The sequence below is a fragment of the Argiope bruennichi genome, chromosome 6, assembly GCF_947563725.1.
Source record: "Argiope bruennichi chromosome 6, qqArgBrue1.1, whole genome shotgun sequence".
Taxonomy (NCBI): Eukaryota; Metazoa; Arthropoda; class Arachnida; order Araneae; family Araneidae; genus Argiope; species Argiope bruennichi.
The window spans coordinates 85,154,534-85,215,481 of NC_079156.1; the positions used below are offsets into that span (position 1 = coordinate 85,154,534).

A 60,948-nucleotide genomic window follows, 5' to 3' on the forward strand; every position below is an offset into this window, starting at 1 on the left:
TTCATTTAAATTGAAATTAAAATTCATTATAGTACTTTATATTACTACTTATAAGTAGATACTTAAAATACTACTTATTATAAGTAGTTATTTAAAGTATTCTTTATTACAAGACTATTTTTTCTTAAGAAAAAGAAGTAAAAGGAGGGATTAGAAGCATAGATTTATTTTCAATTTATTTTTTAAATAGTTGCAAAAAGTTATTTCTTAAATAGTTATGAAAAAAATATATTAAATTATTAAAAAATTATTTTCAGAGTATTTTTTGGGGAACTATTAATGTGTCAGAAACTTCAAATTGCTTCACGCGATGGATGCAAAAGCAACAGCATCGAACTGAAAAGCAAAATTGTAGAATTCGTCTAATTTAATATTTTAATTACAAAAATTGCTTTACAAAACATAAAAATAAAATTTTATCTTAAAATAAAATGCTGATTGAATATTTGAATGTCTTACCTCCATCTTATATACAAAGTACTTAAAACCGATTCCATGATTTTCTTTTAGAAAGGCTCGCAAAATTGAAGTTTTGTAGAATTGCCTTACCTTGTCTTCAATTTGTCTTCGATGTTTTTACATAAATTTTCGGACATTTATTTGCAAAAGCTCTTAATTTTCGAAGAAGTTAAAATAAAGGAAACGGAAGTTTCCAAGAGATAAGAAGGGTCAGGATGAAACATTGTCTTTATTTATTGTTAAATGGGATTCTTTTTAGGAAGTCACAGAGACAGAGCAAACAGGTATCAAAAAATCTGATATCTGATCTTCAAATATCAGTAACTGACAGCTAAAATCAGAATATTTTTTATCATAGCTTCACTTTTCCGGCTTTATGCAAGCTATTGAGAGATTCCTTTTTTTATTCCTTGGTAAAAATAGTATAATAATTCCTCAAAAATTAACTTGCACAATTTTTTGTAAATATAAAAAATAGAAATCGTTATTTAATAGTCAATACCATCTACTTCAATTTTTAAAATGCCGAAAAAAGAATAAGGAACCGAAACTCGCAATAAAAAAAATGGATATTTCCGGTATTTTTTTTTTCATGTAAATGAAATTTGAAATATTCAGATAGATGAAATTGCTTGTTAAAAGACAAAATATGGACCAAAAAAATCAATAAAGTGTGTGTGTGTGTGCGTGCGTGCGTGTGTGTGCATGTATGCGTACGTGCGTGTGTATGTGTGTGTGCGCGCATTCCATATAAATTTTTTTAACAGCTTAAAACTTTAATAATTTGGCGAATAAGCTAGTTGCCAAAGGAGGCAAGAAAAAAGGTAATTATTCCTAACGACATTCTTTTTCGAATAGTTAAATCACGTGACACTACGATTTATCACCTAACTGATTTTGATTAACTTTGAGCTGTAAAGTCAACTTTCTTTTCTTGGAACATACGAAAAGGATCTCAGTATTTGATTAAAACAAGGTTTTTGTCAAGTGAACATGAGCGCTACAGATATATTAAACACTTCACAATAACTTACATTCGTGTGTGTCATAAAACAAATGAGTTTTCAAAAAATACAGAAAGTTAAATACATAATATTGATTAAAAATTGAGAAACACTCATTTTTAAGTGATTGTATAATCAAATTTTAATTTTCTGTTGAAATCAATGTTTTACTGCATTTGAAAACACGTTGTAAGCGAAATATTAAGAATTTTTCAGGCAGATTTTTCCAACTGATCGTGAAGTTGACTCAAAAGATTATCCGGAATCAGAGAATTTATTTTTTATCCATTGTCCATCATAAATCTTCCCTGCCATATTTGTAAAAAATTTCTGCCTTTTGTGATTTTTCCGGTTTTTGAAATAGCGATGATGCTCGTACTTCAACTTCACAAAAGAAAGTTGACTTATATCTCCCCATTCGTTTGACAAAAAAATCAATAAATGCTTCGTAGATACTTGTGTATGTTCTGAAAATGATAAGAATTTGAGCGCGTAAAAGAATCCTCTTTAAGCATGTAGAATACAAGGATGTTTAAAGTCAGCGTGACATTTTCCTTTCTTTTATTGCTCATAAAAAGGGCTATTAAAAATGTATTTGTAACGATAGCAAACTTCACACATTTGTAGATGTTTTTCTGGTTTCCTCCTATCAATCAAAGAAAATAGTAGAAAAATGGAATTTTTTTCTCGAGCTTTTTTTTTATTTGTTTTATGTGATGGAGTCAATTCACTTGACTTCATGGTTACATGATAAGTGTTATTACACATGCTATAAAACATTTATCACTGTTTTGAACTGAATTGTCATAACACGTCCTTTTTTCTTTTTTAAAGCAAGATACATAATGACTCCCAAAACTGAGATATCATTGCGGAATTATCGTATATCATATGAAAATAAGACCATTAAGATAATGCACGATTACATGACGAACTTAAATTTTAAATACTAACCGCCTTTGGCGACCAGTTTGTTCACCTAGATTATTGGTTTTTTTGGCTGTTAACTATTAATATGGGTTGCGTTTCTTTAAAAAATATTTCGCCTTGTAATTTGATACGACTGCAATATATGAATTCAATTAAAGTAGTTTACAGTAAATTACAAAGTGTATATATTACGGCATAAAAACGGAAGTGAAAGTGCATCGAATTTTCTAAAAGGACTCAAGAGCTACATCTACGCATGTTAATCAAATTATGGAAAATTCAAAATAACAGAAAATAAAATTATATTGAAATTGTTGGGAAAATATTGAAAATAATTATGCTTCTTCAGTTCACTCAAAGTTTGTAAAATTTGGAAATAATTCAGAAAGAATGTTAAAATTATTATGTTTGTTATTATCATCTTACATTATTACTCTTACCTTAATATTATACTGATTATTTTATTCGTTTTTAATATTTCTAAACCGATAATTTAAAATATTCGATAACAAAAACATATTTAAAAACCATGGGCTACATTTTGGGTTTGAACAAAAAAAAACTTGAGTTATCAAATGTAGGTGCAAAACTGGAGTTTGTTATCATTTTACAGACAATCGCTTTGTAATATTTTAAATCATAGAAGAACGTCTAGATGGATTATTCATAAATATGTGATTATGAATATCTCATATTTATGGATTATTCATAAATATGTGATTATGAATATCTCATATTTATGGATTATTCATAAATATGTGATTATGAATATCTCATATTTATGAACTATTCATAAATATGTGATTATGAATATCTCATATTTATGGATTATTGATAAATATGTGATTATGAATATCTCATATTTATGGATTATTCATAAATTTGTGATTATGAATATCTCATATTTATGGATTATTCATAAATATGTGATTATGAATATCTCATATTTATGGATTATTCATAAATATGTGATTATGAATATCTCATATTTATGGACTATTCATAAATATGTGATTATGAATATCTCATATTTATGGACTATTCATAAATATGTGATTATGAATATCTCATATTATAGATTATTCATAAATATGTTTATTCATAAATATGTGATTATGAATATCTCATATTATAGATTATTCATAAATATGTTTATTCATAAATATGTGATTATGAATATCTCATATTTATGGATTATTCAAAAGTATGTGATTATGAATAATCCCGCTAGAAATATTATAGTTATTCTATTTTAATTATACTACATTATTTTATAGTTTTTGACGATTTCATATTTTTTTTATAAAATGATTTAGAACTCACCTATGAAGAGACGGTTGAAATTCGAATTCAGCCAGATACTATCCAGTCATCCAGCTAATTAAGATGTATTAAATTATATTTAAAATAGTATCTTGAATTCAGATTTTTTTAAATCAGAATTTGTCCTTGTGGATCTTGAGAGTAAAGATGGTTCAAAGTATTTTATTTCTGCAACCATGTCCAATCATTTTCCTGCAAACTGTGTGACTAGTTTGATATTCCTTTAAACATCTAGAATATGACATAGGAAATTTTTTTAATGGAACTCAACTGGGGCTTTTTTCAGTTGGCAAAACAATTTCTTTTAAATAGAGGTTGTTTAGCCAGTTGTTGTAAAGAGATTGTTTCTCCCCATCATTATTGTTGCAAGAAATTGATGTATTATTTCATCAATTGTTGTAAAAGATTGTTTTGCCTTTTGTAAAGAGGTCGTTTTCCCTCATTAAAAAAAGTCGACAGATTACATTTTATCCAATTTCTCAGCTGAATGTCGTTAATGGCATCAAGCGTTTTCGGAGAGAATGTTAAAAGTTTTTCCAAGCTTCGGATTTTGAATTCCTGACATTGGCAATTTCAAACAACACAGCTCTGATATGTGTTGTCTCTCGTTCCTTTTCATAATCAACAGCATTTTTTCAGAGTGAAAGAAAAACGCATTTCATTCAATCAGAGAATCGATTATTCCTTTAATATCATACGGCTAAAACAACATTTGAGACTGTCACTTGAACTATCTTCAAAAGATATTTAGGACATTATTTCTAATATACCTTAACCACCTTGATCTATGAATTTAACTTCCTATTTGAACTGCACATCTTCTTCGGAGTATATATTATTATTTTAATTCTTGTAATATTATAAAAAACATCTGAGATATTGAAAAGTTTCTGATTTATGAATTTTTACTTAACAACTGATTTAAAATTAAAATTCAGTAATCTGATGCGCGTGTCAAACACGAACTTCCCTATGAAGGAATTTAACATTCAAATCAGATAAAAAAATATATATTGTCATAAATTAATTCAAAATTGTTGTTGTTTCTTATGGCACTTGCCATGGACAAGCCCGCTGTTACGAAGACAGCGATTTTAAGCCGGTGGAGTAGTGTCTCTTGTTTTTTTAGTAGCGCCAACTAGGGCCAAGAGTACGACTTTGCTACTCAAGCATCACTCATTCGCTTGCACAACCTCTTTTTACAGGAGAGCACATTCATACATCTCACAGATAGAACAATGGAAGAACAACCATGCCCAAACCGGGACTCGAATCCAGGACGCCCAGATCATGGGGAAGACGCGCTACCCCTATGCCTGGACGCCGGCTTCAAAATTGTTTTTTTTTTTTTTTTTTTTCTAAGACTGGTTTTGGAAAAGAAAAATCATACAATCCAGTTTGCATGAGTTTACCACCAGGAATGTTTGGAAAGTCCAAGATTCTTACAGCCAGACCTAGAACAACTTGTCATGTCAAGGTTGTGCTTACAATATCAATTAATATAAATTTTTCTTGTTTGCCAAATTTCTCACCGAATGGACTTGTTCCCTTCTTCTCTCCGTCCAAGTATTAGTATCAGTACTTTAATAATGGCTCGGTGAAATGAAGCAAGGCAACAAACAATTGCAATGGCAGTTGAATGTTACCTTTAACATTCAACTCCCATAAACCCAGCTACTCTTTGTAACGCCATTTTTCCATGGAATGCTTACTGTTATAGCAACACAAGCAATCATTTCCGCTTCATTAATATCAACGCCATTAGCATCCAACTGCTTTGTTTGCACTTGGCTATTTCGCTGCACGCTCCACTTATGTGTTCCTCTTCATCTTCCTCTTCCCTTATTATTTTTTGAAATACAGCATAGTATTATACTTTTTACAGTTCAAGTATATTCTCTTCGCTGCTACATCCAAGGAGATGAAAGAGATAGATTCTATTGAAATTAAACTGACACCCATCATTGCCCTTCAAAGGAGTTCGAGTGATCATCTCCAAATGTTATTTTAATATTATGCCGGTGGATCGAAAATTCTATGGCCGTTAACACTATTGCCAAAATTAAGAGGTATCAAATAGGGAAGTATTATGTCATTAAAAAATATCCTGTTTAAACTTTTTTAAAGATATATTTTTTATAATTCAGTATGAATATATAAAATTATAGCAGAAATTGGGAAAAGCAGCTGTACAGCCTAATGACATGAAAATCCCATTCTGCGGCAATACGGCAGAATGCTAAACCGTGATCAGATAATAAGACAAACTTTCCTCTTTAAGCTTCCATATCTCACCAATGGAAAAATGGTGTGATACAGAAACAGGATATAAGGACCAGGATACATCAACCAAGATTACGACAGTCTATTTTAAATAACATGTCTTAGTCCCAAATTTAATACTGTTGAAGAATGATCAATTATAATTTTTTTTTAATTCCGCAAAATGTTAATTCAAAAACTAAGAACAGAAAAGACATAGATTTAAAAAATTTTAAATGTGTTTATTTTAATTTAAATTTGCTTGTTTGTAACTATTTTTCTTTTAAAATTTTAAATTAATGTATTATATCATTATTTAATTAAATTTAATCATTTAATGTTTAAATGATAGGCATTTCTAACTTTAACTTTAAAGTAACTTATTTCATGAGATGGCACAAATCAAATTTTCAACGTAGCGAAAATTTTATTCGAAATTTAACATCAAATTTAGTGATATCTGACAAATATAGTTTTAAAAAGTTTTAGCAATGATTTTTATTTTATTATTTTATAAATTATTACTGATGTAAAGTTATTGTAAATATTGGTTGTATTGGTAATTATTATTGGAGCATGACAACCAATAATAACTCGACTGTCAATAGTATGAAGCCTTTCAATGTGTTGCGCCAAAAAGAAAGAGTCATTTAAAAATTTTTACTACACAATCTTTCCCAAAGTAACAGGTTTTTCTTCCATATATAAAAAACAAAAATAAATTATTGACTTTACTGATCTACTTTTAAACTATTTCAATTAAAAAATAAGAATAATCTGCAGGGGAAAAAATGTGTATCTAATTTCTCCCTTCCCCATATAGACGGTACAGATTGTAAACTAATAACTATTTTTCTTCTCCATTGAGGGTTGACAGAAATATTGTACCACTAAAACATCATAATGTTCCACCTTTCTAAACAAATTAATTAATTAATTAATTAATTTTTCATCTACAGAACAGACTTATTCCTTTGCCCGATTGTATGATTTGATGTATGATGACATGTTAATTATTAATTAAGCGAGATAAGAATGGCAATCCATAAGTGATTGAAAGGGACTAAAAGCCTTAAATTCCATCATATTTTACAGTCCCTTGAAAAATAGGAAAAGCATTAAGAGATCTTACTATTTTCTTAATGTAAAAGTTTAAATATCCATTTCCTAGAAATTCCTAAAAATTGCTTTAAAAATTTGAAAATCAAATTTTTGTTTTCGTCTATTGCTTTAATATCATCACCTTGAAAAAAATCATCATAATTCTGCTCGAAAACTCCTGTAGATAAACTAAAAACAAAAGCTTTTTTTATTACTGACACAACTTTTTTTATGGGCCATTCAGATACTAAAACACAAGTCTTCACTTCTTTTTAAAGATTCCACGGAAAAACCAATCCAGACTTTTAAATAGCTGACAATCACTTTATGTGACATTTCCTTGAATAGAACCTGTCAAATTTCGAAGAAATCTTTTGTTATTACCTTATCTCTGTTTATAAACCCGTAGTATCCTCTCAGATTTTAATACCTGGAAATACCATTATTTACTTTGTGCCCTGATTAGCCGATTCAAAAAGCTGCACAAACACTCGCCTTAATAGCTATTGAATGATAAAAGTATTACTAACACCGATAAGGTTATTTACAAAGGCGTCCAGTCACTTCATCATCCTTAGCTAGCAGCACAGCCAAGAGGAATGTGTTTACATTATAGATTATATCATAACAGGTATTGATTGCCAATGAATTGTTAATCGTTGTTTATATATGTTGCTGTTTGGGAAGGGAAGCGATCTTTGGAACAATGAGGCGGTCATTAGAATTCCATGGTGAAAATGTGTTGAAAATATCTTGCCGCTTCATGTAGAATCAAGATAATGTATACAATGGATAATTGCATCATACCGTATTTGTCAGACTTTATGAATGTGCGCGTTTGTGGTTTGGCATTGATTTACTTTGTTTCAATAAATAACTTGAAGTGACAGTTTTTGATAACAAATTATCTGATGGTATGAACTGGGATCTACAGATATGCTTATACTTCTTAATCCTTTGAAGATACTGGTATCTATATAAACATAAAAAAATTTAGAAAATCAAAGAACCAATTCATCAATCCCAATCAATGGTTCGATTTCTATAGTTTTTATATGAAAGTCTATAACCTTTTCCTTTGATATGATCTGTTGTCACAAAATACCGAACAACATTGTTACGATATCTTCCCAATATTGGCCGGCATTCAGAACATCGAATAACATCATGGGAATATCGTACAATTTGTTGTGCTTTGTGTGGATGGTTGCCTGTCACCCCACTTTTGAAATAAAATAAATCACCACCTTCTTGTCACCGCCTTCTCAAATAATTACTTCATTGCCCTTTCTCGATGAGGGTGTGGTGAATAGCTTATAAGCCAGTTAACAGCAATTGCTTTTGTATTGTGGTCATGTTACTAGGCTACAAACCACAAGGTCCCAGATTTTATCCTTGCTCATATCAATTCGCCACAAGGGAAAAAACCTACATAATCAACTCATTCCTAATCGCTAAACCAATTTCGCCAATTTTTATTTTATTTTAAAGTTTATGACTTTCAGATGAGCCATTACCGGTCACCTAATCCCCACCCCTCAGTCCTTCATTTTCTAGAGGTACGGCAAAATGAAACTTTGATATGAGCCCCAGGATCGCTTTCTTTCGCCACTCTGCTGCATGAGCATACCGATAAGAATGCTTTTTGTTTATTGTGCATGTATAATATACATTCACAATAAACATAGGAAAATCAAAATAGTCAATAAATATATCAATGAAACCCAACTATCACAATAAATATAGAAACATTAGCATCAAAATAGACTTTCATATCTTGAGATAAGATGTAATTCATAAAAATTGATTGACATTGCTAATTTACAAATTTTTCCTGCTTCTGAGTGATGAAATCATTAAAAAAAATCATAGATGATGAATATAAAATGTGTTTATGTTTTCTTATCACACAACACATAATATAAAATGAGCGAGAAAAAAAAAGAAATAGGATTCAGGATTACATTTATTGATTCAAAATGCATAAAATATAATTCTTTGTTTCATTCCAAACTTTTTTCCAACTGGAAGCAAGTATATTTCTAACAATTTATAAATTAGCAATTGGGCGGTATACAATTAGGGATTGCAATACCGGTATACCGGGATACCGAATACCGGTATTTTGAGCCATTTGCACAATTTTGTAATACCGGTATTCACAAGTTTAAATACCGGTTTTTCGGTATTTACTAGAATTTTTTAAAATTGTCTCCACTATATGTTCAGGGATCGCCAACATAGCAAAACAGTATACGTTTTTGTGTTTATGTCTCCCTAACGGGCGAAATGAATTAACTAATTAATGGTTTAATTAACTGCTTAAAACTAAATTAGCGAAACATGGATTATCCCTGAAAGAAGAAATTGTATCCATAATGACTGATGGAGCAACAGTTATGAGAAAAGTTGGAAGTTGATTGGTGCAAATCAGCAATTGTGCTATTCTCATGGAGTTCAGTTAGGAGTAATGGATGCATTATACCAAAAAAATAAAGAACAGAAGAATCCAAATACTGTGGATATAGAAACTACGGATTCCGACATTGAAGAGAGTTAGAGTAAGAGTGATATTGACAATGAAGATAATGACAATGTAATTGTTGAAGAAGATATTGCTAATGAGAATGAAATATTAACCCATCAAGAATTGCTTCCTATAATTTATAAAGATTGAAAAATTGTTAAGATATTTAAACATTCCCCTATAAAAGTTGACATATTACTAAAATACATACTAACTGAAAATAAAACAGAATATATGTTAATATTAGATTTTAAAACACGTTGGAACCGTTTACTCCTAACAGCACAAATCACACTAGAACAGCACACATCACTATCTGAAGATTATATATTACATTGAAAAATCGCACAGAAGAAAGGCATATCAAAATAGAAAATGTTTTATGGTATTTACATAATTATAATTATTTTAAAAATGAAAATGAAAAAGAAGAAAAGAAAAGAACCAATTCAAATCTGATTAAGTTTACAGTAAATTTTCTTAAAATTTTTTACCCACAAACCTATTCGCATTCAAAAAATTCGGTTCAGTTATCGAAGATTATGATGACACTAATGTCGATAGTGAAAAGGAATTGTCTCTTGAACAAAAATTACAATTAGCGATAAATAAGAAAATTTCAACGAACCAAAATACAATACAGAAATCAGCTATATCCAAAACCATCCGATAAGAAATCGATTTATTTGAAGACGAGGGATTTAGAGGTAAATACTTGGAAAAAGTATATCGTGCATTGCTAACAGTACCACTAACTATCATAGATGCCGAAAGAGCGTTTTCGACAGCTGGCAATTTTTGCACAAAATTACTTTTCAGGCTTAATGACAGTACAATCGATGCATTATGTTTTTTTAAGATCACATTTCAAAAATTTGTATTAATACCTTAGACTGAATAGTGATATTTTTGTGATTTAAATAAATAAGTTGTTCCTTTACTTTTTTGTGATTCTTTATATATTGTTATAATTTATAAGTTACAAATTATTTTTTGTGATATTTACCCTTTCCAATAAAACTGGCAAATAAAACAAAGGAACACCTGTGTTTTTTTTCTTTTTCTAAAATTTCTAATACCGGTATTAAAACCAGTATCCCGGTATTAAGATCTAAAAAATACCGAATACTGGTATTGAAATTACATAATTTGAGAAGGATAAGAAACTACTCTTAAGGTTTCAAATTTTCAGATTTGAAAAAAACAAAAGACGCGGGATTTTGAAGAATTTCGGACCACACTTCTCAATTTAAAAAAATTTCGAATAAACAAAACAGATTTATTTTAACTGTAAGTAATTACTTTGATAAAAAATAATTAATTTGGAATTTCCGTAAGTTTGATTTAATCCCAAGTAAAAAAATGTCATATGGAAAAAAATTTGATAATTTTTAAGTAAAAAATGTTCGTAAAGATTACTTTTTATTATTTAATATTTTCAATAAATAAAACATTAAAATATAAATTTTAAATAAAAAAATAAATTGACATTACATTACATTACAAAAATTAAAATTTTTAAATAAAAAAATAATTAAAATATAAAAAATAAAATTTTTAATACACAAAATATTAAATAAAAATAAGAAATATTCAAATGTAATAATAATATTATTTTAATAAATTAATCATTTTAAATAACTAACGTAAATATATAATAATAAATATAAAAATATAAAATAACGTAAATATTAAATAATATTCGTAAATTGTTGTAATAATTAACAGCATATAGACTTTTGAATTTAACAGTTGCATAATAAAACTTCAAAATAAAAAGTGCAATGCACTATTTATTTTTAAAAAGTGAGTAATATTTATTTTTTAATCAATACATCGCTATCTAAAAGATGCAATTTTGAATGGCACAAAAATAACCTGTTTGACTAAAAAAAATTAGAAATGAAAATAAATTTTTACAAGTTTTATTTTTATGACGAATTAACCAAAATTAAATCCAATTATAGACGATATTTTAGCATCACATAAACAAAAAAATTGAAGAGATTTCAGCAAAATAAGAAATTGTTGACTGATTGCATTAAAAAGTTTCAAATTATCCAAATTTCAAGTAATTTCTTATTAAAAATTCTTATTCTATAACTGTCTTTATTCTCTAAAATTGATTATATCTCTAAAAATAGTAAAAATCCCATTTAAGATTTTCTTCCGATAAAATATTCTGAATATTTCCACGCTTAATGATTTACATGTCTTCAAAAAGGCATCCATTTGTGAAAATATGCTGAGTGAATTAATGCCGAATTTAATTGTTTAATATTCTCTTCAAAGGGCGCGGTGTAATCGCATGACGAAATATCAATTTAAACTGTGCAGCTGGCTTCAGAAGCTAATGTAACTTTTGATGGTAGAGATTATTCATAAAGTTGCCTAGATTTAGCACCTGCGTTCCCAAGCTCGCTAATAACTTCGTATTAAGGGAATAGATCACATCGTGGGACTTTCGACTTCGGAGTTAAGACTTGACATTTTCTAATTTGCTTAGCGTAAATCAGGATTTAAATCTAGAAGGTGATTCGATGGAACGGAAATTATACGAGTGTCAGGTTTGTACGTCATCAGTGATGAAGAATTAATTTACGTTTGAGATACAGAGGTTGTTTCTGTATCTGAGATATGTATGAAATATTACATCGTTCACTTAAAGGTAAATTTTCCACGTTCTTTAGTGGAAAAATTATTTTTTAAAACATTAGTTTTTACTTTCTCGTATAAAGTATATAAAAAGAAAGTATTGTTATTGTCAAATACATGTTATTTAAATACATGAAAAATAATCTGTGATATTGTGACTACAATAGCAGATCTATGCCAAATTAAGGTTTGAATTAATAAAAAAAAAGTGTCTAAATATACGGTTTTCTGACACTTGTATATTATCAACATTCTAAATATTAATCTCCAAATATAACATTTTCATAAGCTCTTTATAACTATTGTTCACCATTAACATACGGTTAATTATACAGAAATTCATTTATTAGAGATTAGGCAAGATAACTAAGTTTAACGTTGGTTTATAACTAGGATATGCGAATTACAGCAGTTATGTTGTGTAGTGGAAGCAATTTATAATATACCAGGGGCATTTAGCGACCAGCTTGTTCGCTCAGATTGACTTTTTAGACTGTTAGATAGTAATGAGGGGAATTCATATATTTTTTTTCACCTCGTTATTTAATTAGACCGAAAAACATGAATTTAATTGAATAGTCAAAATAAATTATAACGGGTATATATTAAAAAGTACATATTCCACGAAATAAAATCGGAAGTGAAAATCCTTCTTCGAAATTAGCGTCCAAAGAAAACATTTTTTTTTTTCTTCCTGTATTTCAATTTTAGCGTTGGCAAAAGCGCACGACTGAATGTCTCGATGGAAGAGTGTGTATTTCATCATAATGCCGGGTTTACACTCGGCCAGTTCTAAGACGGCAAGTCGGCAGCGGATGCGTAGAAAGGGACTGATTTATGTTTGTCACAACTTCATAAGATAGATTCAAGCATTCCATGCATGGCTATAAATTGCCGTTTTGGCGTCCCCGAATTTTTCTTTTTCACAGCGTACCGTATTAAAAGGATGATATTTACACAAAGAAACATTATAAAATCAAAAAAATAAAAAGTCAACATACCTAAATTTGGTGAACTATAGAAAAGAAATGGCAAATAAAATGAAGAAAAAAACACAACCTTTCACCGGAAAGAAGAAAAAATGTCGGAATTAATCTTTAATAAGTGATCAATTCTTTCACACCAAAAAAATAAAAAAACGCCAAATTCAACAAACGGATGCGCAGTAAGAAAAAATATAATACAGCGGTTTGTAGTTGTCCCATAGGGACAATTACTTGCCATGGACAGAACTGCATTTTTCAGCCTTTCTACGCATGCGCCGCTTACTTGCCGTCTTATAACTGGCCGAGTGTAAACCCGGCATAACATTAAAATTTAATTGTTACGAATTGTATATTACATTTATAATACTCCATTACATCTATTACATGTATAATAATAACTTATAAGACTTCTGAGGAAAACACAATTTTAAAATAAATGCGGAAATCATAAACCTTTATATAAAACTGATTTTAAAAGTATTTAATATTTTATTTCCATTTTTCTTATGAAAAAAACATAATTTTTTCATTTTTTTTTCTTTTGAATTTAAGCTTACCGGTATTTCGCAATAATATTTCGAATTTAATAATGTTGTCATTATGGATTTCAAAAAATTGAATGCACAAATAAGAATTAAAAATCGTTTGCAATTACTTTTTAACTAAAATGAAATAAAGTATAATAATTTTTTAATTCATTAAATTTAACGGAATTCTGCTATCAGCATATTCCATGCACGGCAAAAAAAAAAAAAATCCAAGAAAACTTTGCATAGATACTACGATAATTTTACAATATGTTAGATAAGTTCAATTTAAGAAAGATGCACAATTTAAGAAAGCCCATATTTTGTTTCAACTGAAAGAAGGAAATGTAACGAATGCAAATTGAGTTTTTTTAAATAACTAATTAATAAATAGGTACCTGATAGTAATAATGTTTCAAAGATTGATGTTTTGCCTAAAGGACAATAACTGACGAAACTCTTCAGAAGTTTCAAGGTGTAGAGGTTTTCAAAGACTTTCATGAAATGACATTTTCTTTTTTTCATCTGGATCCATTTCCATTTGAAAAATTGATATTTTTTGTAGGTTTATCATTATTATAATTATTTATTTAACTCTTTTTAAATTAATGGAATTTTACCGTCTTCACTATCGCTACTTTCACTGTCGGTTGTTATTATGAGATCAAGTAATTCTTCAATCGTCATTTTTTTACTGTTATTCTCGCTTAATTCTTGGAATGATCCTTTTTCCATATTCCATACAAGTCGTCAATTTGCTTTTGTTATATTGTATGTTTTCTTTGCTTTCACTTTTAATACACAGTATGATCGAAGATCTGAAATGAACAGCATGCATGAAATTCTATTATTGGACAAACTCATTGTAAATAATTAATATTACATATATATGCAAAATCACACTCTGAGACTTTCAGCTCGGCAAATGTCTTCTGTAAATAGATCTACTGTCTTTATACAAGGGGTGTTCAAATGAAAAGGACTAAATGTCGTAATAATGTAACCGTTAACATATTTGCCTATGCCGCTATGGGTGAAAGTAACGAGACATCTAGGGATGCGATTGATGTCTCCGGCGTAGATCGGAGCATGCGCGGCCGCCCGCATGCGCAGGAGAGAGCAGATGCTATTATAAAGAGCGCCTTTCAATTGTCGTAGTAGTGCATGTGAAGACAGGATGGCGTTCACATTGCAAAATTCGTTGATTGAGGAACAGTGCGGCGTTATCCGCGATCTATCAAGAACAAAGGGCCGGGGCTTCTCACTGAGGGTGTGGTTCTGCTTCATGATAACGCGCGACCACACGTCTCCAAGATCACATACGCGAAACTAGCCACGTTCAAGTAGGAGCAGCTCTACCATCCGCCCTACAGCCTGGACATATTACCCTGCGATTTTCATATGTTTGTCCCCTGAAAAAACATCTGAAAGGGAAGCGCTTCTACTCGGACGCCGAACTCAAGGACGCTGTGAAGGGCTGGGTCTCGTCACGGCCACAGGAATTCTGGGAACAAGGAATCCTTCAGCTTGTTAATCAATGGGATCGTTGTGCTCAGGCCTATGGTGTATACTTTGAATAAAGTCTTCATTTATACCCACAATGCCGTTTCGTACCTTTTCATTTGAACCCTTTGTATATAAAAATTTACATTTTTATGAAAGCCTTTTATTGAACTTATTTGAAATCCTAAACATATAAATAAGATTTAAAACCGAGTATATTCTTTTCAGAATTTTTCCAGTTGTAATGTAATTTCCATCGAAATTCAGAATATTATTTCGCTACAAAATCATAAATTATAATTTAGAAATTATAAGAATTTGTTCCAAAACATAGAAGCACAATCTTTTTACAAATAATACAGAAAAATCGTAGTTGTAAATCTTATTTATTTCTATTTATTACAATGTTTTTCAGTTTAGCAATTGATTTTGAATCATCGTAGGCGCTCAAGGGCCATAGCCATTCATCCAGTGAATGAATAAATAAGCAATTAAACCATTCACAAATTTCTAATGAATAAATTAATAAATAAGGGAACCATTTACTGTTCTTTTAGGAAAAACTAAAATAATTCGAAATTCTTTCGCTAAAATTTATATTGCGTGATATCGATCAAAATAAATCGATCTAAAAGAAACATCGCAGTTCTCTCCTTAAAAGGCAACGCGTATATTTATAGGGCCATAAACCCTTTAATAAACCTTCCATAGTCTTAAACCAAATAGAGTTTGAGGCGTTCTGACGAAATTTTCTAAAATGAGACTAAAAACCAAAGGAATATGAATCCAATTTCAAAGGCGAAATCGCCACCGGGAGATAATTATTCGAAAATTTAAGTACCGCTGGAAAATCTTAAAAGTCGTCTGCAATTAATGGGTGAAGGTGACGGACCGAATTCAAAGGAGTTGGTGAACAGAGATCATTATATTGGAATATATTATGACTCCTACGCACAATATTCAAATAAATAATCCTCCCTTCAGGAAATTTCAAACGGAGTTGTGTAACATAATTCTAAGAGACTTTTACTGTTCTGTACCGATCTCTTTTAATAAGTCGATATTATATCAACTCCTTTTATTATATAACTCGATTGAATTTATGATTTTCAAAGTGGCTTTTTGAAAAGTGGCTTTAAGAAGATTGTCGAAGTAAAATTTTCTAGCTATTCCCCCTAGTTATAAAATAGTGGGGCAGAATCTAAACCTTACATTATTCGTGACGGATTAAATATCAAGAAATGTGCGAAAACTCCCACATTCAAAAACAATTTTATTTTAACTTTAAATTTAATTTTTCCTTTGCATAGCAGCAATTATTTAAAGTCTCGTGTTGCATATTTAGAATCATTTTCATGTTAAAAGATATATATAAAAAAATTTTAAAATCTCAAAAATCGCAAAAAATTTTTTTCTAGAAATTTGTTTTTTGAGACTGCGGTTTCCAAACTTTACTTGTCCTCAAATTTTTGATTGTCTTTCTGTTTGTAAGAAGCTTCTACTATTCATAAATTCCAAACTGTCTTTCATGCTAAAGATTTTTATTAATGACAGAGTCCAGATTAGATTAAGGATCACATAAAAATTATAATAGTTACAAGATTTATTTTTAATTTTACATTTTATTTTTCACTCTATCTTTTTTACTTTCACTTATACGTGGTATAGAGAAAATATAGTAATCGTCAAAAAATTCGAACCCGAGATTTTGACGAATCTCCAAGTTTTAGACCTTCCTGAGTTCGAAAAACACATTTTTGAAAATGTTCGTCTGTCTGTCTGTGACAAAGATAACTCAAAAACGCTTTGAGCTAGACGGTTGAAATTTGGCATATGGTCTTTACAGCAAATTTACAGATTTCAATCAAATTTTGAATTAAATATGTTCCTAGGAAATCAGTCTTTCCTACTGTTTGAATATAAGTTAGTACGATAAACACAAAACGAAGAGAGCTAGATAGATAAAACTCGGTGCGTAGATTTAGCATCTACATAATGGACTGGCAACTTTATAGCCAAATCCAACTACGGGTTGACTGTCTGTAGGTCTATAGTTTCAGAAGCATGTAAACGCGATAATTCAAAAGCGTTAAGATTTAAATATATCAAATTTGGTGTGGGAATTTTGTAACTACAAGTGCAGTTTTGTGTTACATTTTTGTTTCAATCGGTTGAGAAAAACGTAAATATAACACAAATTCGATTTTCAGATACTATTAACGGCATGTCAGGGATTAATCTCTAAAACACTCGCCAAGATGACACGAGAGATTTAATAAAAATGCTAACTTCATGCCAAAAGTTAATATTTCGTAACTATTGTACGCCAACGCCATGTAAGGCGTTCTCTGGTATGATAAGTTTATTAGAAAGTAAACCAGAAAGTTTTAGGGAGACCACCTCCGCTGTTTTATAATGGCATTAGTTTAACACTTGAATAAATGGAAATTGCATTGGAATAATTTAACATTAACTTATGATGAAAATTAACAATTACTCATAGTGATAATTAACTAATTCCGTTAATTTAAATTATTTTTTAATTGTTGGGACAAAAAAAAATGTTTACAGAGATTTTGGGATTGTTTTAGGTAATCCTAATCCATAATAAACGCCAGAAAAAACAATAAAGCCACTAGTAGAGCTATAGCTTTAACAAAAACGTAGATTATCATACGTTTTATTGATGACTAGCCGCCTTTGGCGACCACCCGATTCGCCACTCTTAATGTTCGCTAAAATTTTAATAATTAAATATTTTATGTAATTCCTGCTTTAATAGATTCTTCGTCGAAATATTTTAAAACTTCAAATTTTGATAGGCATATAATTCACTCATAATATTATAAACGCCTTCAGTCATAACGTAATATGTATCTCTCTAATTTTCTGTTGGCTCCCGTAGAATTTATACTTTAAATTAAAGTGGAAAGGATGAATCTGCAATTAATATAATAATATTTTTTACTGAAACAAAGTATTTTTTTGTAATATGATTATTGAAAACAGTCACTAAACGTTTAAACTTTATGGGCACTAAAGAATATCTTTCTTAATTTATGTAATATTTCAAAAATTTGTGAACAAAATTTTCTCAGATTCATCATGAGCAGGTATATTAATTAACTAAGTTTAATTTTAAATGCATCAAACACTAAGAAAATAAAGCGAATCGTTTAAAATAAACGGTTGAAAACATGTTTTAAAAAAAACTACTTAAATAACGATGTACTTAAAACTATAAGCATATACAAAAAATATATAACTAACAAAAATACATTTTAATTACAAAAGCATACAACGAATCTAAAAATAATTTAAATCCAGTCCGCATCCGTTGATAATAATTGTCAACACAATGCGGAATTCAGAACACAATGCAGAATTTTCAACGCCAGTTATGTAACGCAAATACGTGATTTTTTCTGCGCCAGTTGGGGTAACAATAAGCGGATTAGAAATTTTTAATTTCCTTTATTCTGTTTTATTTTAATTCAAAAGTACTTCAGAATGAATCTGAAAGATCGATTCATTAACAATGTTTAATTTTAAATGCATCAAACATTAAAAAAATAAACATGATCGTTTGAAATAATCGGCCGAAAAATGTTAAACCTAGCCTGATTACTGTTGGGAAAAAAAACTGAAGCCTTACTCATTTGGCGGTAGGGAAAATGAAAAGACTTTTTGGCGGGAAAGTTAGTTTTTAATTAATAATTAAAATTCTAATTAAAAATTCAAAAAAAGGAACCCCAGGTGCACATTCCCAACCTCCAAGGTATACATGTACCAAATTTGGTAGCTGTAGGTCAAACGGTCTGGCCTGTAGAGCGCCAACACACACACACACACATTGAGCTTTATCTATACTTATAATAAAGCTCAATGTGTGTGTATGTGTGTGTGTGTGTGTGTGTGTGTGTGTGTGTGTGTTGGCGCTCTACAGGCAAGGTCATTTGACATACAGCTATCAAATTTGGTACATGTATACCTTAGAGGTCGGGAATGTGCACCTGGGGTCCCTTTTTTTGAAATTTTAATTAGAATTTGAATTATTAATTAAAAACTAACTTTCCAGCCAAAAAAATCTTCCATTTTCCCTACCGCCAACTTTTCCGCTAAAAAAAATCTTCCATTTTCCCCACCGCCAAATGAGTAAGGATTCAGTTTCTTTTTTCTCCCAACAGTAATGAGGCTAGGGTTAATATTTTTCGGCGGATTATTTTAAACGATTCTGTTTATTTTCTTAATGTTTTATGCATTTAAAATTAAACATTGTTAACTAATCCATGTTTCAGATTCATTCTGAAGTACTTTTGAATTAAAATAACACAGAATAAAGGAAATTAAAAATGTATAATCTGCATAGCGTTACCCCAATTGGCGTAGAAAAATTCACGCATTTGCGTTTCCTAACTGGCGAAGAAAATTCACGCATGCGCATTGTTCTGATTGTTTTCATGACAACCACTTTCAACGGATGATTTAAATTATTTTTAGGTTAGTTGCATGCTTTTGAAAGTAAATTGTATTTATGTTAGTTATATATTTTTTTGTATATGCTTATAGTTTTTAGTACATCGTTTTTTAAGTAGATTTTTTAAACCTGTTTTAGACCGATTATTTTAAACGATTCATTTTATTTTCTTAGTGTTTAATGCATTTAAAATGAAACATTGTTAATGAATCGATCTGTTCATGAAGAATCTGAAAAAATTTTGTTGACAAATTCTTGAGATATTACATAAATTAAGAAAGATATTCTTTAGTGCCCATAAAGTTTAAACGCTCAGTGACTCTATTATTAGTAATCATATTATTAAAAAAAATGCTTTGTTTCAGTAAAAAATATTATTATATTAATTGCAGATTAATCCTTTGCACTTTAATTTAAAGCATAATTCCTATGAGGGGTAACAGAAAATGAGAGAGATACATATCACGTTATGACTGGAGGCGTTTATAATATTATGAGTGAATTAAATGACTATCAAAATTTGAAGTTTTAAAATATTTTGCTAAAGAATCTATTAAAGTTGGAATTGCATAAAATATTTTATTATTAAAATTTTAACGAACATTAAGATTGGCGAACCGGCTGGTCGCCAAAGGCGGCTAGTTATAAGTATATAGATAACCTGCTATTAATCAATCTCCAGGATTTAATCTATTTCTTCCTTTTTTTTTATTTCGTGAATAAACTTCCGGGCTTGCAAGGCTTTTTTATTTTTCATATGATCTTATGAGATCATAATTCCATATATTTTCCCCTCTTATTTCATGTTTTTTTTGGGGGTTTTTTTCCATAACCAAAAACACTTTTGCTTATTCCTAGCTAAATTACAACTTCTACTTATTTCAGAAATTGATAAAAATGTGCATACAAACATTTTAAAAAATAATGTATTTTTGAATAATTATATAATAATTTGAAAGAATTTTTTAAAACGTCCTTTGCATGTGTTATAGAACATCTATCAAAGATATTCTATTCAATGTAGCTTTTTGTTTTCTGTACTGCCTCAAATCATACTCCACTACTATGACAAGGGGTTTAATCATTGTTGGACATTCAAATTTTCATTGGAAATTAGAAATTTAATATGCATAATTACACTATTGGAACATTGGCTGAAATTTTGAGATATGAGCACAATAAGTTGGAGATTTTGCTCTAATATAAAGTTCGTGGATAAAATTTTACGAACGGCATACGGACATTTCAGATTCAGGGCTAGATCGTGCAATCTCATTCTTCTTCGATTCAAGCTTGCTCGGAACATCTATGATCTAATTGGATGACCTCTGTTTCTTAGCTATAGTAGAAAAGGAATCATCTAATTACATCGATAGTTCGGTACAATTAGATGTGAACCCGAGGTGACTCAAGTGACAATCAAATCAAAATGTTATAGAAAATAATGATTTAATGAAATACTGATTTCTGCGTTTAGTTTAGTTTAGTTATATTAACGTCCCGTTTGAAGCAACACAAGGGCTATTTTGGGACGGACCTCGTAATTTTGAACCGCGATCAAAGGACGAGGACGACACCTGAGCTGGCACCCCCCTCTCCACACCACACCAGCGGGAGGACGTTTGGTCATGACGGATTTAACGTGCAACAGACCCCCTTACACGACGGTTCTTCGGTGGAATAGGGTCTCGAACCTGAAACCCTCCGGTTCCGAAGCCGAGACCTTACCACCAGGCCACCGCGGTCCACTGATTTCTGCGCTGCTAACACGTTGCAAATGGAAGAATAAGGAGGGGGAGTGCTCGCTAAGGTGCTAAAATACACCTACTTATTTTTGTTCTAGAGATGGTAGATATGGAATTTCAAACTTGAATTTAACAAGAAAAAAAAAACTAAAGGATTGAGAAATAAAACCATTCAAAAAATATTGCACTAGATTTTTATCATAACTAAATATGTAAGTTACATCTCTATATTGTATTCATTTTGACTTTATAATTTCATATTTTATTTGCAGTTCAGTAAAACTTGAAAAATAAATCAAAACTTTTATATTAAAGCTAATTTTTTAGTTAAATTGTAATTAATTATTTCGTTACAATTTCTTAAATCAAAACTAACTTTCATCAAATTAAAAACCTAGTTAATAATTTTTATTGATTAATGATTAAATCATTCGAAAATATTAGAAAAGGCAATAAAATAATGACGGTAGATAATATTGCACATTGTAGAATAGGTTACAAAATCGTTACAGCGACAATACACGAGCTATGAATATTCAAAATGCACATAATAGTGAAAAATTTAAAGCTTTTCCAATAACATATTTAGATTTTTCTTTATGATACTATACAAATATACACTAATCATCTGCAAATCGTATTCCAACCAGAATATGTGCATTTGAAAGGAGAGCCTGGATGTTCAGTCTATAATCTCCATTCCCTAAAAAGAGCTGTTGAAGTCGTATTCCATAACTACAATTTGAGAATGGAAACGCTATTATCATTTTACGAAACTATCGGAAAGGGAAAATTAAGCATGAACTGCAGCACCCATACTTAAAACACCATATAAATAAGAGAAAACATTTCTATCCTCAACTTGTGTGGCAAATGGCACTGTTCATAATAAAATAAATCACTAATTGGCAATCATCCAGTCTCTTTTTCTCTACTTAAACTATTTACATTAGTCTCAAATCAGTTCAATTAGATATTAATCGTATAGCATATAAGAATGAAGGAAATACTTCAGAACTTAGAAGCTATTACAGTGTTTTTCTGCTTCTCTTAATACAAAACAATCATTTGATTAAAGATAACTCGTTCTTCAAAAAGGAAAATAGATGTATCTAATAATAATAATAATAATAATAATAATAATAATAATATATATATATATATATATATATATATATATATATATATATATATATATATATATATATATACCTGCTCTTCGTAATGAAATGGGAAAGAATATCAATAAGTAATACGTGCCGACGTTACAATTATGTTGACAGTGACTAAAATCTATTTTTTAATATTAAATAATAATTTTGAATATCACCAAAATGCAAAAAAAAAAAAAAAAATTGCAGCTAGTAATGAATGTAAAAATTCTAGAATTCTAATTCACTAAAAATAAAATGACATTTTTTAAAAAAATAGTTATGGTTTTTGGTTGCTAAAAGATAACTTCAGCAATACTTCTTGTTTCTGAACTGACAAGCCATATAACTTCTGACGTAAATATTAATTGTGTGTTGAAAAGATAGCTTTAAAAAAAAATTTGAAATTTGTTCCAGATGTCCAAGAATATGTTTAATAGATGCGGAAGAAGAAGAAAAAAAGAATATCTGATATAAAGTATATTATTTTACTAATTTATTTTTTTCTTCTCATTTTAAATATTGGTTGCTGTGTGAATCACCTATGATTCAAACCTTTCTAATTCGCGTATCCTTTCTCTTTTACAATTAAAAAGGAAACTAAAGAAGGCGCCATCTAATTAGATTGGTGTTCCAAAACACAAATATGAGTCGTGGTAAACGAACGTGGTGAATTTGACAATTAGCAATTTTGAATCACCACTATAGCTACCTGATGAATCCAATTACCAAAAACAGATAAAGGAACTTGGTTGTAAAATGACCAGAAACCAAAGCGTTCAACATATTAATATATATCAAAAATTTCAGATGAAATTAAAATTTACTTAGATCGTTTTAACAGATGCAACGAATATTTAAAAATTGAACCGACATGTTGAAATCTTATTTTGAAACAAATAAAAGGATAGTGTGAATTTTAAAAGTAATAATAGTTTAAGTGATAATAGTTAATAATAATAGTTAATAATAAAGTAATAATAGTTAAGTGACTCTTTGAAGATGAAAAGTGATAAAAAAGAAAAGGGGGGAAAATGCTCAAGCATGTTTTCACTTTATAGTACAATGCTTTATATTGTTCTAAACGTTATAATTAGGGATTGCAATACCGGTATACCGGGATACCGGTATTTTGAGCCATTTGTACAATTTTGTAATACCGGTATTCGCAAGTTTAAACACCTGTTTTTCGGTATTTGCTAGAAATTTTTAAAATTGTCTCCACTATATGTTCAAGGATCGCCAACATACAATACAGAAATCAGCTATATCCAAAACCATCCGACGAGAAATTGATTTATTTGAAGATGAGGGATTTAGAGGTAAATACTTGGAAAAAGTATATCGCGCATTGCTAACAGTACCACCCACTAGCGTAGATGCCGAAAGAGAGTTTTCGACAGCTGGTAATTTTCACATAAAATTACTTTTCAGGCTTAAAGACGGTACAATTGATGCATTATGTTTTTTAAGATCACATTTCAAAAATTTGTAATAGTACCACTGACTGAATAGTGATATTTACACTTTTTTTTGTGATTTAAATAAGTTGTTCCTTTACTTTTTTGTGATTCTTTATATACTGTTTTAATTTATAAGTTACATATTATTTTTAGTGATATTTACACTCTTATAAAACTGGCAAATAAAATAAAGAAACACCGTTGTTTTCTTTCTTTTTCTAAAATTTCTAATACCGGTATTAAAACCGGTATCCCGGTATTAAGATCTAAAAAATACCGAATACCGGTATTGAAATTTTGATCCGGTATTGCAAACCCTAGTTATAAGTGCCTGGCAGAGCCGCCGAAAGCGATTTAGGGCAGGTGGTGGAGGTGGGGGGGGTGGATTAGGTAAGGAGGGAGAGTGAATTTTGGGGAAGTGTTGGATGTGGTGAGGGCGCGTATGCCAGTACCTTGGATCATGGCCTGCCTCGGAAGTTTGGTAATTTTCTAAATAGTTCAAGAAAGGACATAAAGAGGTCGTTACGGTATGATGTAGTGAACGATTCAAGTGCCAAACGAAGTGGTAGCCATTCTTTCGTTTAAACAGCGACAAATTAGTGTTCACATTTGAAACTGTGGCATCTGCTTATGCGAGTCAGTGGTTTTCCATCCTTTTGATAATGTCTGATGAGTCAATCTATTCAAATACGTTTTACTTAACAGTGAGGGTGACACGACTGAAAATAATAGAAGAGAGAAAGCGTTTGAAGCATTCTGTCAAGCCCTATATAACGTCATCTGGGAAACTTGTTAAAGGTAAGCAACTCCCATCAGAGACAGTCTCTTGCAAATGTCGCTACAGTTGCAAGACTTTTTACGAATCGACGCGGACTTTTTACGGAATTTTATAAAATCAATGACTATGATCAAGGTTCTTACCTTCTTAACCTCATGCAGGTTGCTGAAATTTCTCGTCGTCGACATGGAAAATATGAAGATCCATCTGAAAGCAGACGACAAAGAACGTTGATTTATACAATACCCAATGAAGAGGGAGAACATGTCCAAGTTTGTCGCAATATCTTCCGAAACGTGTTTGGTGTGTCAGCAAGACACCTGCAAACTTTGAAAAACTTCAAGAAGCAAGGAAAATTTCAATATGAAGACAGACTGGTAAAAGCTTCTAGATGAAACGCTCATAAATGGTAAAGATCGCTAACGATGAAAAGAACCATGTATGATATCACATTTTGCCGTTTGCACTCAAGAATATTCAGTGCGCATGTAAAAAATCGGAAAATGAGTATTTGAGCCTTAAAATAAATATCTCAACTCAACACGGTAAGACAAGAGTGGCTTTACTTTAAGGTTGAATTTAAATCCTAAACGTTATAAGTAACAAATATATGAAGAAAGAAAAAAACAAAATGCCAAGCATTTTTGCTTTTTTTGGTACTTATTTTTAATTTCTTAAACTGACAGAAAAAAATAAGCCGGCTTTAGTTATTTGAAATAAACATATAAAAAGATCAATTTCTTCTTTTTGAAAGAAATTGTCTGAATATTAATCAAAAATAGAAACTTCATAATTTTGCTATATATTGAATTTAAATTATCAATCCCATACCATTAAAGCATTTTTTTTTCTACCAAAAACAAATATCAATTTTTTTTAAAAAAATGTCACAACAAACAAAATTAGGCATTGCAATCATTCTAATAAACAATTTTTAAAAAAATTGTGTCATATTTTTCACTTTTAAATTGTAATCGAAAATATATTTTGAAAAGTTGGCAATTCATGGAGTTTGTGACTTTATGATACATAATCAGTTAAATTATAAATCAGGTTTCAAACAAATTTCTTAAAAAAAAAAAAAGATTTATGCAAAAGATTTTTTTTTTTAATGTTCAGATAGTTAAAATTTCAAAGAGCAAACATAAAAAGAAACAATATTATGTGTAAGAGTTGTAAAAATGACATCATTGAAATGTTAGTAATTGGAGATACTGCATGATAGATGGGGTCTCAAAAAGTTTACCAAGAATAGCAACTAAGTTGTCAGACAAACAAATGAGAATGAAAATTAAAAATAGAATGCATCTATAAATGATTTTTGTTACAAGATTATAATAATTGTACAATATATTTTGACTCTTTACAGTTCATTTCAGTTCTTTAAATTTTTATCTGTCCAACATTTTATTTTTTTAGAAAATATCGTTATTGGTCAAATAAGAATGGAATGTCAAGAACTCAGTTTGTTACAAAAACCAAGTAATAAATACATATTGTTACTATTTTTGTAATAAATGTAGAAAGATATTTTATAGTAGCGCTATGTCTATCTTTGCCCCTGTCCCCTAAAAAAACTGAAATTAAGCACATTTATAGAGAAAATTCAATCAAATTCTCATTAAAAAGTTATTATTGGTCAGCAATCAATTAATGAATTTTGTTTTTAAATGGATAAGTTTTTAATTGGATATTTCACAATTTATGATGAAAATTCACTATAGTGAAGTAATATTTTGCAACATGTTCCAAAATTATAACTAAGTATTGTTTATATTCTTAATTCATAAAAAAAAGCAACACAAATTAGTGATCACACCATTTTTTTTTAATTTCATCAAGATATAGACATGGAAATTCAAAAAGTTATTTTTAGATGGATAAAATACAATATCATAGTTACAAAAATATATCTTCAAAAATATGGCATGAAAAATTTGATTATTACACTTGAATTAAATTTAAAAAACGAATATCATTCTATTGTTACACTTGTACAAAATTAAGCTATTTATTAAATTATATATACAAAGAGAGCATAATTACATCAAAAAGCAATTATTTCTATAACAAGAAGAAAAACAACTAATATAAAACTGTAAAGAATATTTAATCTGATTTATCATATATTAAAAATATGTAAGTAATATTTTTATTATTTGATAAAACAGGAGAATAAAACAACTGAAAAAATAGTTATGTTCAATAAAACTATTTTTTTTTTACATTTGATCATTTCTTAAAAAATTAATATTAGCTGCATTTTGTTGCTTGTCACAACGCTTATTTACCTTAAATTTTGCCTCTATACAGATAAAATAGCTGCAAAATACCAGATCTATAAATCAAATCACACAAAACGAGCACTTTACACACATACAGTTTAATTAGTATCAACTAATTTAAAACAAATCAATTAGTTGTACAACAAAAAGTTGATACAATTATGAAAGCTGTCATAATATTTATATATAAATAATATAAGGAACACTGATATAGAAGATATACATTATTTGACGGTAAGAATATTTTTTTGCTTTTATTCAGAATATAATTTCAAAAATAAAATAAAACTATAATTATGAATCGAATTACTCTTTACTGAAAATCTCCATATATTGAATTTTTTTCAGGAAAATTGCATCACCAATAGAAAAATATTTTTTGTAAAATGATCAAAAATTTTAACATAAATTATGTAAATCTGTTGTAGTCAAAAGGCAATCATTGATTTTATTCACGAGAAAGAATTAAATGAACAAAAAGTTTTACTGATTCTTACAACAGAAATTCTTGGAAAACCCAAAACTGTTTATAGGAAAATCAACAGACACTTGTCTGACAGTTATGTCCTTTTTATCTTCTATTCTAAAAATAAATTCTTGTTTTTACAAATCATTGGAACATTTCCGTTCTGTCTTTATTATTTTACTGTTACTCTTTGAATTTTTTATATTAAATAAGGAACTAAATAGAAATATTCAATGTTTAAAGGTTGAAATAGAATGGAAAATAAAGTTTCAGCAAAAAAATGAAATTTTAAGAAATATAGTATCAAGACCTGAAAAATTGCTGTGAATCAATATTTTTTAAAATCATTCTTTTCTAATATATTTTTTCATCTTCTTTTAACTGTAAAAAATTAATCACACATAAATTCTTTCAGTAAGAAAATGCTGAAAAATTTGCTCTGTGTATTGCTGCAAATTAAAATTTCTATATAGCAACTTTTTCCAAGAATTTCAAATTCAATACATTGGGTTTCGACAGCATTTTTTTTTTTTTTTAATGTGTGCGTGCATTTCTGTGTAATGCATATCAAGTAAAAAGAAATGTTTCTCTTTATATCTGTCTGATTTGTATAACAAATTTCTAGTATTAGTAATTAGAGTTAAAACAAAAAATTTGGTGAAATTAGATAATATATTAATGCACTTTTAAATCTAAATTGGAACCTTTAACAAATGTCAGGTAAAACTGCAGAACTTAAAATGTTTTACAAAAAACCTAACAAGTCTATATAATCTATACATTGGAAAAATAAATCTCAAAACAATACAATTGAAAATATAATCAACAAAAATTTCAAGCAACTTTCAATATGTGCCACAAAACAAAAATTAATCTCTTCTTATCCACAGTAAATATGGTTGGTTAATCATGGTATAAATATAAGTAGAGATATAAGCATAAAATAAATATATACCAAATGTGCATTAAATTTACAGCAAAATAACACCAAATAAAAAAGTAAAAAATGTACAAACAAAAACAAGATTCTTAGATGTTGCATTGATACCACAGCACTGTTAAAAACAGACTGCAAAGCAATAATTCCAAAAAAATGCACATCATTCAGGTCAGTTCAAACTAAATGCTATAAGTATCCCCATTATTATATTATTTATAGATGTAGCAACAAAATATATAGGCACCTGTTTTTTTTAAATCTCAGATCTTATTATGACACCAAAAACACATGTAATACAAATTCAATATCACATACATAAAAATTATATACGAAAGCTCTCATATTTTCCATCAATATGACGAAGTCTTAAATAAACATCTGTACCAATTCCTTGCATTGTTTCCAAAGTTAAAGAACCTCCCAAATATTCAGCATATGCCCGTGATGTCGGCAAGCCAAATCCAAAGCTGTAAATAAATATGTAAAATCAATACTTGATATAATAAAATAATGACTGCATTTTAATGCATTATTTATTTTAGTCACAACTTATCAAATGCTGGTAAATTCAGATATACTGCTCTAAAAAAATTCAAATATTTTCAATAATAATACTCAACTTTTTATCTTACAGTCATAAGTAAACTCTTATTCCCTTATAAATTCATAATAATCATTAATATAATAATAAAAATATATCACAAGTGAACTCTTATTCCCTTAAAATGGATATTTTAATAAAGGAAGAAAAAAGTACTTTTCCTCTTTTTAATTCAAAATTATGATCTATAGTTTTCCTTAAGTACTTTGCTTCTAAATATAAATCAATCTACTCATCAAATAAAAAATACCTGAATAAGGAAAGGACTGCAAAACAAGAAAAGACAGATTACTTCCATTCCTAATAATTCTGTGCTCTACCATTAGTAAAATACGAAAAAAATTATGCTGGTACGAAATACCTATGATCTAATAAGGATTTTTTTCTTTCTTTAATCCTTGCATTAATTATTTATTCTTCAGGCCTTTAATTAACACTGTCTCTTTTGTGGCTAATACAACTACATTTTCTCCCTTAATCTAACAAGTCAATATATATTCAAAAATTCCTAAGCAATTCCCAGCTGCATATACTATTAGATAAATTATGAAATCAAAATAACAACATTGTGTAATTTTTTTTCTTTATTTTCAAGGTAAAGCAAAGAAATTAAAAATGATTTATTTTTTTCAACAGCTTACTACACCTTAAAAATTCTTTAAATGTTTAGCTATTAAAAAGCTTTTCAGAGATTCTCTATCAAATTTTCAATTATTTTTCTACAGAAATTTTAATAATAAAATTTTATTTCACAATTATCTTGCTCTTGGATGCTTTTAATGTAATTTAAAATAATTTTAGTGAAATTTAGGCATTAAATTAATATGGATGTTAAAAGATTTATTCCATATAATTTAACAGAGACAACAGATAATGAATTTATATGAATAATGCAATATGTTGATACTTGTGTGTTCTAAAGATAAGGTTTTTAAGAATCCCTTAATGTTTTAAATTCAATGAAAACTTATACTTTAGAAAAACAATGTTTGAGAACTATTTTATCAGTCATAAGTTAATCTAATGTCACATTTTTAATCTAAAAGTAAAATGTAAATTTAAAATCATGCTTAAAAACTTAAGAACCTCGTTACATGTATTAGTTGCATGTAACAATGAATACAGAAAATTTCAAAGAATGCACAGCATAGCTCTATTCTTGAGAAATAGCATTCAAAAGCAACATGATTGTACAAACAAAGGAAATAAATATATAATAATAAACAAGTAGTATTAACGAATAAATTTTGTAATATTGGCATACATCCCATAAAAATGCTGAGGGAATATAGATGCTTGATGTAACTTATACTAAAATCTTATGCATGGAGCTATCAATTTTTTAAAATTTTGTACAACATAAATAAGAATAAAAAATATTCATGTACTTTACAATTAAAAGAATTGAAGCATCCTACATGAAGCACTTATAATCAACGAATAAAACATTTTAAATTTATATTAATAAACTGAATTCATAAATGAAACTTTAAATCATAATAAAATTGTGGATAGTAACACATAATATGAAATATTAAAATTAAAATTTATTTTTGATGAGGATCTATTTATTATAAATGAGTTTTAATACAAATAACTTCGAGGATTAAATTGATGAGAATTAAAGTGCTATTTTAAACTTATTTTGTATATTCATTTAAATCTTTTGTACAAAAATTATACCAGAAAAATTTGTGCAATGCATCATTTATGGTACATGTACTATAGTTTGAGAAAGCCTGTTATATCCATATATATATATATTTTCATAATCTAAATTATTAAACAAAAATGACTGTTGTTATGGAGAAGCCTGCTGCTTTTGAATGTTTTAAATTATCTTTAAAATTGTTAATGCACTAGTCTTTCTTTTAAAAATAATTATGAAATGAATTTACAGTTGAAAAATTTTTATTCACTTAATTTAAATAATGAGTCATAACTATTCAAATATATGTGCAACTCCAAGGGAAGAAGAAAAAAATATTATTAATTTACCCATGCATAGGTCCAGAGGCTGGTCCATCATTTGGTTCATTCATCATCTGACCCAGTAGACCACCATCTATTCGATGATCAGTGCTTGATCCAGCAGTGGTGAAATGATACTCCATAATGTGTGGCAAAAGTTGATGAGGTATCCCACAGCCTCTATCAGAGATTCTGAAAACAAGAATCAAGCCAACAGATTTATATAAACATTGTATGACCCCCATCATGTGAATTAAGAAGAAAACAAAAACAGTTATGCAAACTATTATATGAAAAAAATGAAGTGCTAAAAAAATAAAAACAAATGCATATAAAATTAAAACAGTACATGGCATATATTTGATATTGCAAAATTATGTTGAAGTCTTAATGGCTACATTATGGCAAGATGAACAATTAAATCTTTTTATAGTATCTTCTACAGTTTGTAGAAATTTTTTTAATCTCTCACAATAAAATAAAAATATGTTCCATTAAGTTTCTTAGTAATCAATTTCTATTTTGCTGAACATAATATTAGCTAAAACTTTAAAAGTAATGTTAGATAATTAATAAGGGAATTCATTTCCAGGTGATTTGAATCAAGTTGCAATATGTTTTAAATCGAAAATTTGATAGAAAAAATTGATTTCCTTCACTATGGCACACTTCTGCTCAGCAGAAAAAAAAATATATTAAATAAGTGACCTTTTTCTACTCAACTTTCTTTTCTTTTACATGCAACATTGCTACCTTCTTACTGTTGAAATATTGAAAAATTCAATATGAAAATGAATGGCTAGTATTTAAAACAAAGGATTATTACATAAAATTTAATACTGAATCATTTCAAAAAATTTATTGATTAAAATACTTTGAACTCTTCTTGAATGGCATTGACACAAAGCGCTTATATATAAGTCAAAAAATTTGTTTAATAAAGGCAGTACAACTAAACCCTTATGGCATTTATTTAATATTATGGTCAAGATATTCAATTTGAATAGCTTTACTTCTTTAGAAGTTATATGTAACATGACTTTCCATATTCCAAAACTGCTTTTTGAAAAACATTTGCGACTAATTTTAGATAAAAACTGATAACAATAGATAAAATACATCCAATCTTGAAAGTATTATTCAATGCTTTAAAACTTGTGTAACAAATACTTACTGAAATATTAATAAGAGACATCTAAATGGTTTTGCAATTAATATATTCCTGTAAAATCTCAATTTTTGAATGACTAGATTATTTTAAAGAGAAAAAAATTACCTGATAATGAAATCTACATCATTATTGGCTATTGTGATGGTAACTGGTGGTAGACTGTCCTCGCATGCATCAATGTGACTCTCAACAGTGGCCCTAAAAATATAAAAATGTAGTTCAAAACAATATATTTGCATAAGAAGGTATAATCTGGGTCAACAATCTAAATAATATTTAAGCTGAATTCAGAAAGTTAAATTATCTGAAACAGAAATATCTATCAATACAAATAGAAAGAAAAAGAAAAAAAGAAAAAGAAAAAAATTCAAGAGTAATAAAGTATTTCATGACAAAAAAAGCATTCAACTTAATTTGCCATACCTATAATTTTGCAGCTATCACAATAAAAAAAAAATCATCTGAAAAATTTTCATATTATTTTGTGTGCTTCAAATATCCATTAAAGATCATTCTTCATTTGGTAATTATAATATATATATTTTTTTAATGTCAGTATGTTCAAAAATTGTCTGTTCAAACTTTTATATTGTGGTTTACTTTTGCACTCTGAAAATATTTAGACATGCCTTATTAAATAATTCTAAAACTACAGTGATAGTTACTAAGGTATATACATAAAAATTTAGACCTTCTTAACAGCAGGATGTATAATCTTATAAAATAACTGAAAAAAATGTTGAATCTTCAAAAAATTTTTCAAGAAAATCAAAAGTTTTAGGGTGAATATTCTTTTACCCAATTCTTACTTAATATGTATCATAATATAAGAAATTCAATGCTACCACATATATCATCAACAGATATGTAGATAAATTGTCAAATAAGACAATAGATCCTAAAGGAGATGGTCAGGACAATAAAATGAGAAATAAGATTTGATATTTCATAACTTGAAAATGCAAGAATTCATGACAAAAATAAGCATCATATCTACTAGAAAGAATTCATTCCATATCATATTCTGAAATTGCATTGCACTAGAAATTTTCAGTTTCATATTTTCTATGAGTACATTTAGATGAAATTCATTTAACAGAGATGAATAGAAATGAGGATGCAAACACTTCAACAAAACATTGTCCTTGTGAATGAGGATTATTCACACTCCATAAAGTGAACAAAATATTGAAGACATCCAGCATTTATAGTCTGAATAGGAAACCAAATACATAATTACAAACAAAATAAAAATGAATCAAAAATCAAATTTACTAATAAGATCAATGAATTTAATGCATTATGAATCAAGTTAATGAGACGCAATTCCTTTTTTCTTTTTTTTCCTTCTAAATTTACTACTTCTGAAAATATTGGCTTTGCTAAAGTTTGAAAGATGTTATATTTCCTAATTCCTGAAACTCTCATTGATGCTTTTTAACAACAGAATTTAAATTCTCAAGCAATGGATTATGTCTTAGAATGTTAAAATATAAAAATACGAGTGAATAAAACTATAATTTCAAATAAATTTTATAAATGCTTTGGTATTTTACCTGACAGCATTCTTTAAAAGTTCTGGAATGATATAATCAAGAGGTGCTTGTATGTATGGAAATACAGCATTAATGTGACCATTCAATTTAATGGCAGGTGATTTGCCATATTTGTGAATTGCTGTTTGCCTGAAATAAGAAAGGAAATAATATAAGAAAGACATTCATTTTTAAAAATTAAGGGGAATAAAGATTTAAAAAATGAGCCACCTGGAAAAATAAATTAATTAAAAGAAAAAAAAGTAATTAAAGAAAAACTTTTTTTGTCATTTAAAAATCTAAAACATGGCCAAATGTTTTATCTTCTTTTTCTTGCACTTTTTTTTTTTGAAACAGTAGAGCAGTTATTTAAATAACAGCAGATATGTATATAAATTTTCAAATTACTAAAAACACATTTTATTAATTAAGCTTTTCAGACCAATAATTTCCATTTTAGAAGAAAAACAAAAACGTAAGAGTACTTGGCAGAAAATTATGTCCGAGTACAAAAATAAAATACACTAATAAGGATAATAAACTATCCTTTTTAAACCATCATAAATATAACAGAAAATATAATATTATCCACAGCAGGTATAAAATAATCATTCAAAAATTCGGGAAGAAAAACGTCTGTTTATTTATGATTTCATGTAATTGGGATTTACATAACTTTGAAAAAATCTCTTACATACTGTTTATATGACCTTTTAAAAAAAACACATTTAATTTAGAAATTTTTAATAAAAAGTTAAGAAAAGATTATATTTAAAAATGCTTTACATTCTAGTATAAAATCCTATTTCTTAAAAACCAATTTGAAAGGAGATATTCAAAAAATAAACTTGAAAATGCCTAAAAATCTTATATTTATTAGTTATTATACTCTTTGAAAATAATACTTTAATTTAAACATTACTTTGAGTACAATCAAATGAGTGCTGAAATAATTGAAGATGGAGTTTATACTATTTAGGAGGAAACGCATTATTGCAACTATAAATCACAACCAAAACTTTTTATTAATCAGTTAATGAGTTACATTATTGCATTTGTCCCTAATTGTGCAAAGCTACAAAGAAATTAAGTGAAAGGACAGCAAGAAGAATGAATACCATTTATATTAGTTGATGAATAATTCATTTACAATTATAGTGCATATAATAAAATTTATTTTCAGATTAATGAAAGATTACAAAATCAAAGCTAACTTCAGAGGTATTCACAATACTAAGCATAATAATTTACCTAGGAACAAAATTCTCTTCTTGGAAGAGTTGTGCATTTCAGAATCAGCTTTATAGTTGTGTGCAAGATCACTTTAACTTTTTTAACTAATTTAACTAATTTAAAATAACTTTAAAAAAATCACTTCTTGATAGTATGCTTTTTCTAAATTTTTAATAAATACAGTTTGAATATAAGTCTTTAAAAGTTTAATTTATATACATATTAAATATTTATGGGAAATGAATTAAAAATCAATTAAATTCTTTTCTCTCAATAACTATTGAACTATTGAAATCATAAATAAATTAATGAATCATAATCATAAAATCATAACTATTGAAATCTCAAAACTAATACTACAGAATTAATTTTAAAATTTCAATGAGACAACTATTCAACAACAGAATTTTTAATCAATACTAACTATTTTCCATAAAAATTAATATTATACTATTATCTTCTAAGGTAAGCATTTAGTTATCAAAATTAAATTTAATCATTTTAAAGGGAAAGAAACTGAACAAAAAAAAAGGTATCATTCATAACCATGCATTTAGAAAACCAACTTTTATTAAAAAATTACTTACCGAACAAAGTCAGCCCATTTTTCTATAACATCCTTCAACTTCATAGAAACATTAATGACTCCAACATAATTTCCCTATAATATAGGTAAGTTATTTTGTGATAATCATCAAAAACAATATTTTTCATAAACTAGTATGTAGCAACCAATGAAAAAATAATAAAACTAAATTTTATTATTAATAACTATTCTTCAAAAAATATTATAAAAAGAAATAAAAAAATTTCAACATACGTTTCCATTAGAATTATCATTATGAAGTCCCAGATGATGTTCTGCAAGCATTCTAAGACCAAGACGAGAAGTTAGAGTCCTATCTAGAAAGTTGCGCACCAACTCCTCATTCTAAAACAATGGATGGAAAAGTTTTTATTAGTTAAAAACATAATTGTTATATTTATAACTAATTTTTAATCATGATTAACTTTTACTTTTGTTCTGTACCTTAATATGCTTGCGACATTCTCTGAAACCAGCTGCTAATTGTGTGACAACATCTTTATGATCATCCAAAAGGCCTTGCAAGAGTTCACAATAGCCTTTTTCAACCTCAAAATCAGTTACCTGCAAAACAGAGAATAGGAAAAAATAAGAAGAGCATATGCAAATATTTCATCTTATATTTATAATACAGAGCCAACATATTACATATAAAAGCAAACAAATATTATACCAAAATTTATTAATAAAATATATTGCAATTACAATTTTTAAAAATCTACAAAAAAAAAAAAAAAAAAAAAAAAGAAAGAAAGAAAACTTGTAATTACACATAAGTAAAGCAGAGAAATAGCCCGATTTATAAGAAAAAAGACATGGTACAAAATACAAAATGAATAACAATCACTTTCTTTTACTTTATATTTCTATAATAAATATAAACATTATGCATATATATTTATCACAACAGAATATGCATAATTAATTCTATTTCATAACTGTCTTTATACTGAGAAGTAACAGAAAACAATGCATTGAAATGCAAGCTGATAGATGGAATTCTACTAAATGCTAGCAATTTAGAAGGGATTTTACCTTTTTTTTTTTTTAATTCTGAAATAATAAAATTGAATAAAAGTATTGAAAACATTGTAAATCACTTTTTTTCTTTCTTTTTAAAAATTAATTTTTTACTATCATTCATAAACTATTACATTATTTTCTTATACTTAATACAATATCCGGTTATTATTATTATTACTATTTAAAATCTACAAGATTTTATTCTATTTTCTGTACCTGGGTATTACAGTATTTACATAAGTGATTTTACTAAAAAATTTCTGTTGATTGATCAAAGAAAAATATAACAGAATCACTTCTGAAACAAATTTATAAATGTATTAGAGATATAAAATTTTAATAAATAACTAATCAAAACTTAAATTCTTGTTAAGTTAAACTATATTTTACGAATACTGAAATTCATTGAACCAATTAAAAATCCATTCAGATGTTATATCCAAAATTTTTATAAAATATTTATTAACAATAAACAAAAAGCAGAACAACACAACAGTTGAAAAATATTTATATTGTTATGAAATAAAAGTCTTATTTTGGAATTAATTTAAATTGCCACACAATTAAATAAAACTACTCTAACATGAAAATCGGAAATTTTTCACATTAATATCAGATATTATTAAAGTAAAAATAAATCATAAAAAAAATAACCCAATGGATAAAAATAATTCTTAGTTCTAAAAGTAACTGGAAGAGTTGAAATATTAAAGCCAGGATAAACAAATAAATAATTCTTTATCAAAAAAAAAATCCAGCTAATAAAAGTTTAATTTTTAGACTCTTAGAAATAGTAAAACCCAAGCAAAATAGACTAGTTCTTAAATAACATTAGAAGTAACAATAACAGAATATTCAAATGTGCACAATGAAAGCAATATAGAAAAATATAATTATAACAAAACTATAAACAAATATACAATATCAGCTACTCCAAATAATTTCAATGGCTTCCAGATTTTTCAAATTGCTTATAAATTATTTTTTTAACTGTGCTATAAAATATGATAGTAGCTAATACATAATCGAATTTAAAACTGCACTCAATTCTAAATTTTCTGGAAATCATAACTGTGCATTTCGACAGATTTGTAACTGCTTTAATAACAAAATATTCACGAAAACAAAACAAGAGTAAAATAAGTTAAATAACTTGATTTAAATTTCTGTTTCTTATAAAAATTTCTCAAATTATATAAAGTAACGCAAGAGACTTAAAAATTAATTTTACTGCAATTAATTGATTCTAAAAACACCTCCCTTCTAATATACACTGTCACTTTTTAAAAAAGACATAGCAAGTAACTAATAAAGAAATATTTTTCAATATTTGACAATATATATTCATATCAAATATTTAACACAAAGATTTTTCAAACTGGCAAAACTATAATTAATGGTACATTGCATAATTTTTGGTGGTTCAACTTTTAAAAAAAAATTAAATGAACAATCAATATGATTATAAAATAAAATTCTTTTGCCATTTAGCATTACTGTACATATATTTTCTGTGCATGTAGACACTATCGGTGGTACACATGACGATATATTTATTTCTTTATTTCCATTTAGATGATATAAATTTAACAAAAAAAAATAAGAAAAATGGAGTTACGTGCATATTACATTAAAATAAAGATATAGTTTGAAAATGCATGAAATGAATAAAAAATGCTACCACCGTACCAATATTGAAAATCTCTAGATCAAAATTTATAGCAAATTTTTTTTGAAACTTGCATAATATCATTCAGTTAATCTTTAGAAACCATTTAAATGGATCCCTTCTCTTTACAGTGAAATTAAACAAATATAATATTCATTTCAAAACAAACTGCAAATAAATTATACTAATGAAATATATAAAATTATCTAAAAAAATTACCTGGGGATATTCACTCAACATGTAAAATGCTCGTATATACAATTCATGCTAAAAGAAGAAAATTATTTAAGATATATAAATTTTTAAAAATTGTTTCATTCATCATAATTTTTTATTGTTATTATTATTAATTGAACATAAAATATTCATCTTAACAAGACTCATTCAGAAACATTCCAAACCTTTTAAATCAGAAGGACACCTACAACTTCATAAGATTTAAAATCTAGCTAATTAAAAATAAATATAAAAATATTAACTCAAGCTACATCATTTTAGTCTATAAGGAATTACTTTTTTATTTACTTATTTATTGCAACCTTGTGGTCATAAAACATTATGACAACTAATTATGTCATGGAAAGAAGAAGAAAAAAAATGACAACGCATATAAAATTTAGTTTTAAAAAAAGACATAAATGTTACATATAGTAGGTTAATTAGTCACCTGAATAAAATTAGTATCTTTAACTGAATACAATTAGTATCTACTAATTTTTAACATTCTTGTTTTAAAATAAGGGTAATAAATTTTATTAACACAGCTATTAGAAACAATTCAAAAATTTTTCCAGCCACTATAAAAACTGGGAAGTATGATTTAAAATGAAGGATTATTTTTTGTAAATATATCTAATTAATTAAAAAATATTTCAGTATGAATTGTTAGCTCTGGAATAATATAAGACTATCCAAGATATTTTATTCAAAATTTTAAGGAATCAGGACCTTTTTTTTCAAGTTTGAATATAAATTTAAAAAATTAGTTCAGGAATAATATAAGACTATTAATTAACTATCAGGAATTATTAAGACTAAGCTGATTATATTCATTTGTTCATTCAATTATATTTGTCCAATAGCTTCAAGGTTAGATTAGTTAGCTTATTATGTGCATAAAGAAATTTCTTGTATTTAATTAAATTTTTAAAATCTTAAGATATTTTATTTCTGAAATATAAATATACTACTTATAAAAATATAAGTAATAAACTTATGACAGAAATATGGAAATTGAAAAAAGCCGTAGTGTCAGAGGTTTAAAGTAATATTAAAGAAGGAAAAAAAAAAAAAAAAAACAGAGAATAGCCTCGATAATTAAGTACTCATATATAAGTACTCATTTAGGAAATTATATCCTAATAGTATGATTTAAAATGAATTTTACAAACAAAGTGAAAACATAACTGAAAACTAATATTAAAAAAATTGAAAAACATAAATAATAATTAAAGGACTTTTTGCAGATAACAAGGAGCTGTTTAGCACTTACCACTGCTAGTATGGTAGGATTGCAACCCACAATGAAAGGAAGACTTCGAAACCCTGCAACTCGATGAGCAATGCGAACAGGAAGTTCTTTATGTAAATACTGTGCACTTCTCTGAAAAAAATGAATGAAAATTTAATTCGCAAGAACTTCACAGAAAAGTTTCAAACTTTCAAAAAAAAACATTATTAAGTGAAACTGCATATAAGAATATATATCAACTTTACATGAATATATAAATTTTACTTAGATGAGCAATTTATATTTTTCTTGCATCACAGAAAGGTCATCACAAATTTTTATTTTGCAAATAAAATTTTCTCATTAAAGTATTATTCAAGATTAAAAAATTATATACTCATAATTTTGAATATCATTACTGATTGATATTCAAAAGTTCTATCTATAATACTGTTCTAAATATGCTATGCTATAGTTATCTTCACATAATATATAGTGTTTTCACACATAAATGTATAGTGTTTAACTACACAGTCTTATTTACAAAAAATAAAGCTGCATACTTACTAATATATGACTACCATCAGGACTTTTCCCAGAGTAAAGAATTGTAGAAGGTGTCAGTCGTACAGATGGCTAAGAGAAAAGCTTAAGTATATAAATATACATTTAAAACAATACATACAAAAAAAAAGCATTGAATAATTTTAAATAATACTTCTCAAGTTGCATCTTTTTACTTATTTTTTAATTTAATAAAACTAAATAATACTTATAACAATTACAAAATTAAAAATATACTTATTAAAAAAATTAGAGACATAAAATACAAAATGAAATCTTTGAATTTGACAGATAAAATCAAAATATCTTTAAAACATTCAAAATAATTTAAAAATAATATTTGATAGCAATTTAAATCTGTCAATTTTTCTGAGGCATCCCTATAATACCTATTAAATTATTGGTTCTCAACTTTATAGTATTTTGCATTCAACTTGAGTTTTAATCATGCTCCTCTTCATTTGGTATTCAACAACAAACTGTTAAAATAAATATACCATATTTTTTGCATCATTATAAAGACAATATACTTATTTTTAGGATGAAATTTTATTTTTGGACTAACAAGATATCTTTTTCTGATTTTAATAATTATTATTTTCTACATCTTTTTCATCTATCAATAATATTACTTCACCCCACTGAGAATAAGAAACAGTTAAACAAATGGACAAGAATTTGAATGTTGGGATGGATATAGACAAGCATTTTAGAAGGGATTACACTCAAGTATATTTTTGTTATGTAAATTTCTGGAATGATTTGGGGAGGGGGTGTAATAAAAAACGTCAAATTGGCTGTGAATAAAATGTTTGGGACATACACACCATATAATTTTATTTTAAATTTTAGTTAATAAATTTTGTAAGAAAAGAAATATTAAAACAAATCATTATTTACAGCTTTCTACCAATCAACAACACTAAATTTATCCTAAGCTTTAATACTCTATAAGTAATATGTAGAGTATACACAATGTACATTGCATATATAAATAACAACTTTTTAGATAATATATAATATAAATGGTTTTTTATAGGCACAGTGTTTTGGTGAATATATTTTACCTAGTGTTACAAATAGTGACTTTACACAAATCCCCAAAAGCAAACTAAGTGTCCATCCACAATTAAAAAAAAAAGTAAGAATATGCAGAATAAGATATGCAAAGCCACGAAAAGATGGATTATAAAAATAAACTAGTTTATTTAATTCTATTATCTAACTAGTACATCAAAATTTTAATTTTTATATTAACAAAAAAACTTGTTTTAGTAAAATAAAATCACATATGACAAGTTCAAATAAAAGTACTTGAACAGTACTTTTGAGAAAAAATATTTAAACAGAAGGATAGAAAATACTAGATATTTAATAACCAGTAGCATGAAAGTTATTACTCATAAATGATGCAAAAAATTTTGATGCAATATATTATATTGATTGAAAAAAACAAAATTCCATATTGATTTGTATGTTATAAATTTCCTAAGAAAAAAAAAGTAAATATTCAGAAGAAAAAGGAAGCTTGTAATTAAGATTTTATAATGATATGCATAATATTATTATATATTATTTAAGCTGTTTGAAAAAAAAATGTGCGCAATTGTGAATCTATGCATATTTTTCTGTTTTTCCTTCACCAGGAACCATTTAAACTAAAAATATCAGTTATAATCAATAAAAGAAGATGATATTTTTAAACCTCCATCTATGTAATAAAGCTACAACTTAAAAATGTTTTTTTAACATGTTAAAAATTAGAAGATTTTAGATTTAATAATTACGATGTAACATTTAATAAAACCAAATTATTTTAAAGCAAGTAAAAAATAAAACAATATTTTATAGGTTATATAAAAACAATTAAATCATTAAGTTTTAATATTCAAAAAGAAATTTCAAAATTAATTTCTAATATAGTTTTTGAAATTCGTTTATTTGAAAGAAATACAACTATTGTGTAATTGTTTAGAAACAATCAAGATCCAAATATTAGAGGTACCCGCTTGGAACTAATAAAGTAAATGTGTCATAAAATTGTAAAGTAACGTAAAATACAGTTATTTTAATATAAAAATAATTTTTGTATATAAGTAAAAATAATTAAAGTGAGTAAAAACAAGCAAATAACGAATTACAATAATTTCAAATGAGGTCATAGTACTTTGTAGTCACTGCGCTATAAATCAATGAGTAAATGTTTTATTTACAAACGTACTTCAATATTAATTACAAATAATACACATAAATGTTCCTCAATTTATATAATGATTGCTAAATATGTACTTACCTTGGCTGCGGCAATGTCTATAGCCGATTGATTATAAAATGATTGCACTGTTCTAGTTCTATTTCTTGGAGCTGTATTAATTTCGGGTCCATGGTGTAAAAACACACGACCTGAACGGTCTTGGTTTTTATTACTTTCGAGAAAATATCGAGACTTAGGATTAATGTGAAGATTGTTCGTACGACGACCAAACACACGAACACTAAATGTTCCAATAATTTTTCCTTTTTCAAACAATGGAGATGCCATAATTTACAATTTTAATGCTTATATTTGAAAAAAAATCTGCAGTTCAACACACTAAAATACAAAAAAGCACAAATATTATAGACACGAAAGAAGAGATTCAATAAACATCAAGAAAGCTACAAAAGTATCACAGAACTTGAAATATATAGACAAATAAAGTATTCCTTCTTGAGAAATGAATAAATCCAATGTTGCCGTTTTTAATAAAGTGAGATTTTATGACGGGAACTGAAATCCAAAAAGTGAGAAACCGAAGGTTCACACTTCCATTTCATAGGGAGATGACAATTCTTCCAAAATAGAAAATATTTAACAGAAAGGGAAAACCCCATCACCCGCAAAGAATTTTAAAAGTCCAATACAATAAACTGAAGATTAAATTCCAATGTTTATAAATGAAGAGCAAGCATTAACCATTCACGTAAAGCGGGCGATTGAATTAATTCTCCAAGAGCATCCTGCAAGTCCCTCCAAGGTTTATTACAGGTTTCTGAGTGAAAAAAAGCATGCCAAAAATCTCGCCAAGAAAAAGCGGGCATTCTTTCTTTGTCTAAACGAATCTATAGAAAAGATAATCTTTACAAAAGAAATTTTTATATTAAATATAATGCTTCGATTTTTGCTTGAATAATTATAAATTACTATCAAAAGATATTATTTTGATTAACACATGTGTCAAGAAATCAAATAAGAATGCTGCATGAAGAAAGTAATGTCATAATCATTGAGTCCTAAATCGAATAATATTACAGTTACAATTAAATTCTTGATGAATTAGATGTTAAAGTTATTAATATATTTCCGTTTAATAACTGTAATTCTTTAAAGGATTTAAATTAAATATGAAATTGTAAAATGTTCTTAATAGGCGATAAGCGCGCCATATTGGCACTCAATGAATTTAATGCACTCCTTTCAAAGTCGCGGACACGTGATAGTCAGCTGGAAAGTCTGGGTTTTTGCGACTGTTGTTCTTAAATTTCGGTATGATGTGAATGCGGCCAATTTAGGAAAAATGTCGAGTGAAATGGAACAAACAAACAGAAATTTTGGAAACTAATCCAGAGCCTCCTTCAAGGAATCTTACTTAATAATTTCTCATAAATATATTATAATAATGAATATATTTTCTAAAAAAATTAACCGATAATATTAAAACGGATAAATTTTCTTTGCATATTTTTTATGTCTTTTGTGACAATATATATTTTTTTTTCCATCAATATAACTAATGTTGATTCTAATTGTTTTTCATGCGCACCTATATTCTTTCATTTCTTTTTAAATTTTGAGTTTGCTTTTTATGTATTTTCTCAAGCATCTACAGAATGCATTGAATTACAACTGTGTAGATGTCTTTTTTGAATGTCAGTTTATAACTTAATAGTAAAAATATAAGATCTATGGAAAGAAAAATTTAAAAAGTTTAAAACCGTATTTCGCAATGCTCAAAATGTAAATCAGCTGCATCAATATTATATATTGATTTTAATGGACTTACTTAGTCAAAGGAATAAATAAAATTTAAGATTTAAAAAAAATTCTGCAATTCTAAACACATTTACGGCAATGAATATTATGCAATTTACATGAAAAATTAGAAAATAAAACTGTATAGTAATGCGAAAGACGATATGCCGTTAAAAAATTGTCCGGATAATTAAGTTTTGAATAGCATTATGATGCCATGACCATTATGAGCTTGACTGCATTAGGAAGGTTCATTTACACACTGATAGATCAGGTGTAAGTTTATTAAAATAACACGTCTGTAATCAGAATTTGAAGCCTGAAAACATTTTTTTTTTTTTGAAGGAATCATGAATATTAAAGTCGTGTTTAAGAGATTTAACGGAAATTAGACACAACCGAAATTTTAATGAACCAGCAGGTGACCAAGCACGACAAGTAATTAAAATAATAAATAAATTCTTTTAGTACAATAAACGAAACTGATGATTTACTTTATTTTTTCCATAACTTATCTTTTTCTAATAACTGTTGTTACGTGTTATAGAAATTAAACAGATATATGTACAATAATCCAAAATGTCTCCTAATGGGACCTCCTGAGGAAGAACTAGCAATATTTATAATTTGAATTAAAAAGTTTTAAAGCATTTAACATATTATCATTTGAATTTTTTCCATTCCGTAAACTAAATTGAAATAAATCAACTCGTTAAAAAAATAATGGAGATACCTTTAATATGTACTGCTTGAAACGGTAAATAACTTAAGTCTGCCATCGATTAGATGTCTCCATTTTTTTTGAAGGAAAAAGGCACCCTAAACTTTAATATTTTTAATTTAATTTAATTTATTTATTTATGTATTTATTTATTTTTATTTATCTATTTATTTGCAGAAAATTTGGAATAATCTACTTTTGTGACTTCTTTTGATTTACAAGCTTTCGTGTGCTTGATTATTTTCAAATTACAATAAAGCGTCTTTTACATTTCAAATTATTATTCTTGAGATTTTTGTCATTGTTCCAAATTCACTTGCCGATCAGTATCATCTAAATTTTATTCCAGTAGCTGATTAATTCAAGAGTCAAGTAAAAATTTAAAATCTATTGAAAAAGGCTTAATTTTTTCCAATTTTATTTAAAATTTCTTCTAAATTGAAATTTAAAAACTTTCTATACACAAAATATTAAAACTGACTCTCTTGAAGACAATCTGCAATTCAATGCTTTTTTAATTCAGTTTTCCTTAGAATTTGTTTTTTTAATGCTAATATAAATTTAAAATAATATCAATAAAAAATATCTGGTTTGCGAAATTTATAAGTGAGAAGTCCTAGAAAGGAATTCCTGCAAAACTCAAGGACTGACGTATGTCCAAACAAAAATCGAATCTTCGTAGACAGCGAGTATCATCAGATTCATTAATAATAGCACGCTAAATTATCCGAGCAATTGCATTTAATAAAAACTCTGTAAATAAATACAATTAATTTACTTTTTATTTTCTACTTTCAAAAAATTAGTATTTAATTGTTATATACTGCTACAAAAAATATATTTCATATTTAGGATCATAGCGGAAATGGAGAAATAGCGTGAAAATGTCTCCTTAAAAACCATATATTAATCATTTAACATCGCCGCATGTTGGTTGTGAAAATATAAAGCGTTCCGCAAAATATTACATGAAATCGAAAGGGGAGTGTTTCTGTCTCCACTTCAAAATTGTTTCGAACGCGTGACAAAATTACGATGAATGGAAAAAATCTCATATCTGTTTTTCTTTTGAGTCTGCAAGCGGGGAAACAGTGTCAGCAGGAATGATTTTCTAACTTTCTCGCGTATTCTCAAATAAATAAATTATGGTTTATTTTTTACTAGTTATTTATTTCGAATGAATATGAAATTTTCCAATTTATTTTATAATATTCCCAAAATAAGTAAATTTTGGAACAATATTTTTCTATAGATAGGAATTTCAGTAATTATAAGCATTAAGCTGTAATTATAAGCATTCATTCTTTTTTGAAAGCAGACAAAGCTCAAAGTGTGTGTGTGTGTGTGTGTGTGTGTGTGTGTGTGTGTGTGTGTGTGTGTGTGTGTGTGTGTGTGTGTGTGTGTGTGTTGGCGCTCTACAGGCCAGACCATTCAACTTACAGCTACCAAATTTGGTACATGTATACCTTAGAGGTCGGGAATGTGCACCTGGGGTCCCTTTTTTGAAATTTTAATTAGAATTTCAATTATTAATTAAAAACTAACTTTCCCGCCAAAAAAATCTTCCATTTTCCTCACCGCCAACTTTTCCGCCAAAATAATCTTCCATTTTCCCCACCGCCAAATGAGTAAGGCTTCAGTTTTCTTTTCTCCCAACAGTAATGAGGCTAGGGTTAACATTTTTCGGCCGATTATTTCAAACGATTCTGTTTATTTTCTTAATGTTTTATGCATTTAAAATTAAACATTGTTAATTAATCCATGTTTCAGATTCATTCTGAAGTACTTTTGAATTAAAATAACACAGAATAAAGGAAATTAAAAATGTATAATCTGCATAGCGTTACCCCAACTGGCGTAGAAAAATTCACGCATTTCCGTTAGCCTAACTGGCGAAGAAAATTCACGCATGCGTATTGTATTCTGATTGTTGTCATGACAGCCATTCTCAACGGATGATTTAAATTATTTTTCGGTCAGTTGCATGCTTTGGTAAGTAAATTTTATTTATGTTAGTTATATATATTTTTTTGTATATGCTTATATTTTTAAGTACATCGTTTTTTAAGTAGTTTTTTTTAACCTGTTTTCAATGATTTAAATTATTTTTAGGTTAGTTGCATGCTTTTGTAATTAAATTAGTTATATATTTTTTTGTATATGCTTATAGTTTTAAGTACATCGTTTTTTAAGTAGTTTTTTTAAACCTGTTTTCGACCGATTATTTTAAACGATTCATTTTATTTTCTTAGTGTTTGATGCATTTAAAATGAAACATTGTTCATTAATTGATATGTTCATGATGAATCTGAGAAAATTTTGTTGACAAATTCTTGAGATATTACATAAATTAAGAAAGATATTCTTTAGTGCCCATAAAGTTTAAACGCTAAGTATTATTATCAGTAATCATATTATTAAAAAAATGCTTTGTTTCAGTAAAAAATATTATCATATTAATCGCAGATTAATCCTTTACACTTTAATTTAAAGCATAAATTCTACGAGGGGTAACAGGAAATTACATATACGTTATCATATCAGTTATGACTGAAGGCCTTTATAATATTATGAGTGAATTATATGACTATCAAAATTTGAACTTTTAAAATATTTTGCTGAAGAATCTATTAAAGTTGGAATTGCATAAAATATTTAATTATTAAAATTTTAACGAACATTAAGATTGGCAAACCGGCTGGTCGCCAAAGGCGGCTAGTCATAATTAAAGCTAATTTTAAGTTTGTATATTTTTGCAATGCTTTCGGATAGAAAAAGAATTTTTCTAACTTTTACCCTCTTTTAAATCGACTTATCAGCGGTAAGCATTAATTTTAATTTTAATTTTCATTATACATTTTGTGTTGAATTTGGTATTGATGTTTCCTCAACAACGGAATGCTTTTAAGCTTCGAAATGAGATAGATAGCAGTGCTATTTCAGCAACCCTACTTTTTATGTTCATTACATGCACAAAAGAACATTACATGCATTGAATTATAGATTCATCGAAGTCTATGAAATAAGTAACTACATCCAACAACCTGTAAACTTATTGAAACAAGAACATCAAAAAAATCAAGAATATCGCATATAATCAATCATCATACATTACAATTGCATTTCTTAAAATACTTAATTATTCTATTGTCATATTTTACAAAAAAAAAAAAAAAGTTGGTGAAATAAAACGAGAAAGTCAAAATCAATGATGGCATTGTTAATAAAGATTAAAATGTAAACAAAAATTAAATATTTTCAGAAACAAAGGAAGTTTTGCGGATTTTATTGCGACAAAAAATAGTATTCTTCTAAATTATGCATAAAAAGATTTTTTTTTTTAATTTTAAAAAATATAAAGAAAAAAAATCATATTATAACTAATATAATTAAAAAGATAACCTTTATCGATAAATAAAACCAAAATTTTAATTAATTTAAAATTTAATTACAACTAAAAAAATCTTTCCGCGTTGTATATTCTCATTTCCAAAATATGAATTGAATTTGTAACTTTAAATCCACTGTAAACCAACAGCAGACATAGGCGCGTTTACTTTTATTATATTAAATTAATAATTAATTAGATATTAAAATATTAGATTTCCTTTTTAACTCTGTCCTCTGAAATAACAGCTAGTATACTTCCACGTGATAAATTAAAAAAAATTGCCCGAAATGAAAGGAAATTAATACTTTACCAGAATGTTTACATAATCTTTGTAATATTCAGTGAAAATAAAACGCAATTGATGAAATTTCATCAATTTAGTATCGTTGAAACACGAAATTTTCCTTTCGAGTAAGTTTACACGATAAAATAATCTTGCTGAAAGACACACGATAAAATTCTTTTCGCGCTTTACGAACTCAAAGATCATCTACGAAAGGAAACTACTCAATCTTCATCTCTCTCTCCATATATGAAGTTTCTTTTTTCAAAAAGAAAAATCTCTAGAGCTTCCATTATTGTTTATTAAATATTTTACTTCAAAACTTTTTTATGAGTTCTAAGTAACGGTTTTTACTTTCGAGCATAAGTAATGCAGAGAAAGTATAGTAATCGTTAAAAAAATTCGCACTCGAGATTCTGACGAATCTTAATGTTTTAGATCTCATTGAGTTCGACAAACAAATTTTTGGAAAATGTCCGTCTGTCTGTCTGTCTGTGACAAAGATAACTCGAAAACATTTTGAGCTAGACGGTTGAAATTTGGTATACGGTTTTTACACTAAGTTTTTAATAATTAAAAAAAAAATCTTTATTCGTAATTTTTGAATATTTTGTTCGGTTTTAACAGAGATAGCACAGTAGCACCTCTTCCAAGATAACTTGGACCAATTGTGTTTCCTATTATTTTAACCTATAAATGTTTGCTTAGATTATGTTTCCATAAAATGTAGAACTACAAATTGTGGCTAACGGTTTATGATAGTTTTTAATTACTTTTATATATTGCTAGGTTATAAAACAGTTGAAAAAATATTTTTTTTAATGTGGAAAATGTAGCTTTTGGGGGGGAAAAAGTGACCGCACCGCTTTTTTTTTTTTTTTTTTTTTTTCATTTTTCAATTTTCTAGCATTTAAATGTCCCTTATGAATCCATAGCAATTATGATAATATTTGTATGTATCCTAACGTTGCAGCGATAGAAATGAAGAGACGACATGCCTCATTCTTTTATGCCGTGAAAAACCATAAAGGCATGTGAAAACATAAAAAATTGGATATATATTTTCATTAAGTGAATTCCATTCAATTAATCAAACTATAAATAAATTGAGTAAGACATTCCATGTGAGTAAATTATTTCCTCATCATATCATAGCAATGCAATGTGTCAAGTGTTCCTACGAGGGAAAAAAATGTAAACAAACACAATGCTGATTTAAAGACACGTGCACGAACTTTACTATTTCTCAAGCAAATAGTAAAAAATTGAAGAAAACAAATTTTTGAGAAAATATAAACATTTCATTCTAAAATGTATACTTTGTCCTCTTTCTTTTCAAGCGCATTTTATTCAATAGGAAACTTAATCACTTGCCCAAGAAATTTTTTATTTTATATCTGCACTTTGAATAAACATACGGTAATAGCGAGTTAAGAACTAAAACCACAAAGAAGAATCTTGAAAGTTATAAAATCGTTTTCTGGAAACAAATAAATTTAAAAAATGGATAATATTTGATTAAGTTGTGAATTGTTGCCAAACAATTGTAAGAAATAAAAGATTTTCGTGCTCTACGAATAGATAATAATTTATACTAGCCGCCCATCATCATCATCATATTAATTTAATCGTGCCAACCAACTTTGATTAATTATCTTGCAACAACAATAGGAAATATTATTTTTAAATAAAATGTAACAATAAACAAAGAGCAGTTTGACTGGGTAGCAATGTGAAAATTTGCGTCCGTTTGTTGAGACTGCCAAAGTTTTCCAAAAGTAGGTGACCACCGATGACATTTCCAAGAGTTTTCATTAAGAAGTAAAAATTTTCGAAAGCTGTGCAACAATTGTGGCTGTTAAACTCTGTCGTAGTTTTTCTCCAAAGCAGTGAAAGTACAGTGAAGTAGACTTCGAAAAACTTTTCTCGAAAATGAAAGGAGATGGAACATTAATGATGTATCTAGATGTCACAGTTTCGATCTTAAACAAAATTTGGCAAAATTGGACCAATGATTGATATTGGGGGAGACGGTTTTTCATTTCTATAATTATTTTAAGGATATAGATTGGGAGGAAATAATGGCGAAATTTGATAAGTTGCTGGGAACTCTGTCAAATATTTATTTTGCGACATTTTACAAAAATGTGATAAAATTTTAGAACAATGGTGGGGACAACCGTTGACGGCATATCTCGGAGCCAAGATCCTTCATATGAAATAAAAAGTTGGCGCAATCGGATCACTTATGAGACTAGATGACTAGTAATTTAGCTTTTTTATTATTTTAAATATGCACGTGATATGTTCAAAATATATACAGTCTACAGAGATGTGCTCTGGAAAAAACTCAACATCGAACAGCCGAGCATTTCTTTTGTTTCAAGCTTTCGCAAGCAATTATCATCTAAGCATCTTTATTCAAACCCTCAAGTATTTTGACATCCATTAACTGTAACTATTTCGCTCCTATGGGATAATAGCCTTTGTCGTATAGCCCTCACTGTTTATATTTAAATTCAAAAGCTCTTTGACTTTAATTGCGTGATAGATGAAATCACGTGATGCCAAAATCCTATTACAAACATAACTGCCCTTTATTTAGACTTTAGCTTTTATGGCAAGACGACTTCATGCAGCGGCTTTTGAAACTTAATCCTATAATGGCATGTCGAGCGCAAGTTAACCATTGCTTATCATTTGGCAGCAAGAAAATCCTAATCATCTTTAAATATTTAGCTCTTTGTACTCCTATGACCAGTCTAACTGTCCATTTCAGAATGCATCATCTTCATATGCTTATTTAATAATAATTATTGTAAAAGCGGTAAAATAACTAAACATTTTCACATTATTTTTTAGGAATATAATAAATTTACAATTATTTCTGGGATTTTTAAACACTAAAAAGAATCCTTATACTCACATCTGTATAATAACGCTTCTCATCATTTCTCAAAGTTCAAAGGGTTAATTAGGGGGTCACACTGGAATCAGGCAATCTTGGGTTCGAAATTCAATTCCAGCGATGAGTATACATCCCTGAATGCATGCGAACGAAATTTGTTTCACATTATTTTTTAAACATCTAGAAATATTAAGTGCGTTTTAAAAAATTGCTACTAAAAGTTGCAAAATAATGGTAAAAATATTTTAAGGAGTTTTTTTTTTTTTTGCCATAATTTTGGGACATATTATCGAACAAAAATTATTTTTATATAATCTCATTACTCAAAGATATTAGCCTTTCAATGATATTGCCGCATTGAAGCAAGACAGTCTCATCTCCATGGCCGAATGGTCGTGGCACTGGTCTCATGATCAAGGAACCTGGGTTCGAATCCCTCTAGAGACAATGCGATTAATAGTATATGTAAATACTTAATTGTTTGATTTTATGTTTTCCTTTATTTCATGTTCCAGAAGATACTGGACATTTCTTTAGTTTACTAGACAAGTGTTCTGGACTTTTCTTACTGCCTCCAGAAGAGTATTCTGGAACTTTCCCTGCTAGTATAAAAGCAGAAGATTTGTCAGTTACTGTGTTCTGAGTTCTGTTAATAAATTGGTTTAGCTCTACCTCTTGGGTGTGCCATTGAGTTCCGCACTAAAGAACCTACGTGACAATATCAATTCCATCTATATACAACTGTTTATCTAAGTCGAATCAAGCTTTCAAAATCGATTTCAAAGCAGTTTCTGCCATTTCCTTTTCTTTTGAAATAATAAACAGAGTGTCATGTTTAACCACATTTACCACTGGCCTAATGTTTTAAGTTAAGCACGTTCAATTGTTTAATTCAGACATTTTAACTTTAGCTTTTACTTCATAGTATAAACACCTTTTGATGCGAGTGCAGGCATTGTATCTTCAAGTATTGCCTCTCAAAATTGCTGCATTTTTTTCTTCTTTTTATTATTTATCTTGATTTTTTTTCTCATATATTCTTGCTTAGATTTTTAAGGCGCCCAACTGGTACAAAAAGGATTCGTCAAAAATGCATGCAAACTTCAAAAATTCATAGAAAAAATAAGGCTCAGAAAAAATTTCTGTTTGAACGAATTTGATCAGAGGCACATTGAATTTTTTTTCAATGTTTAAAAATGATTCCAAAATTAACCGAAAAAAAGGCGGTCACGTGTCATGCTCAGGCATTTTTTTCGCAAATCAGCCTAGAAATAAAACATCTGGCTGGAAATGGATTCGTCATTCTATCCATTCCGACAGCATGCTTATCATTACCAGATCTAAAGTTGATGGTTAAACTTTTGATTGAGAATGAATTGCGAAAGCTCCGCACGGAAAAAGAAACTGAAATCGCTCAAAAAGCTCTATTTCATTGAATAGAATATTGAATTGAATAGGACCTTTTGAAGAAACGGGAATTTAGAGGATCATCCATAAAGTAACAAATCATCTTTCTCAGCTGGCTACGTCCATGTTGTAAAAACGGCCCTGAAAGAATTGGCAGTCAAGACATCACCAACGAGTAGCAGCGCTCATGAAGGTTGGATAATAACGGAATTCCATAATCATCGAGTTGATGTATTCTGCCTGAAATTTTAGATCTTGAACACGATGCAAGCACATCAATAGAAGTCGATGAATAAACTTTTCTACATGGGTACTAGCATAAATAGAACATAACCCGCAAGGACTACTAAATGGGACGTGGACGGATGAAGCCTATTTTTTAATACACATGGTCAAGCCAATACATGAAACAATCGTATCTGCGCGATATCAAACTCTTATTAGTACCTGACCAAGCCACAGCATTCTCCTCGTGTGATTATTTGGAGTAGTTTCACCACGTCTTTCATTCTGAGCTCTTTTTTTTCTTGAAAAACGTTGCTCTGGGACAACATATCCTGCATAACAAAAACGGCATGTTATGCTTTTGAGTTACCACGTTGTGCTTGGAATGCAGCAAAGGAAAGATACATATTATTAACTTCATATATTATGATGCCTCACCCCATTTTTCAAGTGAAGCCAATTTGTTCTTGTTGGATATTGATGATAAGTCGAAGTTGAGAGTTTAAATGACTTTCACTATCACTAAACTTGACTATGGCAGACTTTTGCTATGAAAGCCTTTTGTGCACCGAGACTCCTCGGCTATTTTGGAACTAAACGATACCATTCGACGTAATCGTTTGTGATACCAATGCAGACATACTACACTCTGTTTAATTGGCATAGTAACGCGTCTCACTTGTCTAATACATAGTGGCGGTGGCCCTGATGAACAACTTTTACGTTAAAATAAATACACAGCATCATATTATTGTGAACTACTTCATTCTTTGTTTGGTTTGCCTGATTTGCATACAACGTCTCAAAATGATGTGTGAGAGCTCTTTTTCTTTTACTTTTGGAATATTTTTTTTTTTCATGTTTGGAAAAAATTTCAATATCCCACTGATCATGTTGCGCTAACCGAAGTTTTTTCTCCAGCATTAGTCCGTTAATTATAAATTGCTGAAGTTTACACGAATTGATGATGCACTCTGTTTATGTCTTTTTCAAATTACTCTTTTTTTTTTCTGTTTGGTTTTGGTTCGCTGAAAAATATTTTGTTTCATTTGTTTCTTAATTTTAATTGAATTAATATAATTTATTGCCCCGATTTTGAAATCACACTTTTTTAAACACTTGCCAACAAACAATTTCTTCTACCCTTGATGAAATGCCAATTTTTGGTCTCTTTGGTAATATCTAGAATTCAGTCATCCCCCCCCCCCTGTAAGCCATTACTGACATATTAACAGTATTCAAAATTCAAATACTGGAATTTAAACATTTGTTTAAATATTAAAGAAAATTTGAATACATCGGTTATGAAACCAAATTAATATCGAATATTATGAAACCAAAAATATTTCTAAGAAAGAGAGAGAGAGACCCAAAATATTTTTTAAAGATATGGTTAAATTCATTTGCATTGGTATTCTCTAAAATGCACGCCATATCTTGCTGTACAAGAATTATTTGCTTGAGTGTTATCCGCATTTTTAACAGTTGGAATTCTAATAATATCGTTTTTCAAAGCTCGTGTATTAATTAATTTATTGTAATTAATTAGGGTTGAGGATCTTAAAACACTCAAAAGGAAGTTTTTTTTTATTGATTTATAGGAACTAAAATTTGACTACAATTTTAGTAACAAAACTAAAAGACTACAAGTTTAGTAACAAAACTAAAATAGGACTATAATTTTAGTAACAAAACCAAAATAAGACTACAATTTTAGTAACAAGATCAAATAATAGATATCAATGATTTAAGTCATTGCTTTTACCGCTTTTATATGCTTGTTAAAGCGAAGACCGACAGTAAACCTTTTCGTAGACTTATCACAAAATATGATAAAAATCTACATTTTGGATAGTAAAGCTGCATATCAAATTTTATGCATTTAGCCTTTTACATTTTATCGTTATTGTGTTCATTTTCATTCCGACAGTTTTTCTGTGGATGGATTTTGTTCAAAATTTGAAATGGATTTATTAATTTGATGCAAAGACCAAATACAAAACTTTATCCGTTGACCTGGAAGTGTTTTCTAATTATTGCATTCATTGACAAACATAACTGCAAAAATGCTTTCTTTTTTTTAATAAATTCAGGATCTAAAACGTGGAGATTCGTCAAAATCTCGGACTCGAATTCTTTGACGTTTACAAAACTTTTGTTTTTGTTTTGTGTAGCATCGGATAGGAGAAGGTAAAAACAGAGAAAATGAAGAAGATTGAATTAATTAGTGATTCACTTTTGTCTGCATAACAGCTTCATAAAAAAAAGTGAGAGAAACATAATTAAATACTATTTAGTTGGAAGAGTGTATATTGCTCAAATCATTTACCATTATGGGAAACGAATCTTCTATAAATATATCACGGAAAACAATTCTGGAGGGTGAAAAAAGAAAAAAAGAACCATTAGATTCACAACATGAATTGCGTTTTAGTTGTACGCGTGAATTGGCAGATACGTTTATTTTCCATTACGGGATGATATAACGCATGGAAAAAGAATTTAAACATCATCTGACACTGTGAAATATACAATTTGAACGTAAATTTTCTCCTTGTTGCTTTCTCGTATACGGAGTACAGAGAAAGCGTATCGTGCACTGTAAGTGCAAAGCGTTTTGCGAGTTCCAGTTTTATACCTCCCGGAATTCGCAAAACACATTTTTGGCACCCCTCTTGCCTGTCTGTGACAAAGATTACTCAAAAAACACTTTGAGCAAGTGATGAAATTTATTATAACTTAAAATTTGTCTTTATTCTATGAAATTTTGAAAAATTGTCTTTACAGTAAATTTGCAGATTTTTATCAAATTTTGAACGATATCGAATCAGAGAAAGTTTTTTTGTCCAGTTCCATGAATATAACACGATAACTATTACTACAAGAGATCCAGATAGATGAAATTTGGTACACAGATTTTTACATCTAAATTGTAGACATCTGTGGAATTTAGAACCAGATTTCGCAAGCATGTAAAAGCGTTGACTCAAAAACGCAGTGACGTAAATATCTGAAATTTGGCATGTAGTTTTGTGTTTATAAAAAGAGCTCTGTGTGAAATTTCAGTTTCAATCAGTTGTAAACAACGCTTCTAAACCAGAAATTCGATTTTCGAATAACTTTTGCTAAAGGCCAATGCTAAAATCACACACACAAAAAAAAAAAAAACTATTGAGAATTTAACACAATGAAAGCCAAATGAATGTATATTTGGTTTCCTTCACTATGAAGCACAAAGTGAAATTGATCATGTGCGGGACGCCGAAAATAAAATCTGAGTATTTGTGACGTTCAAGACTCTGCTCAAAGTCCACATTTTCTCATGTAAAGGGAGGAGAAACATCTTTATTAAAAAATATGCGATAATATTCGGAGAAGACCATTTCTTTGGGTGTTTTTATGAAGCACTTATTCAGACAAAGATCAGCCATGAATTAATTCTCGTCATACTAATCACAATTAAATTGTTTATCACTTTTTACGAAATTAGCCGGGATTTTTTTCCCCCTTTGATTGTGTATGCCTAAACCATTGACCAATACTTTTTGCACCACTGCTTCGCTCGAAACAGACGAATCTTTGTCAAGGGCCACTTACCCATAACGACACCCACGAATATTCAAACCTGTCTGGCACAAAAACCCTTCCTGTGGATAATTAATGTCATCAAACGGATATTGCCGTTTGGGCTAAATAGCTTTAACGACATCAAAAGCCACTACGCATCCATGACGCTATCACTTTTATACATGCGAGAAAAAGCAAGCTTTAATACATTGACCCCAAAACAAAATAGTACACCCCTCTTTTCCCTTTGAATATCCCCCCCCCCCCATACACACACACCTTTCTTCAAAGTGCGTCACGATGAGCGTGAACTGGTTACAAATCGTCTGAAAGAAACCAGACTTTGCCTTACTTTCACGTGTCTCTGATGTCATCAAGGTCTTTTACGTCATCCAGAATTTTTGTCGTTGGCACGCTTCCAAAATCAACGTTCTGAATAACTTGGCTTGAAATGAATTCGGGTACTTTAGTCTTAATATAGCATACATTGCGGAAGGTAAGAAATTGAATAAAAAGGCATAATTGTTGGAAAGAAAGCTGCTTACATGTGTTGTTACCTGTATAAAGTCTCTTTGACATTAAAGAAACTAAACAAAACCGTTTGAAAACCCAGTTTTTCTACTGGAGTTATACGATAATATTTTATGAACTTATTAAATACTAGCCGCTTTGGCGACCAGCCGGTTAGCCAATCTTAATGTTCGTTTAAATTTTAATAATTGAATATTTTACGCAATTCCTGCTTTAATAGATTCTTCATCAAAATATTTTAAAACTTCAAATTTTGATAGTCATATAATTCACTCATAATATTATAAAGGCCTTCAGTCATAACGTAATATGTATATCTCTCATTTTCTGTTAGCTCCCGTAGAATTTATGCTTTAAATTAAAGCGGAAATGATTAATCGGCAATTAATCTAATAATATTTTTTACTGAAACAAAGCATTTTTTTTTTTGTAATATGATTACTGAAAACAAAGTCACTGAGAATTTAAAACTTATGGGCACTAAAGAATATCTTTCTAAATTTATGTAATATCTCAAGAATTTGTCAACAAAATTTTCTCAGATTCATCATGAACAGATCGATTAATGAACAATGTTTAATTTTAAATGCATCAAACACTAAGAAAATAAAATGAATCGTTTAAAATAATCGGTCGAAAACAGGTTTAAAAAAACTACTTAAAAAACGATGTACTTAAAACTATAAGCATATATAAAAAATATATAACTGACATAAATACAATTTAATTACGAAAGCATGCAACTAACCTAAAAATAATTTAAAACAAAAATCATCCGTTGATAATATTGTCAACAATCAGAACACAATGCGCATGCGTGAATTTTCAACGCCAGTTACGATAAATGCGTGAATTTTTTCTACGCCAGTTGGGGTAATGCTATGCAGATTAGAAAATTTTAATTTCCTTTATTCTGTGTTATTTTAATTCAAAAGTACTTCAGAATGAATCTGAAAGATCGATTCATTAACAATGTTTAATTTTAAATGCACAAAACATTAAGAAAATAAACAGAATCGTTTAAAATAAACGGCCGAAAAATGTTAACCATAGCCTCATTACTGTTGGAAAAAAACAAAAAAACAACTGAAGCCTTACTCATTTGGCGTTGGGGAAAAGGAAATGTTTTTTTGTCGGGAAAGTTAGTTTTTAATTAATAATTAAAATTCTAACTAAAAATTCAAAAAAGGGGACCCCAGGTGCACATTTCCGCCCTCTAAGGTATACATGTACCAAATTTGGTAGCTGTAGGTCAAACGGTTTGGCCTGTAGAGCGCCAACACACACACACACACATTGAGCTTTATATAAGTATAGATAGATAGATTTAGATCTCTACATAATTCTAGGAAAATTATGAGAACCAGAAATCTGAAAAGTTTTACTTTGAAACATATTCTTACACTTTTTTTTCATGTATTTAAATTGTAAGAATTCATTATAATAATATTCATTAAAAACAAAATTTGTATTTATTTTTTTGTGAGAACTATTTTAATTTCATATTTTTAGTATTTAATATAGGTACGTATTTAAATTAATAAAATATTATTTAATGAGATAATGATACTTCATTCATTGTTCATTTAATTTCACTTCTATAAATATTATTTATTTAGTCCTTTAAAGTTAATATCGAAGTAATTAATATTTTGGACAAAATGATGAATTCAAAAATTGCAATCATTTTCATGGCATAGTCTGTGATTATTTTTATGCAAAAGTTTACTAGGAAAGCTATTATGGAAAAAAATCTGAATTTCGAATACCTTTCTTAAATATCAATTTACTTTAATTTAATTTGTACGAAGATTAAATTAATATTTTCTATTAATGGAGAGCAAATACACATACAAATAAACGCGATATACTCAAAAAAATATATAAACAATATTTTTCTGATGCAAATGTCAATGCTGAGAAAAGCAAATGGGAATAACTAAAATGTTAATATTTTTCCATCAACGTAAACGGCAACACGATTAAAAAAAATTCTTAGTATAATTCAGCCTTATTTCTACATCGATAGTCTTATAGTGTTGAAATAAAACATGTAAGTAAGAGCAAGTCCGCTGCTCAGCGTTCATTAAAATTTTAATTTGGGTATCACGTAACAAATTTTATTAGTCTAATTTAATTTTATTAATTCCCCCTTCTTTTACTTTCTCGTATATATAGTACAGAGAAAATATGGTAATCGTCAAAAAATTCGAACTCGAGATTTTGGCAAATCTCCAAGTTTTATACTTCCCTAAGTTCGGAAAATACATTTTTGGAATATATCAGTCTATAACACAAACATCTCAAAAACGCTCTGAGCTAGAAGTCTAAAATTCTGTATATGGTCTTTACAATCAAATATGCAGATTTCTATCAAATTTTGAGCAAAATGTGCTCGGAAGAAATTCGTCTAACCGGCTGTTGGAATCTAAGTTAACACGAAAACTGCAAAAAGAAGGGAGCTAGATAGATAAGATGCGGTATACAGATTTAGCATCTACAGTGTAGACAGCTGTCAGAGTCTGAGCTAAATCCAAAGAAGGTTGATTATCTATTGGTCTGTACTTTCAGGAACACGTAAATGCTGTTACGAACCTGTGATGCGGCTACCCAGCATAGCTGGTTCCATAGGAGGTCCCAGATCTTGGCGACAAACTTGGCGACCATTTGGCGACTTGGCGACGAATTTGGAGAGTTTGGCGCCAAAATAGATTATACCCGAAACATCGAGAATTTTCCCGATCCGTCTAGTAGGAACGCCTCGAACGTTCCTGATTGGTTGAGAGGCTTCTAACCCCGTCTCTTGAGACCTATAAAAGGAGCAGCCTGTATCTGCCGAGTGGTGACCCAGCAGTGGTGAACCAGGCAGTAGTCGAAGAGTTGTCGGAAGCGACAGAGAAGAGTCGTCGTGAACCAGATCGGAGAGTTGTAGTCGGAAGCGACAGAGTGAAGAGGAGTCGGAATCGACGGTGAATTGAGTCGTGGACCAGTGGAGTGGAAGAGTAGTCGGAATCGACGGTAAAGAACTGGCCTCCCAGAGATAAGCGGAGCAGCGACGGAGTAAAGCTAGTGCTGAACTAAGCTGTGCGCTACTGTCTGTCGGTCTTGTTATATGCTGCTGTGTATGCTGTTGTTGCTGCACGTCTCGGCTGAAGATAATCGTCTTCTGTGCTGTATATAGTTGTCGTCTTTGTGCTGTCCTGTGTGTCTTCGTGAAAATGAACGTCGTTGTTTTATTTTCTACTGCCGCCTGCTGATTGAGCGTTCTTCACACCATATAACCCCCACTATCCAAACGAACCCCGGAAATTTCGTAACAATGCAATAATTCAAAAATGCAGTGGCATAAATATGTCAAATTTGGTATAGGATTTTGTGACGACAAGTGCAGTTTGATGTCAAAGTTTTGTTTCAATTGGTTGAGAAAAACGTGTCTAAAGCACAAATTCGATTTTCAGATGCTATTAACGGCATGCTAGGGATTAATCGCCAAATCATACGATGAGTCAGTCAAAATG

The 60,948-nt window shown here is 28.5% G+C and overlaps 1 protein-coding gene across 1 annotated transcript; it reads right to left on the reverse strand.

Annotated features, from left to right (window-relative positions):
• Positions 1 to 26,806: 26,806 nt before the first annotated feature.
• LOC129972337 (3-methyl-2-oxobutanoate dehydrogenase [lipoamide] kinase, mitochondrial-like) lies at positions 26,807 to 43,396 on the reverse strand. Its single transcript, XM_056086441.1, has 11 exons — positions 42,679 to 43,396; positions 40,389 to 40,457; positions 39,864 to 39,974; positions 38,591 to 38,638; positions 36,124 to 36,243; positions 35,914 to 36,024; positions 35,681 to 35,754; positions 33,882 to 34,010; positions 32,431 to 32,523; positions 31,182 to 31,346; positions 26,807 to 29,049 (listed from the first exon to the last, which is right to left on the reverse strand). The coding sequence occupies exons 1-11, from the start codon at positions 42,925 to 42,927 to the stop codon at positions 28,905 to 28,907; spliced, it is 1,314 nt and encodes a 437-aa protein (XP_055942416.1). The 5' UTR covers positions 42,928 to 43,396; the 3' UTR covers positions 26,807 to 28,904.
• Between the last annotated feature and the right edge of the window lie 17,552 nt (positions 43,397 to 60,948).

Bases quoted from the DNA above. Each gene is read 5' to 3' on its own strand.
- LOC129972337 (XM_056086441.1), bottom strand. From the start codon at position 42,927: ATGGCATCTCCATTGTTTGAAAAAGGAAAAATTATTGGAACATTTAGT. The intron at 36,244-38,590 runs GTAATTTTTTTA...TCTGTTTTGCAG, and splicing joins TGTTGAGTGAATATCCCCAG to GTAACTGATTTTGAGGTTGA. The intron at 31,347-32,430 runs GTAATTTTTTTC...TCTTGTTTTCAG, and splicing joins GATGTAGATTTCATTATCAG to AATCTCTGATAGAGGCTGTG.